Below are 72,089 nucleotides of genomic sequence, written 5' to 3'. Positions count from 1 at the left end.
TCTTTTATAGAACTGTTTTAGATACCCATAGACTACATATGTTTACCTGTATTTTAGCATCATTAGGTGAACTTTTGCTGAATTTTTAAAATTAGCATGCATTGATACTAAAGATCTATCTTCCTATTCATGTCTTTTAATTATTTTAATAGAGTTTACACTGCTTTTCAATAATGGTCTTTGTATTATATTTGTTATGCAATTTTAAAATTTTTTATTTATTTGTTTATTTAGAACGTGCGAACTGGAGGAGGAGCAGAGAGAATTTCAAGCAGTCTCCCTGCTGAGTGTGGAGCCCAACAAGGCTCACAACCCTGAGATCATGACCTCAGCTGGAACCAAGAGTCAGCTGCTCAACTGAGCCACCCAGGCATCCCTGTTATATAATTTCTATCGCTACTGAGAATATCATTTGTTGTAGTTTCTAATATTTATTTTTCTAATAATGGATGATTTTTCTCATGTTAGTCTTGTATTTGTCAAGTTGGTTATTCTACAGTTCTAATAGTTTTGTGTATTTTTCATTTTAACTCTTCTGTTAATAGAACAGTAATTTCAGATTGTGGTTTTAATTTGTATTTTCTAAACAGTTGAATTCCTTTTCATACATTTTTCAGCCACATAGATATCCTCTTTAAAACTATCATTTTAGATTATTTGACCACTTTGTTTTATTCTCTTTATTTTATTTTTTTATTGATTTGTAGTTCTCTACATATATAGTTCTTCTCTGGATGCTTCTCTGCAATTAACTTCTTTTGCTTTGTGCTTCTCTTGCTTTTCAATCTTTTAGTAAAGTCTTATGATGTTTAGTTCTTACTCTTAAAATAGCCCAATATGTAATTTTTTCCCTTTTATTACTATCACTTTTCTGCCCCGTTTAATGCATCTTTGCCTATCCTGGGTTCATGAAGATGTTCTGTTTTCCTTTAAGGCACTTTTTGGAGCTTTTGCTTTAAATGAGTGTCAGAGTTGGGAGTTTATAAATGTCAGTTAAGTGTCTGCCTTCAGCTCAGGTCATGATCCCAGGGTCCCGGGATCAAGTCCAACACTGGACTCCTTGATCAGAGGGGAGCCTGCTTCTCCCTCTGCCTGCTGCTCCCCCTGCTTGTGTGCTCTCTCTGACAAATAAATAAATAATAATCTTTAAATAAATAAAATCTTTTAAAAAGAAGTTCTAATCAAAATCATATATATATATATATATATATATATATATATATATATATATAGTTCAAAGGCCTAGATGAAATATGACTATCAAAATATTGATCATTTGGGGACTTGGGTTCATGGCAGTATGTTAAAGCATTCTTTTCTCTTTTTACATATAACTGAAAAGCAGTCCAGCAGATAATATTGTATACTTGAAACATCGATCATCCTCTTTCACAGTAAGCCTGTTTCATCCTCATGGAGCTAACAGATAAACTGTCTATGGTCTTTAAAAGGAGATAGCAGGCCCCAAATGGACTCCTTAGGCTAAACCCCACCGAGACTTAATATGTAACCCACCTGGCAGCTTCAGCTTCTCTCATAAATGTGACCTCTAACCAGCCAACCTGGAATTTCCTAGTTAGCACTAGAAAGTATGTGCTTTCTGATAGACCCTTTCTGTTCCCCTTAGGAGGGTGACCTTGCCTAAAACAATGCATTCTCTGCTAATAATTTCCTTTTCTCCCACTCCCTCTCTGCCTGTAAAAACCTGTCCTTTTCTGCAGCTCAATGGAGCTCCTTTCAATTTGTTAGGTGTGATGCTACTCAATTCATGAATCTTTAATAAAACCAACCAGGTCTTTAAAATTTACTCAGTTGAATTTCTGTTATGTAACAATGGTGGCAAGTATTTAAATTATACTTCTGTTCCACCTTGAGAGCAGCAATAAGAAAGCACGAATCCTTTTTATAGTACCATACCCCAGAGCACCAGGAAACACCTTGGTGGCTAGTTGTTTGAACTGGAAAGCTGACATTATAAATAGGACATTATCTTATTAATAGTGGAACATTTTATATCTGGGTAAATTTTGTATTCAAGTCCGTAGACATATTTTATCAACCTCTCAACTCCTTGTTATTATTTTTCATTGGCTTTCAATTAATATTTATTTTTTCCTCAACAAAGTCAAGGGTGCTATCACTTCACGTTTGCTTGGGAATCTGAACAATGCATTTCTCTTCTTAGTCAATACTTTAGGAACCTTTAATCAAGTCAATCAAGTTTTAGCTTCCTTCTGATTATTTCAAGCTAGATTAATCTATCTATTGCTATAGGCATAAACTCCCTAAAATAGACTGACACAACTATTTTTAAAGTCCTCCCTCCTATCTTTCCATCTTTCTATGTATTTTGGCAGAAAAAAATATTGTTAAATTTGATTCATATAAATGTAAGTGTAATGCAAATCCAATGTAACATATATTTAAGCACCCCAAATTTGATGAATATACCATATCTTACAAACCGTATTAATGGTCTTACTGTCATAGATATTTAAAAGCTATGTTCACTATATTGTACACTTGAAACTAATATTACATTGTATGTTAACTATCTTGAATTTAAATAAAAACTTGAATAGATAAAGGCTGTTTATGAAATAAATATGAATTTATGCAAACTAAAACTTGAAAAAAAAAAACACCTAAATTCAACTTTAGATTTATATCATGTAGATCAAGGAATTATAGCATTACCAACTTTAAGTAAGGATATTTTCTTATAGATATTTATTATAAGAATAAATTTAATATATTGCTTTAAGTGATTTATTTGTTTGAATAAATAAACTTCAACTAATTAAAATGTCAAACTATATCCTTGACAGGTCAATTTAAAATGGAAAACAGTGAAGCTATCTTTTATTTCTCAATAAAATAAATAATTACACTTCCTTTGTAGGTGGTTTTGCAATTGCACTGGAGCACTCAACATAACATATGGCTCACAGAACACCTGCCAGCAAAAATATATTTATAGAAGCAGTAAACTAATTAATACCTTAAAGAGCCCCATGACTTTTGACACATTATGCTGTCCCATCAAATAAGACTTTATATTACTTTCCTAGGGAAAACATTTCTTTACCAGCATATAATGAGTGATTTAACGTGGGAAGATAATCTTATTTCTTTAAAAACTACAAAATGATGCTCTGGGAAACAACAGATTATCACAGTGAAATGATCCCCTTCCACCATGCCATTGTACATGATATTTCCAAAATGCTGGGTATAACCCCAGCAATATATATTCAAAAGCCTACAATGGTGCACTGGGTGTTATACACAACTAATGAATCATCGAGCCTTACATCGGAAACCGGGGATGTACTGTATGGTGACTAACATAATATGATAAAAAATCATTTAAAAAAAAAAAAAAAGCCTACATCTCTCTTTGGGCTATCTTTTATTGTCAATGTATCCCTCTAGCTCTGATTTTCAGTGTCTGTGTTTTATACCACAAAAGTATTTGTGAATTTTACAGGAGAGATTTTTAATATCATTGACTAAATCCTTCATTTTTCAGATTTCTTCATCTGTTTGGATTAACATCCTCAGCTTCTGCTTCATTCAAATACCCTGAGCAATAACAATGTTTTCATATAATTTGTATCTCTTCTGAAGTTACATGAGTCCCTATCACTCCTGGTGATCAGTTTGTTCGATAAATCAGACATCTAGTTAGTCTTTTTCCCAGAATTTTTTTTCTTATAGACTGCTTTATCTTCTTCCCATTTAAAATAAGTTCTTTATTTGGCATTTGAGCAAAGACATTTCCAAAAGAAAAAGACTTGGATAATGACTGGACTGTTTTCTTCAAGTCTTAAAATTCACTGCTCTATTTGGATTTGCACATAATTGCATTTATTTTTATGGCCAGAATCATTTGCAGAACTATCAACATTTTATGAAAAAGAGGTTCTACCACTTGCCAAATTCAATAATATTCAGGGATGATGAGCAGACACTATTTCCACATTACTTAATAGCATACTTTAGTCTGATATCATCATGTATGTTCTCAAAACAATTGCAAAGAATAGGAGGCAACAAAGCAAGTGTGACATTTTCATCAGGGTATTTCAAATAAAAATTGCCACAACAATATACTATTTAGGTTCATTACGGTAATTCTTCCAACTACATGAAGCAGGAGCAACACCCCATCCCATCCCAGATAACTGTGGTGAATAGAAAGTGGCAGAAGAGTTTGCCTCAACCTAAACAGTACACAGGTGAATTAATCACTTTTTCCCTATAAGCCAGCATCTGAAGAATTTAGAACATGGTTATTAGAATAATTAAAATTACTATAAATTCAAGCAAAGTTATTAAATACATTAAGCATTTTTCAATAAATCCATATTTAGTATTCAAGGAAATTTTTTTTTAAAAGAGGATTGACTGCATTCTGACACTGAATGGAGACAGGTTTAGTTTTTTTTGTTTTTTTTTTTAAAGATTTTATTTATTTATTTGACAGAGAGAGACAGCCAGCGAGACAGGGAACACAAGCAGGGGGAGTGGGAGAGGAAGAAGCAGGTTCCTAGTGGAGAAGCCTGATGTGGGGCTCGATCCCAGAACACGGGGATCACACCCTGAGCTGAAGGCAGACGCTTAACGACTGCGCCACGCAGGCACCCCAAGGAAATTTTTTTTCTAAATGCAGTTGTGTTCAGAATGTTATATCTTCAGTTTAATATATGCAAATTATTCATAAATATAAATCAAGCATATTGTGAATGACACTGTTAGCCTCCAAATATGTTCAAATTATTTTATTCACAAAAGCCTCAAAAATAGATTTTCAAAAATATTCCTCCTGTGTATCAGAAGTAATTTTTGTCTGTCTTTGTTGCATTTACCGGGTCTTGCTAAAGCAACTTCACACTTAGCCTTTAACTGCTTAATAATCACCCTCAGACTTTTATTTCCTTTTGCTAAAGCATCTATTGCCCCTAGCAATAATCAACTAATTCTACAATCCCTATAATAACTTTCCCCCATAATTCTGGAGTCTGATGCATTTGACCTCCAAGGCACATTCACTTTCACTAGTATGCCATCTCAACCTAAAACCTTTCCAACTTCTAACAACTACACTGCTACTTTGCCATGCAACCAGGAGGTAATTCAGCTTCAAAATCCCATTTTACAGTGTGCTTCCTCAGACCACTGCTGGCACCAACTGTCATAGGTCTGGTTCCCTGGGAACCAGACTGTGAGAGGGAGATTTGTGTCCATGAAATTTAATGATGAAGGAACTCAGAAACAACATCTGTAATGAAGTCAGAGAAGCAAAAAAGGCAAGTGAGGAGTTGCATAAAGACCTCATTTGATCCCACAGAGAGTTCTGAAGCTAAGAGGTCCCTTCAGAATTATTGCAACCAAGGCAAGCAGGATCAATCTTTATACTCTTGCATGGATCAGTCATTAAATGTGGGCTGCCTCCCTGCAGGTGATGCATCTTACTGAGAAGCAGATTCTTTGGGCCGGGTTCTAGGGAGAGACTTAGCTGTGGGCTATCAGTAGACAACAGTCCTGGAAGGTGGGGGTAATGGGTGCCTCCCTCCTGAAGGGGCAATCTGATAGTGCTCTATAACACCGATTATAGAGGTTTTTAACTCCAATATACTTCACTGTTATTTAGCATACAAATTATCCATATTACTGCTAATTTCTACATGATACATTTGTGAAATGCATCTCTGGTTGGAAGTGGTACTGTGTAATACTTTTTAAGTTAGGAATATTTCATGGGTGTTATTGGTCCTGAAATGAGAGTACACTTAATCAGGTCTGTAATTTATTGCTGAAGAATGAAGTGGAATTTTTAGTCTTTCTTTCTTATTTACTTATTTATCATTAGAATCTCCTTCTCACATCTTCCAATAGAAGGCTCAATTTTACGCACATCCCCTAGCCAAGTTTCTTGGGGTTTTTTTTGTTTGTTTGTTTGTTTTGTTTTAAATCACTTAGCTCCAAGAAATGTGATGGCTTAAGCAGATACTTACTTTCCACTTGCATGATATTATAAGGCCTATAATTTGAAGTAGCTTGTGCCAGGCATTTCAATATGTTAGAGAACAAATGTAGGGCAAAATATGTCCTTCCGATAATCTAATGGCTCTTTAAAGGTTAGTAGTTTATTTTTGCTAACTTCTCCCAATGTACAACATCACTCATTATTCACTTCCATAATTGCTTAGATAACACGTCTAAGATTCACACTCAAATATTTGTTATAGAAGAGAGGTAATAATGGATTATAGTGCACGGTGAAAAAGCCCTAATTGCCTGGGAAGCTAACTGTGAACATTATCGAAGAGCCTCACCTTCTTTCAGTAGGAAAAGCATCATCTCTTTGATATAATGATGATAAATGAAAGTGGGAAGACAAAATTTTCTACAGAATATTGCTTGGGTTCCATCACTTTTCTGCCAGAGCCCACAGCTTCCTGTTCCCTGAATAAAATCTTCTCATGGTTTCTGACATATGACTGATTGATATTCCTGGGCAGTTAAATCTCTTAAATCTATGTGTTTTCATGAGTATTTTAACAAGATGGTATGGATATCAGAAATCAGTTATTGTAACATATATTGGAAGCTTCCATATCCTTTTAAAAATGCTCAAACAAAAATAAATAGAAAATTATAATAATTCAGATTGCAAGCAAGAGAATATACAGACAGCTTATTAAAAAAAATTTTTTTTCTCCGATAAATTGCAGGCCCCAAACTTTGCTCTTGATAACCTTAACCTCTTAAATTTGCTGCAATGTACATTACTCAAGTTGTCTTGCACAGGTTAACAAGACTTCGTTTTCCCTAAACCAAAGAAGAAAATTTTTTCTGATAATTTAAAAATGATAAAATATAAAAATACTACAAATTTTAAGAAAAACAGAAATAGTCTAATAGGGTTGATAGAATTTTGTCTGTTATGAAAAACAAAATATGGTAAAAAGCCTTGGAATCTTACATTTCAGGGGTGGAGGAAGGCAGTAAATTGCTAAATTTTAATAAGAAGAGCATATGTTGGGAAATGGAAAAAATAGAATGAAGTTAAAACTCTTACCAGAGTGGGGGCGCCTGGGTGGCTCAGTCGTTAAGCGTCTGCCTTCGGCTCAGGGTGTGATCCCAGCGCTATGGGATTGAGCCCCACATCAGGCTCCTCCCCTGGGAGCCTGCTTCTTCCTCTCCTACTCCCCCTGCTTGTGTTCTCTCTCTCTCTCTCAAATAAATAAAATCTTTAAATAAATAAATAAATAAATAAATAAATAAATAAATAAATAAAAACTCTTACCATAGTGAATCTGCATGAACACCTCTATGTAACTTGAAAATGAGACTGTAAATTATTTTCCCTGGTTTGTAGAGGTAACAACTTTCTTACTAGCCCCACCTATGGAACTCCAATATTCAGGAAACCGAGGCTGATGAAATTGCAATGGCAAGCAAACTCTGTTCAACATTGTATGTTTTTCATTGTCAACATATAAACAAACAGTATTTCTAATTTTCAGCATTATCATTCAGTCCTTCGTTGACAAAAATATTTTCATATTTACACAGCATCATTGATGTTAACTATATCAAAAGGTACGAAATCTTAAAATGAGGGAAAAATTAAATATTGCTTTATAAAATAAAGATCATAAAAATAGTACCTTTTGAATGAACTGTAACTGACTAGAAATTTGACAATTAAATACTTCCTTCAGTTAAAAATACAAGAACTGACAATATCCTTACCATTTACCTCTCAACAAAGCCACAAAAGAATAGTATAAAATGATAGCTTTAAACAGTCTTCAAAACTAGTCACCTGATCTGGATGTAAGATCTTTCCTCTATGGTACAATTTATAAGGATATTTTGCATCTGGGATGGGATTTTTATACTGTTATAATCACAGAGATGGAAAATATGGACGTGCATGCTAATATGTGCATCCATAGAGATGGATAATATTAATGTATATGTTAATACAAATATATGTATTAACTCCCAGTTTAAAGGGCTTATTGTGATTACTTTTTCTAATGAATACAAAGTATAAGTTCTTTACAGGATATATTTTTTTAAAGGTTTCTTTTTTTTAAGATTTTACTTATTTATTTAGAGAGGAAGTGTGGGGTGGGGAGAGGGAGAGAGAGAATTCCAAGCAGACTCCCTGTTGAGCATGAGCCCAAGGCCGGGCTCTATCCCAGGACCCCAAGATCATTATCTGGGAGGAAATCAAGAGTCCCACACTTAACCAACTGAGCCGCAACAGGATATTTTATTTAACCAAATTCACTTGCTTTAAAAGAGAACTTTTGATGTTATCCTGTTTGCATGGCATTTGACTATGGAGAAAAATCACTTCATTTTAGGAAATGACAATAATATTCATTATTGTTAAATAAATATAATGATTAGTATAATTATTAACATTTTAATAGGGCTTATATATGCCAGGCACCATTCTAAATGTTTAACATATATTAATTATATATTATACATATTAACTTATCTAAATTGCACAATAGCTCCTTGATAGTGGTACTAAGATAATCACCATATTGAAAGTGATGAAACTGAGGAACAAAAGTTAAATCTTTCCCAATTTCAAGAAGCTAGTAAATATTTGTTGTACAATTAGAAGAAAAAATGACTGGTATTTGTCCCTTGCTTCTGGGACAAAGCCTCTAAACCCTTGAAATTTCCAGAATGAAACAGAATGAAATTTCCAGAAATTTCCAGAGTTATCTTTGTTATTCACAGTGGGCCCCAGGGACCACACTGGATAGTTTAGGCTAAAACGTTGACTTACGGTAAGCCCCTACATAGTTTATGCTAATGAGACCACTTCGGAGGTGTTAAATTCACCTCGGGCCATGTATCTATCTATTTTGATAGTATCATTTTATTGGATAAAGAACAATGTATAAAGACCACAGAATCTGTTTGTGTGTCCAAAAAACAAACAAAAAACACCTCATAATGTTTCTATTTTTGAAGGAACTCGAGAAAGTTTATGTTCTAAGTATAATTCCCAAATAGACAGTGCTACTTTAGGTTTCATGCTTATTCAGCATACAAGTGTATCTTCAAAGACTTCAGAAGAAAACAACTGAAAAGCAGGAACAAGACTACAAGACTATTATTGACATGGGCCTACTACGTTTCATGGTTAGTTTTAGAAATTCCGGAGATATCTATCTTCATGCAAAAACATGTCATATGTAGAAAAGGAGTCTCCTGTCTTTTCCCTTCATGAAGAAAAAAGAAAAATTAACAAACTAAACCAAAATCAAACCAAAAAAATAATCTTTGAGAAATATCACTATCCTTTAAGCACTCTTTTGCCCTTTTGTTCCATATGGAAAATGCTAGGTCTAAAACGTTGCTAAGTTTCATTCATAAAATCAAAGAATTTAATAGCTTAAATAACTTTTAATAAAACATAATACTAAATTGTTTATAATGTATTTACTTAAACTTAGCCAGGAGAATTGCATTGGACTAGCTCTTTCTTTTTAAAGGGATTTACTATTTACCACAGTTTAGTCATTACTGTGGATTTAACATGCTTCCTCATATCATCCTAAGTCCAATAAGACAGCAGTAGTTTAAAAAATCCCTAAATAATATTCATATATGGTATGTTCTCATTGTTCTCTTTACTGAATTTTTGCCATTTTCATTCAAATGTCTATAGAAAAAAATAAAATAAAGAAAGATGTACAGTAAACAAGAAGAAAAGGTGACAAGGAAAGATATATACAAGATACTTCTATTATTAAAGTGGGTGTTTATATCCACCCAAGGGACTAATAAAGCTGTAACAAACACATGAAAACATTCAGTCAACTAAAAAGACTTGAGATGAGTTTTTATCCTAATAGCATTGTTTCACTCTTATCAAAATTAATTCAGGATAAGAATCCACATGAATCAATAGTAGGTACCCAACCTGAAATGAAGTGATTGCTTTAAATGATTTCCAATACATCATATCTTATTATATTAGGATATGACAGGTTATGCTGTGCTTCATTGAGTTACATAATATCATTTTGAATATAACTCCAAGTCTATCTAATATAAGATGATGAATCAGGAAATAAAATGACAAGGACTCATTTACTTCTAGGTCTTAAATTAGATTTTTCTGTCCACACAAAAGGAAGCAAGGAAACCAAAATGGCTTCTGGGAGGGCTGTCTCATTCATGTCAATGAGCAATCACCAGCTACTGTCCCTAGTTCATTATGGGCAGAAATGTCTGATGTCTCTGTAAGAACTAGCATAAATGACACAGCTTCTATGGGAATACCATATACGTGGCTTTCTACTGGTTTGGTGTGAGTGTGATACTGTCAGAAGCATTCTGTCAAATTTGGGGAATCAGAATATTTCATTAAATAATTGTTACATAATCTGAAAACACCATGAAGACCTCTTGCAATCGCATTGTAACATATATTAAATGAGGAAATAAACTTAATGGACATATATAAGAAGAATCTAGTAATCATAATGTAACCAAACAGAATGTGGTTTGGTATATATTCTGCAATATGAACATAGGAAATAGAAAACTGAAAAAAAAAAAAAACTTCTTTTTTTAATTAAGAAGAGAGGAACATGTTTTATTTAGTTTAAAACTCACTCTGGTCTCATGGATAATAAATATCAAACTGTATTCCAACATAGTAGGAGTAAAAATCTCATCACTAGAAAAATGTTCATTTTAATTGCTTAGGTAGTAAGGGAGGTAATCTTCATGGGCATATATCCAAAGATGTTATAGATAACTTAATGTGAAAGATGTGTCAGTGAATTACTGGTGCTGAAATGTTAAAAGGCTTAATATAAGTGAAAGAAAAAACATATTTAATAAATGCAGATAAAAAAAGTTGGATTCAACATGTGTTACTTTAGCCAATTCTCTGTATTTCTCAGATATGCCTTTCCATGTTGGACACTCATTATATATCAAGGTTTTAGTTATCTACAAATGTAAAGAAAACAGATAGGTCTCATTAAGACTTCAATTATAAAGTTAATTGGAGAGACAGTAGACCATGATGACAAAAACACCATTATTGTATTACTCTCTACTTAGTTTATAAGGTAAACTATACAGTAGAAATAACTCAATGTTAGATGACCAAATTTCCACCTGTTGGCACCAGTTGAAAAACACTAAACAGGGTCGCATGGGTGGTTCAGTCAGTGAAGTGTCTGCCTTCAGCTCAGGTCATGATCACAGGGTCCTGGGATCAAGCCCCGCATCAGGCTCCCTGCTCAATGGAGTCTGCTTCTCCCTCTCCCTCTATCCCCCTGCTTATGCTCAATCTCTGTCTCTCTCTCTCTCTGTCAAAAAAATAAAAAAAAAAAAAGACTAAACAAACAAACTCAATTATTTGCCATGGTCTTTACGCTACAAAATTTGAATATATACCTTCAACAACTTTGTCACTGGTTGAGGAAATATAACAAATAGCTTTATATACTTGTCATGAAAAAAGATATCTACAGGTTATAATCACAAAAATGTGTTTTAAGAATATTTAGGTGGAAAAAAGGAATGTTTAGGTACAATCAAAAACCAAAAGATGCAGGTGCACCTCCTATAATAGTGGGTAATATACCTATTTATCTCTTCTACTTCGAATATGCTAGTTTGGTTGATAAGTAATGAAATAGTGAATATTTAATTATATTCCTTTAGCCAGATAAATCACTACTATTTTCAGTATATGAAATAATTTTAGCTTCAGTACTCTGGCTGCATTTCAAGATAGATGATAACATTTTATCCAGTAAAAGTCCTGCTGTGATTTCAAACTAGTAGGTTAGTCTTCAAAGCACTGAAATGTAATTGGCAAAGAAATTTACATTGTATGACCTTAGGATAACTTCACTTAAGGGGTGGTTAAGGCAAATATCCTGTCATCTGCAAAGACCACCTGATTCTTTTATATGGAACACACTGGAAAATTTAAAAGCTTATCATAAATATCTTAACAAATTGATGTTTTTGCTATAATGCACAGTTAGGAGGTTGAAAACAAAAGCAACAAAGAGCCCTCTAAAATGTATTACCATATATATCATGCTAAGAGAAATAAGACAGAGAACAACAAACACCATATGATTTCACTTACACGTGGAATAAAAAAAATAAATAAATAAATGAAAAAACAAAAACCAGAAACAAACGCATTATTACAGAGAACTGATGGTAGCCAGAGAGGAGGGGGGTAGGGGGATGGGCAAAACAGGTGAAAGCGATTAACAGGTACGAAGTTCAGTTTTAAAATAAATAAGTCACGGAGATAAAGAGTACAGCATAAGGAATATAGTTAATAATATTTTAATAACATTGTATAGTGATGGAGGGTAACTACACTTAATGTAGTGAGCATTTTGTAATGTATAGAATTGTGGAATCACTGTTGTGCACCTGAAACTAAGGTAACATTGTATGTCAAATGTACTTATATCATAAATTATTTTTAAGTGAAAAAAAAATCTTGTAAAATTTACTTTCATTCTCATTTTGTCTTGTCTCGAAGGTGTGCTAAGCTGCCAAATTACCAAGAGTTAGATTTTCTTGTGTTTTTTAAGTTTCACTAAGTTTTGAAACGGATGGGTGCATCTGTTTTGTTGATTCAAGGGATATCATCCATCACCCATGTGAAGGCATCAGGGATATTTTACTGCTTTTCAGAAGATATATACTCCATATTGAAAATCTTAGATGTAACACCTAGATACACCACCTACTTTTTTACTGTATGCCTTCTGCATGGAAATATAGTTCTTCTCTGCATTAGCTTAGCAAGGACAATTAGGCATGACAAGAAGAAACTTGCTTGTTACTACGCCGTGAAGTATGTTTTCTTCTTATATTTTAGTCATAATTTCGTTTGATTTTATTTACTAATTATGTAGGAAATTTTTAGTTTTCTCCTCTTCTTGCTCATGTATGCTCATTTGTCTGATTTCCTGCCTAATCTTCCCTCTCCTCTCTTCCCTTCCCATCTTGTCTTCTCTCTTCTTTCCCTCTCTCACCCTTCCTCTCTCTGTCTGTTGTCCTTTCCCCACCCTCTTACCTATTAATGACACCTAACAAAAGAGCATTTGATTAGTTATTTAATTAGTTGGCTTATTCATTTATAATATTAAGGAGACTGGGATCTCAACAGATTTGGTAAGCCATAGTACTTATGTGTAAAGCTTCAAAACAATTTTTAAAGATTTTATTAATTAATTTATTTATTTGAGAGAGAGTGAGAGAGATGGCAGGCATGGGCAAGTGGGGGAGGGGCAGAGGGAGAGGGAGAAACGAGTTTTAAGCAGGCTCTGCACTGAGCATGGAGCCTGAGTGGGGCTTGATCTCACAACCCCGAGATCATGAGCTGAGTCAAAATCAAGAGTCAGATGCTAAGCCACCCAGGTGCCCCTTCAAAGCAAATCTTTTGAGTTATTTTCCAGGAATTATTCTTTGTGCCATTATAAAGAGGCACATAGACTAAACTTTATCAAATTGTGAGTAGAAAAATAAGCCAATATTTGAGAATCAAAATAAGCACAAATTTCACTGTAAGCTAACCAAAGTCCCTCATTTTAAAATGAGAATAAGAAAAAGTTTACAAAGAATCAATGTGAGCCAAAAGTAAAGCTATATATTCTAAACTACTATAGAAACAAAGTAACATCTCTAACTGAAAACAATGTTTCTTTATGAACACTTGCTAAAGAATGTTCTACTCAATTTGACAGAATTATTGATTGAATATGAAAATCTAGGGGTGGTTTCCTACTCAATAAAATGGTTTTGTTTATAAGTTCATATTAGAAATGTTTCACTGTGGAAAATCCATATTTCAATATTTAACATATATGCTAAGATGTACACATACATACATACATATATAGGTATCTATCCAAATTAATTTAATGAAAAGTTGTGAACCAAGATGTAATAAGAAAAAATAAAGGTCTACAGATTATGTAAAATAGGATAAAATAATTAATAAACAACACAGAATATTCTTATTTTGACGAGTTCATAAGTACTTTGCAAATGTATTATTTAAAGTGGTAGTAAATCAAAGCAGCAATTTGAAGGGTTTTTTTGAGAAAAAAAAATTTAAATGATTTTATATTAACAAGGAAGTTGTCAAATCAATGGAAGTTTCCTTTCTCATAGTAATGTTCTACTGGGGCATGGGTTTTTTGGAAACAGTAAGTTATCTCAGTCGAACTACTTTAATTCAAATATCATGAGTTTTGTTTTGATTAAAGACAAAAAGGATGGAAAAGGAAAAGATCTACATAGATATTGCTGTTAGTACAAAGAAGTTATTCCTGCCCAATTCACATGATAAATCAGAAACACAGCCTTAGAACACAGGGCAGATTGGTATTAAAGTATATATATATATACTTTAATATATATATATATATATATATATATATATATATATATATATGCCTTGATATTAAAATGTAGAGGGTTTTCCTATAAATATAGCATTTTATGGGTTTCCCCCCCTCCCTGTTTGGTTGTGTTGTTTTTTTTGTTTCATTTTGGGTTTGGTTTTTTGTGGGTTTTTTTTTGGTTTTTTTTTTTTTTTTTTGGTTTTGTTTTTTGAGAGAGAGAGAGAATGAGAGAGAGAGAGCAAGAGCACACATGTGGGGAGTGGAGGACAAAGGTAGAGGGAAACAGAGAATCTTAAGCAGGCTCCAGGCCCAGTGTGGAACTGACATGGTGCTCAATCTCATGACCTTGAGATCATGACCAGAGCCAAAATCAACAGTCAGATGCTTAACTGACTGAGCCACCCAGGCACCCCTATAAATACACCATTTGAAAGGTAGCTACCCTCTCTAAATGTAGGAGTTCCTTTTTTAAAATATTTGAATATAACGGACAAATAAATGATCTACACACTTAATAATTTCTATTATCACTTTATGTTAAATTCCAAAGTAGTCTTAAATAAGAGCAGATAGCAAGCACTATAAAAATCAGAAATGCCAGGGTCTACATTCATCCTCTGTTACTCCAGCTAGTTAAATTTTGTGATCCTAATGATTATTCAATTATACATTTATAAATCACCTATACAAAACTATATGCTGTAGAATTTCATGTACGTCATAATTAATAGCAGTGAGACGGACAGGTACACAATCACTATAATCAATCATGGATGCTATGAAATTTCTACATATTAGGAGACAGTGGGTAGAAAACAAAATGTTGGAAACAAGGGTACATTGGCTCTTTACCTGCAGGAATACTGCAAAAAAGAAAAAAGAAAGATGACCTGGTCCAATCCCTTGTAAACAGGCTAATTACAGCCCTTTGGGTAATCACTCATGTGTGGTACTTGGTAATGGGAGAATCCTTAGATTTGAAATCCTTTCCCAAGACGTGCCTAGCCTTTTCAGGATTGCTTGTGGAGAATAAACATGGTATTTTAGGATCTGTGAAACTCCTTGAGAAATGTAATATAAACTGAGCAATTACCAAGGTATAACTTATAGATGTTTCATGAACAAGACAGCTCCCTTTTGTGTAAATGATGATCTACATGCATCACTTCGGGATCACAGATGTTAAAACCAAACCAGAAAACATCCTAATACAGCAAGAAACAATCTGGGGAGCCTATGGGGAGTCCTGCACTTCCTCCACACTTCTTTACCTTATGTTTCAAATTTACTGTTACTTCTGAAATTTTGAAATATTTGTAAACTCTAGTATTGGCTAGGAATTCCAATTTTTGTGAGATTTAACAATCCCAGGTTTCCAGTTATCTGAGGTTGAAAATCTGGTTTGAAGGAAAGGATTGTAAGATTTGTTTTGAAGATGGTTGAGCAAAGCAATTACTCTGTATTTACATAGATTGTATATTCTGGGGTATTGTAATGGATGAATTAATGGAGATTATAGAATTTAATACTCCATCTACTTCTTGGCACTATCACTGCAGTGTAAATAGTGTACATACCCAAGAGATAAGCAAACCTTATGTGTAAATAGGTACAAATCAGTTACTTAGGAAGAAGAGATGAGACTGGATTGATAGTCATTTTTCATTTCCTGTGCCATTTTTATTAGATTACTAGGTTACTAGGTGGACCAATAAAAGATATTCAACAAATAAATGATATATATATGGATTTATACTTTAGGTGAATATATTTAGCCCTTTATGAAGAGAACAAATTGGAGAAGAACATAAGCAGAGGCCAGGAGAATAGTGGGCAGGGTTGGAGGTGGAGGGCTGTAGTTACTGAGGGGCAAACTGACACAGAATTTATGTATGCATAACAGTGAGAGGTGCAGAGATATTATGACAGATTGGCAAACTGTCCTATGTCAGGATTATGGATAAGTTAAGTAAGGTTCAGGATGAACATAATTATTTGTCTCTCATAAGTAATATTTGTAGAAAAGAGAGAAAGGAGTTATAAGAAGAGTCTTAGAACGCAATAATTTGTTCTCTTTTACTTCTTCTTCTTCTTCTTCTCCCCCCCCCCCCCCCATATAATCCATTGGTTTAGAGAATGGGAGGAAGGTGTTAGGACATCTGTCCTATGGACCTGGTCTATGTGAATCCTCCTAATAATTATAAATATGCACATGACCTCATCACATCAAACTTCTCTTTAGCTGCAAAGTGGACAGATTTATGAGCAACCAAGCCCTTCGAGGAGCTTTTCTAAAGCTATATCAATCACTTAATCTCTTGGCAAGTGCCTAAATTTGCAAGAATGTGACAGAAACTGAATCATAAGAAAAAGACACATCATCATGAAGAGCCAGAGGAAATTCATATTAAGAATATAATGTCAAAAACAGAGAAATTTTAATATAAATAAGAGGTGGGGAGAAAAGGGGAGGGCCCACAGGGGCTTCCATAATTTCATACTCTTTGAAAGCACAGACAGTAGTAGCAAAGGGTAGACCACCCCCTGCTCTGCCCAGTGGATAAAGAGTCGCACACACAGAGAGCTGGGCTCTTGGGTCTCTTCTCCCCCAGGACCAATATGCTGGGGCTAGGGAACGGGAGAAAAAAAAGGGTCATTTTTCTTGGCAGTGAATGAGGATAAGCTGAGGCCATATTGCCACTGCATACCTCCAGTGTGTGCCAGGGCCAGTCTGGGGATCCTCTGTCCACTCCCTGAATTTGTGAGCAGAGATGGGGGTACCCTAACAGTTCATAGGCTGTGGTCAGTTTTGTTAATAAATTGATCACTGAGGTCAACCGGTAGGATCAGGGATAGAAGGCTGAAGCATGAGGTGGGGGACCCCGACAATCACGACCTCACATCACTGTGCTACCTGGAGTTACCTGGTTGGGAGGAGATGCCCTCTACCATCGACTTGCTGGGTGACGTGAACCAGCTTCCTTCCTCCTGCCTTGGCTCCCTCTCCTCTGTGAAGGTCCAGGCTCTACTGCAGACGAGGCCCTCAGGACAGGCAGCGACAACGCAGTCCTCCAGAAAAAGGGCCCATCTTGGCGCACTCTAGGGCCTCCAGCAGCGGCACCTCCTGGATACACAGCGGGGTGCCGGCACCTAGGCGGGGGTCAGCGGGCCACGCAGCACCGGGACTCCTGGCGTGTCATCCCTGTACACGCTTCCACCGCTGCCCAGGCTGGTGTTGCCCAGGCCAACACTGAAAAGAGCGTCCTCTTCAGCAGCCCGCTGCGTTCAGGGTCTGCGAGAGCAGAACATCCAGCAGGCTGGGAGCCAGGGCGGGAGTCACCCGCAGGCATGCGCAGTGTGTTGGCAGCGTGTTCTGACTGCGCATGCACGCACGCAGGCACGCAGGCACGTGGCTGCGCCTCAGCAGAAAGCTCATCCTACGTGAGCTCTCACCGGCGTGTGCGTCCTGGCCTGCGGGAGCTGACACGGTAAGTGATGGAGGTGCTTTGAACGGAGCAGAAAGCAGCCAAGCCTCAGTCCATAGCTCCTTCCTACCGCTGTTCACTCCATTACCATCACCTGTGGCCGCCGCCGCCCATGACATCCTTAAGGAGTAGAGGGCCGAGGCCACAGCTTTGACTCAGGACCAGTGGCCAAGGTGCACGTCACCACGTGGCCCTTGGCCACATGGTGACCAGGTCATCTTTGCCACTTGTCACCACAGAACAGCTGTCAAGGCTTCAGAACATGCAAAGTAGGCCCCCTAAAGTAGCTCTTTATGAGTGCGCATAGGAGCGGGGAGTGAGAGTGCAAGGAGCTCTAGCAGCAGTTCCGCCTGACACAGGCTAGGCAGTGTGTGGGCTGCAGGCAAACTTGTTCGGTGTCCCTCACCCAGCGCCTCCTTGGCCAGCTACGGGGCCCTTGCTCTGGGCGGTGTAGACACCGAAGCCTGGGCCCCGCGTCAGCAGGCTGTGTACGGAGCTGGCCCAGGTGCATAAGTCTGTCGTTGTACAGGTACCAGTAGCCACTCCAAGGTGATATCAGGGACAGGCTGTAGGTCTCGGGCAGCACTTCGGATGTGTTCTTGTTCTTGTCCATCAGTCATTCCTCATTGAATAGCTTGCTGGTGTCCTTGTTGAGATTCAGGTATTGCACCTGGCTTAGGGAGAACCCCACCAGCAGGGAGATGGTCTCTGTAACAGCAGCGAACTGATTGAAGTCTTCGCAAGTGATCTGGGTGCCCTTATGCATGATATAAATAATGCAAAAAGACAAGATGCTTTCCTTGAAAATTAGAGCTGACACCCATAAAGAGAAATACTGGAGTGGGAAGCCTACCTGTCTCTCACAAAGATGATAATTAAGAGATAATTCCCTTCAGGGATTATAAAGAAGATATAAAGAAAATTCAGCGAAATAAGGAAGGACTATAAGAAAACTCAAATTTCATGGGTAATATGTCCATGCTAAAGGTAATAAAATCCTAACTAACATAGGATGTAAGGTTAAACATTTGCTTTTACTGGAGAGAAAAAAATGAAGTAAAATTATGAAAGAGGTAATAAATACAAAAGATATCCCACCTGTACTGGTAAATACTCAAAGACAGTAGGGCATTGTCAGCAATATTTTCTAAGTTTATAACTCAAAATTTAAAATTTATTACGGAAAATGTTATGAAAACTTATGTTTTTTAGAAAACAAGACATTTTTGAAGTAGTGTTTGACCTGACTCTTATACCAAATTACAAACCCAGGAATGATATAGTATGGCCAAAAAAATGATACCTTTACTAAGTAATGAAGTGACATGAATAAAGAAAAATCTAAACAATTGTTTTACATGGAGGCATAAGTTTTAATTTAATTGCCAAAAAATGAACATATAGTTAAAAACCCTATGTAATGGTGAACCAAAGGTCTTATATTAACCAAACTAATAGAATGGTCTAGTGAGTAAAATAACTGAAGTCAAATTCTTTTAAATTCCTTCCTGTGCAGAGAGGAATTAGAACACTCTAATTCAGAAATATAGGTAAAGACAGGATATTTTTGTAAAGTAGATTAAAAGCACATGGTATACCTCTCAGATTTGTCTAATAGTAAAGAAAACAAACCAGTGATAATGCACAAAAAATAGAAAATAAATGAACAGCAAAAAATATATGAATATAGAAGTGGTAAACAAAGTTATTAGCATATTAATTGTTAATATATATGAATATATGTGAAATTTTATCATTATTAATAATCTTCAGATTCTACAATTGCATACTACTCAAAAATCTAGAGCAAATTAAGTGCTCAATAGATAATGATGATGACAATGTTGATAATTATAATTGCTATTACATTTTTAAAAAGCACACCTACTATATACACATGCACGTATATACGGAAAAGAAAATGGAAAAAAATTATAAATTAAGGCAAAGCATAGATATATAATGAGTGAAAGGGCATGATTTTTTATTATATTAATTGATGTTTTAGAGAAAGAGTTGTGTGGTGGAAAACAGAGATAGATGGAAAAGTCAGTGATTCAATCTGCCCTTGAAAAGCCTAAGGCCTCAGTGGAACAGAAAGTTTTCTAGAGCATAGGCATTAAATTGTAAAGAATTCTAATGAGTCAGAACTTTTCTAACTCGAGAATATATAGAGGTTTCTTACTCTGGGGAGTAGAAAATCTGAGGTCCCTGAGAAATAGAACATGCTAGTGAGAATGGTGGCAGAGCTGTCACAGTTTTCTGGAATCTAAGAGTAAGGAACATCTCTATCACTTGTGGGGTAGATTGTTGTATCAACATTCAATGGGATAAATAGTTCTGTAATGTAAAGGACCCTTAAATCCACAGAATTTTCTGACCCCTAGTGTTGAGTAAGAACCAGTGATTTCAGTATGCCCAAACATGGCACTGAAGAACCACAATGCTTTCTGAATTTATAGAAATTGCTGTTATGAACCAACGTAACTCAGCAATATGCTGGTATGCTTGACTATATGGTATAATGACACGTACTCAAATAGTGACCTTCTAAGTGATGCCAGTGTAGAAAAGTGCCTAGCAAAAAGAAATCCAGTGTTCCTCACTCTACATCCTAATAAAGATTTGACATTCTATCTGTCCTCTTGGAAAACAGTGGAAAAGATCAATACTCTTGGAGCCCAACATTGATTTGGATTAAGTTTTGATATCTGAGAGGAATGGTGACTTATAAAACAAATTGAGTTTCTGAAAGCTTAAAAGAAAAAACGTTCTCATTCTTGTATATTTGAATCTCTGAAATGAAAAATTGTATCACTGGCAACTATATAAAGGTATGTGAATAATTGTGTGCTTAATCATGTAATATCAAAATAAATGTAAATTATATTTATCAATGACATAATTATCTACCTATAAAATCAAAAACAGCAAAAATAATGAATAAAATTGATGAATTTATAAGTACCCCCAAATTTAAACAACTTTTTATTTATCAATAATACCAACCTAGAAAATTTATTAACAAAATATTCAGAAGAGCCTCAGGAAAAAAATTGTGACGCACTTAGAGATAATTTTAGCGAGAACATTGTCTGATTAAAAGAACGTTTGAATAAACCTAAAGATATAAGATGAGTTATAATTATAATGATATAATTACTTCACAGGTTAATGTATATGTATAATTGCAAAATTAAGAGGAATAAATAGAGAAATTCACAAAATTTATAGTGCTTTAGAAAGCTGGCCAAATATAAAATAAAGACTATAAAATCACTATCATTTATATATAGAAAAATAACCAGATAGAAATTATAATTGAAAAATATTCATTTTGATAGAAGCAATAAAATATTGTATTCAGAAAACAGTGATAATTTTGCTTTCAGAGGGAAAGAATTATGAAGAAGGTGATGATGGATTAGATTACAAAAAGAAGAGACTTCCTTTTTTTCTTCATTGGACATACAAATTGAAAATAAAATCATGCAGTCCATTTTCCAGTTACAAGTAAGATGAGGTACCTTGGGGAAGACTTCCATCTGGGAACACTAGAAAATCTGAATAAACTGAAAAAAATTTTGTAGGTAAAGCACCAATCTGGAATGATATAACCAGCAAAATAATATCCTTCAAAAAAGAAAGACCAAGAAAGGAGATGAAAGAAACAGTAACTGGATGAATCAACCATAGTAGCTATAGTAAGATATAGTAGAAAATTAGTCCAAGTAGAACATTGGGCAAAGTAAATATAAGGCAAGGAACATTACTACAGATAAAAAGGGATGTAACAGTTAATTTCATGTGTCAACTTGACTGCATCATAGGGTGTCCAGATATCAAACTAAACATTATTTCTGGATGTGTCTATGAGGGTATTTCTGGATGAAATTAGCATGTGAATTGGTGGACTCAATAAAGCAGTTTGTTCTCCCCAACATAGGTAGGTATTGTCCAATCCATTGGGGTCCTGCATAGAGCAAACTAATAGGGGAAGCTTTTGTCTCCTGCCTGCATGTTTGAGTTGAGACATCTCATCTCATCTTCTCAGGTCCTCCAACTAAGATTTACATCAGCTCCCCTGGTTCTCAGGCCTTTACACTCAGACTGAATTATACCACTGGCTATCTTGGACCCCAGGCTTGTAGATAGCAGATCATGGGACTTCTTGGCCACTATATTCATGTAAGTCAATTCCACATATATATATATATTAATACATAGTATATTAGAGAATCCTGGCTAATAAAAGGGCTATTTTACAATGATAGTGAACTTAATCCATCAGTAAGATTCTAGGTCAGTATTCATCCCAAAAACATAGCTTCAAAAATATATAAAGCAAAAATTAAAAAAAAAATAGACTAATTGATAACTATATTAGAGACATTAATATCCCTCTCTCAAAAGTTGATCAAAAGAATAAATTTAGGGGCACCTGGGTGGCACAGTGGTTAAGCGTCTGCCTTCGGCTCAGGGCGTGATCCCGGAGTTAAGGGATCGAGCCCCACATCAGGCTCCTCCGCTATGAGCCTGCTTCTTCCTCTCCCACTCCCCCTGCTTGTGTTCCCTCTCTCGCTGGCTGTCTCTCTCTGTCTAATAAATAAATAAATCTTTAAAAAAAATAAAAGAATAAATTTAAAAATTATAAAGATGTAAACATTCTGAACACCACAATGAACAAAAAATGGAAATAAGAAGGAAATAACATTTTAAAATACTAGAAAATGCCACACTGAAAATTAAGCAATTATTTTCAAGTAATCATAGATTTAAAAAATTCACAGCAGAAATTATAGCATATGTTGAAATGATTGATAATGATTATATAATATATCCAATTTCTGCTTCTAACCGAATGGAGCAACAGGGTCTGGATTTACCCTCCTGCAGGAAACATCTAAGAAACTGGGCAAGCTATGTGAAACAATAGTTTTTTGGGTTTTGTTTTTTAAGTTTTTTATTTTAATTCTAGTGTAGTTAACATATAGTGTTATATTAGTTTCAGATGTATTTATAATATAGTGATTGAACAATTCTATCATGGTAAGTGTACTCTTAATCCCCTTCACCTATTTCACCCATCCCCAACCTATCTCCCCTCTGGTAACCATCAGTTTATTCTCTATAGTTAAAAAGAGTCTGTTTCTTGGTTTGTCTCTTTCTCCTTTTTTTTTTTTTAATGGTTTTGAAAATACTGAACATCAGGTGTAGTTTAAGCCCCGACAGTTGGTTTTTCTTTTTTGTTTTGCAAGTGTCTTAATTAAGTTTCTATTGCCAAAGTATCCACTTTAAAGACAGCTATCTCAAATAAACACATTGCCATCCACACAATAGATAAAGAGTCAGGCAGGCTGCCCCCTTGATATTCCTTTGTTTATCAATTTTTGGTTGATTTAGATAACTGACCATTTAGATACTTTGTTTTCCTTTTCTTTCTGTGCTTTAATTTCCACTCTTATGTTTTAATTTCATCAATAAAGAGTTGAATCCATGAACTCTAGGCCTTCTAATTCTAACCCCAGTAAAAGCAGAATCCTAAGCCTGCTCACTTGCTCTCTCTTCCCCACCAACCAGCAACCTCATTTGGGGCCCCATGTATGCTACAGGAGGTATGAGTAATAAGCCTTGTTTCTTTCAAAGTTTCCTGATGGTTGTAACTAAGGGAGGCTTACAATTATGATAAGAACCATAAGGGCCAGTCCAGCCACAACATTGGTCCCAAACTGGGAACCCAGGAACCTGGTCCAGGTGAGTGCTTTTAGGCATTCCTAGCCAATAGCATAGCTATCAAGAGGCTGAGAGTGCACAACACATCAGGCAATGAAGCAGAGTAATCTCTGAGAGCCAGAAAGCGAATCCAGTATATTCTAAGATGCCCCCAGCTCACTGCCTTGAAGAGGTTTCCATGCTCTGGGTAAAGAGGAGGAATCCAGGCTGAGCTTGGCCAACCCCTTAAATAGAAGTAAAAGAGCTGAGTGTCCAGGAATATCGAGACATCTGGATGGCAAGACTTTATAAGACAGAGTACCAGAGAAGAGAGAACTGCATACATAGAGAAATCTGGAGATGTGCAGAGGATCCTCTTGGAGTATTCAATAGCATATCATACACATATCTGAGGAAACTTTCTAAAGTGAGGAAAACTACCACCCAAAAAAGATTAGAGGGACCAGTATTTGAAAAGTTTCAAGAGCCCTGGGATAGCACCTGTTTACCAATACAGCTTTATAACTCACAAGACCTTGAGTAGATCATTCAAAAGTATCTTGCCTTTGTAATGGGGAATAATCACCCCTGATGAAGTGGTTGCTTTGGTTTGATAATGATGTGAAGCAATTGGGTATTTCATACATTGCTGGTGTTAATAAATTACAGCCACAGTGGGGGCGCCTGCGTGGCTCTGTCGGTTACGTGTCTGACTTTGGCTCGGGTCATTGTCTCGGGGTCCTGGGATCGAGCCCCATGTCGGACTGCCTGCAGGTCAGGGAGCCTGCTTCTCCCTCTGCCGCTCCCCCTGTATGCGTTCTCTCTCTCTCTCTCTCTCAAATAAACAAGATCTTTAAAAAAAAAAAAAAATTATAGCCACAGTGGAAAAGTCTTTGGAAGTATCAACTAAAGCTGAATATGTGCTTGCCCTATGACAAAAATTCCACATGTAGATTAATACCTAGAGGAAATGTGTGCAAATGTTTACCACACAATATATAAAAGAATTTCGCAGCAGTACTATTCATGATATTTGAAAACTGGAAATTACACAAAAGTGCACAAACAAAAGAATGGATTGTTGTATTCATACACTGTATAATACTGAAATGAATATATTACAATTACCTACAACCATATGGATGAATTTTACAAATATATTTTGAGCAAAAAGAAACAAGCCACAATAGATTACAAAATGTATGTTGTCGTTTACATAAAGTTCAAACAATTATTTTATGAAGCTTAAAGTTAAGAAAATTACTTTCAGCTTTTATCTCAGCAAGTGTTCTGCTACCTCTTTTCTTTGTGCTAACAATTTATGTCCAAGAAAATCCCAGAAGTATTTAATGGAATAAATTAATAATCCTAATAATTCTACTGCTAATAATGGCTAATAATCCTAATATTGATGAGCTTAAAAGGGTCATAGAAGCCATGCCAAATTCCTTAGTTTAGATAGGATCCTTGTGTGTTTCTTTTTGCTAAAACTCATCTTCCCATCACTGTACCAGAGTTTATTACATATTCAGCTACCTTCTGGATAGCAATATCTGTATGTCTAAAATCACATGTAACCTGAGAAATTCCCAGAAATTAACTCATACATTTCTCCACTAACAAATATCTCACTCATGCTCTATTACAAGCCTGTATTCAATGCTTAGAATATTTCACCTACACGCAACTGTTGCAAGTAATTTAGAAAATAATCATCTATCCCCTGTGGTTTTCTTCCAGATGTCTCCCAAGTATAGCTGTTTTTTTAATTTATCCTTACTACTTTTGCCTTAACTCGGGTTCTTATTGTCTCTTAATTAGGTTGATACAATAGTCTTCTGATTTATCAGCTTCTGATATTAGCCCTTTTCTATCATATTTATACACTTTCTATCAGTATGGTCTAAATTTCAGATTTGTATTTTCAGTTCAAAATGGCCAACCACGAATTTAAACTACTTCTCTATCCACCCAAGGACAAACATATGAAAACATAAAAGGCCTGAGGAAATGAAAGCCAGCTCAAATAAAATCTGAAGAACTCCTGAACTATAAAAAGAAGATTTTATCAGATTTAAGTTGAAGAAACATGTGAAGCTACATCCTAAGAACTGTTGTTAATTGTAGCAATTCCTAGGTCAACCCTAAAAAGTCTTAAAATTAGTCAACAGTCTCCCTTTCTCTCTTCAAGGAGATTGAACATCAGCAATGATTTATGATCTCTAGGCTAATTGCAATTCACTATGGAAAGTAAGTACTTATCCTGCTGGGTCATAAATGGGAAACAGAGCAAAATGGGAAGCAGTTCTCAAAGGATGTAAAAAAAAAAACTAAAAAGGCAGTCCTTCCAAGTAGGAAAACACTTTGTTTGTTTGCTTGCTTTAAGTAGGCTCCACGCCCAGCATGGAGCCCCGCATGGGTCTTAAGCTTAGGACTCTGAGATCAAGACCTGAGCTGAGATAGAGAATCAGATGCTCAACCTACTGAGCCATCCATGTGCCCCCAAGTAGAAAAATATTTTAAAATGCTTCATTTTTAGAGTAAAGCCCTCTAATTTCTCAAATATTGATCCCCCTACCTACCTGTGTAAAAGAAATTCTGCCAATCGATAACTCCTGATTTCTTTTACTTGAATCCTTCTTGAGGATCCATGCTAGATCATAAAGAAAATATGACTTGAAATTAAAAATAATAATAATAAGCCCCATGCAATACAAACTATTGGGAATTGGATAGGGATTATTTGTTTCTATCATCAATGGCATCTGCTGTTTCTGTTAATACATACAGGAAACAACTATACATTCAGTTGAAACTATGAATTGATATTTTTTGTGTAACCATTACATTATGCTTAATACCTTTCTTGAGGAAAGGAGAATTGATGGATTTGTTATAGGTGTGAGAGTCTGCATTGTGTGAAAAGAAGTCTTGGTCCTTGGATTCCCCACAAGAAGATTTAGGTGGAGATCTGAGCTCAACTAAAGATAGCTAGAAGGAAAGTAGCAAAAACAAATTAGTTTATTAAAGCAAAAGTACACTCTAAAGGTGGAAGAGAGGGCAGGTTAGTCAAAGTGGAATGGCCCCTTGGGTTTTTTTGAAATTGGATATTATTGGGGCTCTCTGGGCTGGGAGGAGCTGCGAAGCATAGTGGGGTGGTCTCTAATGGAGGCTGGGAAACTCCTCCCACAGGTTGGGAGAGGGAGTTTTTGGCCCTACAAGGTTGTTTGTACCATAAGGTTAAGGCAGTCTTTCTCCCTTAGCCCAAATGTATTAAAATGTAAAGGAATTATAATTAGTCTAGGGGTTACCCCGGGGCAGAGGGAAGAGGAGAATGCATGCTCTGCACCTGTGGCTCTTGATCTGTCAGGTCTAAGGTCTTGGAAGCTGCAAGGTCAAGATGTTGAGCTCCTGGGCTTATAACGTGTAGCTTTTTAAAATCACCGTCCTTGCCTCCAGTGCATGTCTCTATCATTCCCCTTTAAGAACCAGGGACTCTGCCTCCAGGAGTTCCTTCCACTCTCATGTATAGTTTCTACCTTACAGATTCAACATTTTCTTGAGAAATATTTAGCATTTTGGTGTGTCTCTAGACTAGTGTAGGAGAAGGGAAAAAATTCCTTTTCCTCCCCAAGGTTCTTTCAGCTAGTTTAGGAATTATATTGATATGAGAAAGGTTAACAGGATAACAAACCAAACTTTTATTACCAGTTCACACAGGCCTAATAATGAAATTGAGACCAAGAAATGATCACGGAAGGCAGGTGTTGTTTCATTTAAATAATAGCTTTAATCATTTAAATGTAAGATATTTAAGCATAGTTTCATGATTACAAAATAACTACATAGCATTAAAATAAAAATCATGGTTTTTTTCCTCATAAAGATATGTTGTTTTTTTTTTCTTTTTTTCTGTAAGTTTTCAATTTAATTCCAGTTTGTTAACATAGTGTTATATTAATTTCTGGTGTACAATATAGTAATTTAATACTTCCATACATCACCCTGTGCTTACCACAACAAGTGTACTCTTTAATCCCCATCACCTATTTAAAACATTCCCCGCCAACCTCCCAAGGTAGGCAGTTTTTATACATTTTAGTTAAAGAGATAATAAATTTGTAGGAATTGATAAAGAAAACAAATCTTTGGGAGCTTTAATTAGTAAGGAATTCTAAGCAGAATTTGGGCTGAGGTAGTAGATTAGTAAAAAGTAACAAGGTTTGTTTCTACAGCTTTCTCAGCTTTAAAATCCTTATCTCTGGTAACGAGGATATCTGTACTTCTTAGTACAGGGAGAGTACTTTTCATGTGGGAGATCTATTTCTTGCTTGCAGAGGGGCAAAGGAAGATCTGAATATCCTTGTACCAGCTGTTTCCCAAGTAGCTTCAGTTCAAAGTAATCAATATTCTATTGTAAAACATTTTGGGGTGACCTGTTCTGGGCCCCTGTGCTAGAAAGGAGGATGTTTTTAGTTTTTAAGTAGACAAGATAGGGGTTAGACATATATAAAATAAGCTTATATGATGATTGCAAAGGCATAGTTTCAAAAGTCAGTGAGTACTCCTCAGTAAGTATTCAATAAATTCTTGCTGTTTGCTTGGGGGCAGGCACAGTTTTAACTCATGACGACCATACAACTTATTTGGAGAATCAAGACATATATTTGAAAGGGTCGACATATTCTAAAGGTGTATTTTGTAATGCTAGCAACTAGTGCAATAGGAGTCAAATATGTACAGTTTACCCTTTATTCATCATTAAAGATAAGAATGGAGATTGGTCTTAAAGGATGACTGTGATTAGAGCTTGGCAGATGTGGGAGAGAACCATGATTTTCTAGAAGAATAATGAAGAAGGTAAAGATATGCATGTTAGGTAAAGTTCCAGAAATAAATATTTTAGGTTTGTAGGCTGCCATATGTAGCCTCTATCAGATATTTTTCTTCTTTCCCCCAACCATAAAAAAAAGGTAAAAAAGGGAAGAAACAAACAAAATGAAAAAGAAAAAAATCACATTTTTTTGCTGGAGGACTGTTTAGAAATAGTCAGTGGGCCAGATTTGGCCAATAGACCATGGTGCAACAATCCCAAATTTAGAATGACTGTGTGGAATTCTGCCTGACAGGTTTGAGAGTTTAATACTGAACAATAATGGTAGAGAAGGCTGGAAAGAAAAGATAAAGTCATTATATTAAACTATATTATTAAGAACATTGAAAGCCAAAGTGAGGCATTGGACTTGGATTTTGATTTTATCCCCTAAATATAAGGTGAAACTATTTATACTCCAATTAATTTCAGATATCTTTAGCATTAAGCCAAATTATTCTTCTCATTTGATCCTAGGAAATCAAATGGAGGGTGTTTAATTAAATGGGAACGTTAAATCAAGTTTTGCTTTATCTCTTCTTGGGTAGAGCCAAAGCAATCCTTTTTAAAAATTTCTGTTGCTTCTGAAAGTACACCTTTTAATAAAATTCAATGACTGCTGGTGTTCATATGTTGACCTTGGATGTTCTGATGCACAAATTAAATGAAGACCATATGGGGTGGTTTTGTTTGGAGATGATGTGTATTTTGAACTTGCGATATTAGGGGGACTGTTATTGAAACTCAAATCCTTAATTTTCTATTTGCTCACAGCTGGGGTATCCCTAGGTGCTGGTAAGAGTTGTCAGAGTTCCCTGGTAACATTTTAGGAGTTTCAAAAATTTCTGAATCCTCACAACATTTTTACATATCTGTACTTGTGAATTCCCTAGGCTGTGGCTTTCCTAGTATGATATGTGAGCATGAACATATGCGATACATAATCTATATTTTACACATGTGAAATTCCCTGTTATCATCTGGATTTTTCATTCTGATAAGTCAATTTCTTATAATGTATGTTTAAAAGTTATGGAAATATGGAGAAATGTAGAAAACAGAGATAATCTCAGAAAAAGTTCTAGTAGTAAAACTTTCACAGAGATGAATACATGATTTTGATAATGATGTTATGAGAAAAAAATATATATATAAAATTGCTTAGGAAATTAAATGAAATAGAGTAATGTGGGATCATGATTGGTAGAAGGGAGAGGAAAATACTGTTAACTGACATCAGGTTACAATTTTTAAGTAAAATATCTCTGTGAACTTATAAAAAATCATATCCAGACAATTTTAATTTCAAAGGGTCAGTCAATGAGTATGAAAGTTTATAAATGGGGAATTAAAAGAGAAATCAGAAAGCAGGGAAATGATTGAAATAAATTATATAAAAGGTTTAAGTTACTTAGACATGCATGTTTTAAATCTACAAAATTAAAACTCTACTAAAGCAGATTTGCTTACATATGAGTATAAATCGTAGACAAAATCTTCCCTCGAATCCTAGATTGATGATGATTTTGTGATTGCATAAGAGAAATGCAATATGATAAAACTTTCTAGGCATTTATCAGAAATGTAATGTTGTATTCCTAAAGCCGTTTTATGGGTAAAATTGTAATGTTATACTTGTTTTATCATTATATATATATATATATATATATATATGTTATGTATTATTTTGTTCACATAAATATTTTCTATTTTTTAAAAGGTAATGGTGTGTAAAATGAATTTGGAAGTGCTAATTACAGAAATGAAGATGTCAGGATAATGAAAAATTGATAAGATTAAAAATGAGATACTAGGACATATTAAAATATGTGAGAAAAAAAGAAATCAGCAAAAAATGTGGAAATTAAGTTCTCACTATATAAATATAGTTGAAATTTTTTATTTACAAAATTTCACCAGTGTGAAATAATGATTTTAAAAGCCATATGATTTTTCATAGTCCAAAGAGTGATACACTTTTCTTCATTGAATTTTTATTCCCCAATCATTTGAATCATCTGAATACAGAGGAATAGCTTACTGAACTGGGATTTAGGGATTGTGGAAGCTAAGCACAACTTCCTCACCAGCAGATTCATTTGTTATATAGTCATCTTTTTATTTTCTTAATTATTAATTAGCTAATATTTCTTTTTCCACTCTATGTAAAGAGCATATTTACTTATATGTTCTGGAATGCTATTACTGTCTGAGGACTGAAATAATCCATACTGTTTTGGGAGATGGACTCACAAATAAATAATTACAATGTGGCTTGATGTTTTAATAGAAAAAGGTGCAGGTAAAGGAAAGACATAATTTATGAGAGTAAAGATAGGAGGAAATCATCAGAATGTTGTGACTAAATAATGACATTTGGGTGGTCTTAAAAGAGTCACAAGATATTGCCAGAGATAAAAGATAAGTTGCCTATAATACTAAATATTTCTGTATTTGAGGACAATGAAGTGTGCTTCTAATATCCAACTTTAGTAAATGTTTTATAAGTAAACAAATATACATATATATATGGCATATATAAACACATGTTTATAAACATTTAAGCATGTATATAAACATACATATATATATTTCCATTTGCATTCTGATTTGCTATGGCTTCCATCATCAATCAAAATTTCAGACATTTCATTATTCAATGTACACATTTATTATGTTTACTTCTATCTACTGGAAAATTGACAGTGTAGGGCAAAGTCCCTAAGGACTTTCAAGTTTTTTGTTGTAAAAGAATAACTGAAAGAGTTTTAGACAATATAGGAAAACAATCCTTTTTTTTTAATTATTATTTCTTTTAGATTCCAGTAAGAGTTAACAAGTTGAATCAGCAGTCTCTCTTCCATCTCCACCATGCAGAGATATAAATGTATTAAATATTAAAATGCAAAAGTAAAAATGAAATAAATGAAACTAAAACTAAATTTTAAAAAGGTAGAATCTGTGGATAAGTTTAACTCAACTCTACTAATATCTAATATATAATGTATATATTTATTCAAGATGCTTTTTTAATGAAAAATACCCTTTGTATATTCATTATCTGTGCAGTCCCCATTAATGTTTCTTATCTGCAGAAATCACCGCATTTTGATCAGTGATTTCATTTTGATATTACTTTTGATGGAAATTATTTTTTTTCAAATTTTGAAAATAAACCATTCACCTTTCCAGAACAATTCTAGAAAACTCATTTAGCGGTGCCATCACCTAAAGTTATTCCCTGATTTCTTCTGAATGTCGTGAAGTTTTCATGTGATTGTAGTTGATAATGTGAAGTTTCAATTCTGAGATCAGATTGGTGTATGTATGACCTGAAAAGGTAAATAGGCATGTTTAGCCATACAGACATTAAAATACATTTAACATAGATGACGAAGATTTTCTTTTTGTTCCTACTTTCAAGACCTGCTTATAATTATCTTTCAGTTTTTCTTTGCTTCCAATTGTTGAAAATAAAAAGAGCAAGAAACTTTCAAAATTTTGTTACTGTGGTGATTAATATTTAGAGCTTATGAAGAAACAAAAATCCCTAGCCAACAAAAGAGAAACAAAAGAAGAGGGAGAGAGTAAAATATAAAATAAATAAAATAATACAAAAGAAAATAAACATTATAATATTAAGAAGAAATTTAGCCGAAATTTAGCCTGATGTTTTGGACATGAGAAGAATGACTTCTCTTTAACCACCTGCATTAGGAAATAAATTTGTCTCTTTCAGTGAGATGGCTGCTTTATCAACTATTATACTTTTGATGAATATATTTTTCAAACTGATGCCAAAATGCAATTTTGAACTTTTTAAAGTAAGACCTGAATATCACAGCAGGGGTGAGAGAAGAAGTTGAAGGTCAAAGGGGAAATTCCTCATGATAGAATTTGTTTTTGCAAGTTATGCCAGTATCTACAAAACAACCAGTGTTCACTCTCAATGAAGAGGACACAATAAAAGGAAAAATTCAGAAGAGGGCTTGGTAGCCATCCATAATCTAATGTACAAACTACTATGCAAAAAAAAATTCTTTCCTATCACACCATATACATTTTTCATTAGGGTAAGCATAATAACATTTCTTAAAATAATAATTAAAAGCTGGATATTATCTTTATTAAATATTCAATGTAATTTATTTTTTCTATTTTTTATTCTTAACACACTTTGAAATAATTATCAGCAAAGCCACACATTAGGATACTTATTTTAAATAGAAAAGAAAGACCTATTAAAATTAAGTGTATGCCATGGATGAAGCAATGTATGTTTAACAGAGGGTACCAGGAGAGATCAAGTACAGAAATATTTCATTGTATTTGAATAGAGTTAATATTCAAGTTCATGTGTTACTCTATTTAAATTAATGTTCTCACCATTCAAATGATAAATGCCTTTTATGAAAGAAAAGCCTCCCAAGTTTGTCATAAATATGTGTAAATATGCCTTCCTAAACCCTCAAATTCTCAGGCATTAGAAGAAAGAATACTGTTATAAAATGGAATGATTAATCTACTAAGGGTTTGAAAGTTTAAGCTCTGATACAAATAGAATAACTTGATCTTTTAGAAATCGACATGTACTAATGAGAATCTTGCATTATTTTTCATATTTTAGTCTTCTAAGAACATATCAAGTCTCATTACTTAAAACTGGAATTTTATCATGTAATACGATTTCTGATCATCTGATCTTACGTTATTGATTGATCAAAGATGGAAAAGTATTTATATATGCTATTTTTTGGTAGATAAATATGTTGAAGATATTGGGCCTTTGTGGAAGAGGACAATGAAAGCAATTTCTCTGAAGTGCTAAAATATTACATTTTTATATTTAACTACTTTGCACAAACCTGCCATGGTTCAAAGTTATCCTTTTTTTTTTTTTTAATTTTCAAGTGTTATAATTTCCGGGGTTTTATTTATTTGTTTGCTTTTAATTCTATGTCAAATTTAGCCAGTTTTGTGTTTTCTACTAAAAGTTTTATATGAAATCAATACTGCAATTAGTTTGGTTGCCTAGAATTTTATAATTTAAGATTATATTTCCTTTACCAAACTAATTGGGCAACTGATTTTTTTATATAATCCTGAGCTTGTTCACATAATGCAGTCTTAATCCATTTGATTATGTTAAACTTTGACAGTCCATCCTAAACTATCATAAAATTCTATACTAAACAAATAGTATGTTTTTATTTAGCAATTATGTACTAAACATGTAGATCATTGGTATCTCTCACCAAGTAATATTTCTTTCACTATTTCTATGGTCATGGTCAATGAAGTTTTCTTTACCCTAAGTGAAAAGTAGAAATTGCCATTCTGTTTTATTCTCTTACAGGTTTGAAAAGTGACTATCAATATAGTCTCTAATTTCCAAATCATTTCTTGCATATTTACTTGTGTATTTCCTGACATTCCTTATTAAATATTAAAAGCATGAAGTGGAAAAACCTTTGTATTGACTTCAATATATATTACAGCTTATGTGGTACAAATAATTTTTCAATACTCAGGAATTGCTGATAGTTGCTTCTTGTCTCAATATGGAACATTTTGAAATCATAAATATTTAGCAGTGCATTTCCAGACATTTATTTCTTTAAATATTTTGAACTGAATTCAGATGGCATTTTAATATATTTTTATACGAGTGATTTGAATATTCTTTATTTTTATTTAACTTCTATGTATGTTAATCTGTTTCATTTATAATAAGTTAAGGCATAAAGAATTTTTCTTTGACATATATCTGTAATTCGGTCTTTAAAAATAATCTATGAAACCATATACTCGGGAAGGCAACTTAATGTACTAGGTCATAGATTTGAGGTCAGACAAATTTGGATTTTTTTTAAGTTTACTAATAAAAACCTGATAGATCTTAAAACATGTTACTCAATATTTCTAACTCCCAAATCCTCGTCTGTAGACTAGAGATGATGGCACCTATTCCGCAGGTTGTTTTGAATATTAAATGAGGTTATTAGTAAAGCAATTATCAGGGTCCTGTCATTTAGTGAACACTAAATAGAGTGCTTCAATCATCAATATTTATGTTAATAAGCTGGATATGTTTCTTAAGTGCAAGATCAGGACTGTGTGGCTGGTGAGATAGCATTTCTAGAACAATTGAATAAAAGAGTCTGTTTCTAATTCACACAAATGTATTCAGAATGACTTTGGCTTTGCTTTACTGCAGTAGTTCTTTGTTCGTGCATCTACTCTAGAGCACAGAGTACATTACATTTAATTATTCCAGCATTTATCTTCATAAACAGTAAGTATCTTCCTTCATGTGCATTCATGACCTATTGATTAGTACTTGGAACAAAACCTTTGCTGACGGGATAAATATGTGAGCGAGTGTGACTTTAAGCTATGAATAGTGGACCATCAACTAACCAGAAACCAAGAAGAGGCAGTATCTGGGGTAGTATAGGAACTTATTTGGAAATAAGGAACTCATTTTGGATTGCTATGTTTGAGGAACAAGCAAGAGAGTAGTGCATCAAGTCATGCAAACAAATGGAATTCATGCTTGAAGTACCAGTGAATGGTTGGGCAGAAGGATAAATTTGAATGCCATTATCAAAGCAACTATAATTTAAAAAATGGAAGTAAATTAGATTTCAGAAGGAATGTATTCTTTAAGGAGAGCAAAGAGAGACAAAGAAGTAGATTTAAGGAATCATATACTTAAGGCATAGGTAGAGAAGGAGTAAACAGGAAGTAAAAAAAAGACCAGTTTGATAGGAAAGGGAAAAAGAAGCAAATCAGTGTCACTCACACAAGGCAACAGAATGTACCAAGGAGAGACTGGTCAACTCTGGTATCAGACATACAGTTTCAGTAATGTAAGAACTTAAAAGAGACAACAGTATTTTGCATGTAAAAGAAATCACTGCTGAAACTGTTGAGTGGATTTAGTGATTACTGATGAACACAGTATTAGTATAAGCTCAAAGAAAAGTGGGAGATAAGGAAGAGGAGTGAATAAATATACTTTTTGCTTAGAGTATGGTGGTAAATGCAAGGAGAAATTACTGTAAAAGGATTATGAAGTTGAATGGTGAAATGACTATGTATATTGGTATAACAAGTGAGAGAGCTAATTTGCTTATTGTAAATTAATTACTGTATCATGGCTACAATGTAGAAAGGAAGTGAAGGAATTAAGTGCACTTCTTGGGAATTTAATAATGAAAAGTAGCAAGGGCATAGGTTTTGATAGAAATTACATGCTAGGAAATGATGGGTAGTGATAGCATGTGCTGAATTAAGAGTAAATTATTTAGGAAATTCATAATAGATTTATGGCCTTTGAGCCATTTGAAAGGGAAGAGAATCAGCATGGGATATGGGTATTGAAAATGGATATACTGAGAACTCTCTAAGAATTGAAATATAAGTTGTTTAGAGTTGAATTTTAGGATTTGTAGACTATATTGAGAAATCTAGATGAAAATAGCAAGATCCTGGAGAATTTCCTCAATCTCTTATTTACAAAAAGTAAATAATAAGCTTTACTGTATAATGTTATTGTCAGGATTTTATAAATATTTTCAAAGAATCTGTAATGATTTAATTATGCAGAATAAATAAAACAGGAGAACAAAATGTTTGTATTAGATGTGTGGTAACTTAAAGTCAGAAAGGAAAGGGTAAAAAAACAAAGAATAACAATGTGTAGTTGGGAAATTGAATGTGAAATTGGAGCATGTGAGAAAAAGAAAGACTGGTGGCTGTTGTCATGAAAGGAAAAGTCTAAACAAGATAATTTTTAGAGGAGCAACATAAGTGTCTATTAATATTTATCAATGGCTCTAATATCAAAGGTTGTCAAATATCAAAGGTTGTTGTTTTGTTGTTGCTAGGCTGTCCGAGTCCTAAAAGATATACGTGTGTGTAAAATATCTTTTCCTTCCTCCCTCCCTCCCTCTCTTTCTCTCCTTCCCTTTCCCTCCCTTTCTTTCTTTCTTTTTCTTTTTTTTTTTTTTAGCACCCTATGTAGAAGAAAGTATACCAAAATATGAATGGTGTTAAAAGATCTGGTGGAGACATCATCCTTACATTTTTTTGTTTTAAACATGTAACTGTTTTATTTTAACGATAGATTTCTATTATAATGTATTTTGAAATTACCTTTATAAAAATAAATACAAGGGCTACTAATGTTGCTTTATCGTATACTAACCTGTGAGCCTGCACATATTTCACATCAACAAAATAGATGGAATTCTATCACGTGATGGGAAGACATAAAGATTAAAAATACAGATATAGCACTTATATTCTAATGGGGAGAGGAACATGAAAATACCCATACCATGAGCCAGACTGGAATTGGTGAGGCATATGAAAGAAAAAGCAATGTGCTCTGGTAATTCAGAGAGAACCGCTTATTGTAACGTGGGGAATGCTTCATGTAGGAGGTGGCAGCAAACTGCCTTTCATTTTCACTGTTCATTATTTGTCTTTTCTTTGTCTTTTGGAATCATTTCTCCATTTATATTTCTCCTTTTGGAGCCCAATTTTTAAAATACCCCTTTTTAGCCCTGGCAGGAGTGTTTTTCATTTGACTTAGGAAGACTTCACCGCCCTTTTTGTCACCTGTCTTCAGTCATGATTATGAGTTGGAAAAACTAGTAGGCAACTCTACCCTGCATTCCTTTTGCCTCTTTCAAATGTACTATGTATATGCTAATGATCAGGAACATTTCTGGGTTTGGAAAAAATTAAAATGTGGAGAAATTTAAAAGAGGAAATTATGTAAAATTGATTAGAAAATGCGAAGTGTTATCACCCTTTAACTCAAATCCCTGAATTGAGTGTTACACATGTTAGGAATAAGGCAAATTGTCCTGAAAGGACAGCCACACATGCACGGTAGTCCCCTCTAACCTGTGGTTTAAGTTACCTGCAGTCAGTGGTGGGTCTGGAAGCAGATGATTCTCTGTCATCAGAAGGTGAATAAGAACCTATCACTGAGTCACAATGTTTCTGTCATTCACCTTACTTCATCTAGTCACATGGGCATTTTGTTACCTCACATCATCACAAGAATATGGAGTGAATACAGTATAATAAGATATTTTGAGAAAGAGGGAAAGACCACTTTCACATAATTTTTATTGCATGTATTGTTATAGTTATTCTATTTTATTATTAGTTATTGTTGTTAAGCTCTTACTGTACCCAAATTATAAATTAAATGTTATCATAGGTATGCATGAATAGGAAAAATCAGTATATATAGGATTCAGTACTATCCGTGGTTTCAGGCATCCAGTGGCGGTGTGGAAGATGTTCCCAGTGAATAAGGGGAGACCACTGTACTTGCAAAGGGATCTTTTGTTCATTCATAAAATCAAAATTCAGAGCTGGACTAGAGTGATGTCCCCATTTCATTTTCCTCAATCTAGGGCCACAGGACACTACTTGTTATTACAAGTTTGTTATAACAAGGTTACATACAAATTATAAACTAATTACTTGCTTCTAGAACAGCATTACCCCAGAATTTGATCCAGAATATTTATACATCAAGTCCAGGTAAAGAAAACTACTGAAATAAAAATGGACCATATAAATACCAAGTAGAGTCATAGACTAGATGTAACTTGTTAAAAACAAGACAACAGGCCCAATATGGAGTTACTTATGCTAAACCCCACATCACCAAACCACAACTTAATTACAGCTTTGCTTCTCCCAGAAATGGAATCCTAAACCAGTCAATCAGGAATGACTAGTTAGGTAATCATCACTGATAGACCCCTGCCATTACCTAAAGAAAAGTGACTTTGCAGTAACCAACCTGCTTTTTCACCAGTATTAACTTCTTTGTTCCTGCTGCTTTCTGCCTATAAAAGTTTTCCATTTTGTTCACCTCTTTGGAGCTTTTTTCTGTCTGCTAGATTGGATGCTGCCTAATTCGAATCAATTTTTGTTCAAACTCTTAAAATTTTTGATATGCCTCAGTTTATCTTTTAACAAAGCCAATGAGACATGGAAGGAAACTTTTTCCAGGAGTCTTTATTGTGCTTACATTTGTTTGTGTCTGTGCTGCTGTATATGCCTTCCAATTCTTGTGAATAAGGAACACCAGAAAAATAATTCCTGGCTGAAGAAGAGGAAGGGTTTATAAGAAGAGAACAGATCTTTTGAGATGTGGGATATCTTCCCTTTATAATAAGCATAGGTAGAAAGACAAAGGGATCACCATTACTCAGTACTGTATGATCTATAATATTCTCAATTAATTTGCCTCCTTTTCTTAATTAATATTAATGTGAGAGATAATCCATTTACAAATGAATCATTCTGTTTTTCATTGTATTTGAAGGGCTGTACAATATGTCACCCCAAATATGCCTCTTCGGCATAAGGATCATTTTGAGGTGATTATTTTGAAAAACAGCAGATTCAGGAGAAGCTCGGAAAACAGTAAAAGTTACCCTTTTGTAAAACACATTTACATTAAATCTCCATTTGTAATGGTGTCTCCCTTTCTGTGGTAGGAAGGAAAGAACAAGTAACTCACCAGAAACTCTCACCATAATGGAGAAACCACAGATTTAAATCTATATAACAAATCTTACTCTTATTTATCTTGCTTTATCTGGTAACCTCCCCTAATTGCACCCCTCTGCTACCTGACAACGCATACCTTTCTGGTTTATGCACACAGGAGAGTTACTCATTTTCCTTGGGCATCTAGCATGAATTGTTCTGTGAACTTTTTATGATCTTATCCATGTGGTTTGAAATATTGGAACAATCTAACTCAGAAGGTAATTGCATACCAATCCACTCATTTCAGGAATAGCTTTTTAAATTGGTCATGGCACTGATAATGTAATTTTAACAAGAGATTTCTCTGGTAAAATAAAGATACTGTATGATCTGGGAGGTAGCTACGTTTAATATAAACTTCAACAATTTTCTCAGCAAATCTCCCCCCTCCTAAGATAGAGGGGTTTCAAAAAAATCAATCAATGAAGAATGAACTCTCTTGAAAGAGATTGATCTCTTGAGAACTATTATCCGTAAAGTCTGGAGACAAGTATTACTAGAAAGGGCTTTCAGTTGTTGTTGTTATGAAGTAATATCTTGGTCTACACTAAAAGATTTGCTGGAATTTTGATGTAGTTGTAGATGTTTCATCACAAATTAGGATTTTAGCTATATTATGTTTTCAGTCATATTTTATATTAAGCAATTTCTAATAAGTATTAGAAATAACTATTGGATCAATGAGGTAGCTTGATTATTCTTCTAGCCATGGTATGTTAATCAGTATGGAACTATCACTCCATAGTAACTTAGAAAACCAGGTAAAATATGACATATGTTTTCAAATTTTGTGCAACCGTCAACACAAGACTGTGATCTCTTTTAGAGGGAAAACATGCAAAGTGAAATTTAGAATTACCCTGGCTCTGTCTGGGGCCCAATCAGAATGAAGTATAAAGAGGTTGAATCCAAGTAGAACATAGGAATCTCATGAACAAGAGAAAAAGAAATTGAGTCTGGGCCTCCTATGGCAGTAGGAATTAAAAGGACAGAGTGTTGGGATGCCTGGGTGGTTCAGTTGGTTAGGTGTCTGCCTTCAGCTCGGGTCATGATCTCAGGGTCCTGGGATGGAGTCCCATGCTGGGCTCCCAGCTCAGTGGGGAGTCTGCTTCTTCCTCCTCCTCTCCCTCTGCCCCTACCCCCTGCTTGTGCTCTCTCTCTCTGTCTCTCTGACAAATAAATAAAATCTTAAAAAAACAAAAAAAGGCAGAGTGTCAAAGATAGGGAAGCTACCCAAAAAGGGAATTCCAGAAATGCAATGCTGTTACTTTGTCTTTTGACAAATACTAAGCTGTGCCTACACTGTTCAAGACTCTATAGTCCTGGGAGGACACAGTGATCTGTGTTGAATAGAAACTCCAAAAGCCACAGAGGTCTGAGAGATACAGGAGTTCTAAGTAGCTGGGGCGGGGAGGGGGGGAGCTTATTTCACATCCAGGACAATCAGTTTACATGCTAGAAAGCCATCCTTTATGTAATTTATATCTGTCTTAAAATAGCTTAAAAACAAGTATTTTTGTAAAGATTACCCTGATGCATGAGTGAAAGAACTGTCTGTGAGCAAAAACACAACACTTCTTAAGGAAACTCAAATATCCACAGTAGTCAGCATACCATTAAAAATTAGGGAGAAAAAAGTTTCCAGTTGCACATGTAAGGAACTTTGATGTCACCACTCCCTCCTAACAACAAGTAAAAAGCTTAAACCAAAAAATCACCTGTTCTTTTTATATCCAAAGATGGGAAGCTGAAGGGCAAAGTGCTGGCACCAAGATTAGGGAGACCTACAGTGAATACTGGAAGTCACAGCTCACTGGAGCAGAGTCAAATGAGTGGAAACTTCTGTAGGAACCAATGCCAGAGGAGGAAAAAACTGTAATTGACAAATTCCTGGAGGCTCAGTGAGGACAAGTCTGACAGTTTATAATTCTGGTGAGGTAGCATCAGAGCCTAGTTGTCCTCGAGGAGGGGAAATAACCAGCTCTAGCCCACTCCAGTCATTCTATTCCCCATCCAAGAGAGGAGGAAAAACTGAGAAATACTTGTAAAATTCATAGTCCAGAGGCATAGGCTCACTAAAAGACTGAGACTTAATTATAGGACTATAAAATTCTTCACCTCCCATATACCCTACCACCACCTTACTAATGGCCTATTTATAACAATTTTTTATACCCAATACATGATGTCTGGCTATCCACAAAAAGGTTGCAAAGGGCACCTGGGTGGCTCAGTCATTAAGCGTCTGCCTTTGGCTCAGGGTGTGATCCCAGGGTCCTGGGATCGAGCCCCACATGGGGCTCTCTGCTCCACTGGAAGGCTGCTTCTTCCTCTCCCACTCCCCCTGCTTGTATTCCCTCTCTTGCTGGCTGTCAATCTCTCTCTGTCAAATAAATAAAATCTTAAAAAAAAAAGAAAAAAGGAAAATAAAAGAAAAAGTTGCAAAGCATACCAAATAGCACAAATCAAAACCAAAACCAAAACCATGATTTGAATAGACAGAACAAACTCAGAACCAGACATGTCAGAGATGTTGGCATTAGCAGACTAGGAACTTAAAACAGGTGTAGTTAAGGGCACCTGGGTGGCTCAGTCAGTTGAGTGTGCGACTCTTGATTTCAACTCAGGTCATGATCTCAGGGTCGTGGGATTGAGCTCTGAGTCAGGCTCCACAATCAGTGAGGAGTCTGCTTGAGATTCTCTCTTCCTATCCCTCTGCCCCTCCCCTGCTCATGTGCGTTCTCCCTCTCTCTCTCTCTCTCTCTCTCTTTCTCTCTCCCCCTCTCTCAAATAAATAAATAAAATCTTTTTTAAAAAGTGCAATTAATATGCTGAAGCCTCAAATGGGTAAAATAGACAACATGCAAGAACAGGTGGATTCACTGCAAGTAGAGAAGGAAGTACTTTAAAAATACCAAAAACAAATGCTAGACATCAAAAATATTATAACAGAAACAAGAATGGGCTTATTGGTACAGTGAGCATGGCTGAAGAAAGAATTTCTGAGCTTGAGGTTATCTCATTAGAAACCTCCCAAAGTGAAAAGCAAAGAGAGAATATATATACTGGAAAAGAAGTATATCAAGGACTGTGGGACAACTACAAAAGGTATACATATGATGGGGATACTGGAAGGAAAAGAAAGAGTAAGGAACAGAAGAAATATTTGAAATGATAATAACAGAATTTTTTCAAGTTAGTGTAAGATGCCAAACCACAGATCTAGGGAAACCACACATGATACATATGAAAAACAAAACAAAACAAAAACACACAAAAAAATACCCCCAAAAACCCAACCACCTCTGCATATCATTTTCAAATTGCAGAAAATTAAAGATAAAAACTCCTGAAAGCAGCCAGAGGGGAAAACAACAACAACAAGCAAACTTTACTTACAGAGGAACAAAGGTAATCACGTTTGACTTCTCAGAAACTATACAAGAAGAGAGTAGAGAGAAATATTTAAAGTGTCGAGAAGAAAGCCACCAACCAGGATTTCTGTACCCTGTGAAATTGTCCTTCAAAAATGAAACAGAAATGCTTTCTCAGACACATAAGAATTGAGGGCATTTGTTGCCAGTACTCTTGCCTTTTAATAAATGTGAAAAGAAGTTCTTTAGAAATAAAATAATATAGGTCAGAAATTCAGGCCTATATTAAAAAAATGGAAGAGATTCAGAAAGAGTAAGTGAAAGTATATCAAAACCTTTGTTATTCTTAATTGACTTAACAGATAACTGTTCAAAATAATAGCAACAATGTATTCAAATATGTGTGTGTGTGTATATATATATATATATGTATATATATGTATGTGTGTATATATGTATGTGTGTATATATCCAAATGTATTTGCTTCTGTATGCTTAATAGAAGTGAAATGAATGACAGCACTGATAAAAGGAATGAGAGGATGAATTAGGATTATTGTGTTATTATAAAGTACTCACAATACCTATGAAGCACTATAGTGTTATTTGAAAGGACTTGAATTAGTTGTAAATATACATTATAAACTCTAGGGTAATCAGTAAAAATGTAAAAAATATATATATAAATCATTTGCTAAGAAAGAAGAAAAAATGAAATCATAAAATGCTCAATTAAAACCACAAAAGGCAGAAAAAGAATGGAATGCATAAATAAGAACAATGAAGAAGGGCAACAAAAAGAAAACAGTAACAAATATGGTAGATATTAATTCAACAATATCAGTAATCACTGAATGTCAGTGCTCTAAATGCACCATTTAAAAGAAAGAAATTTAGAGAGGTTAGAAATACAAGACCCAATTATACATTGTCTATGAGAAACCCAGTTTAAATATAAAGATACATATGCATTAAAAGTAAATGGATGGAGAAAAATACATTATGCTAGCTCTAAGCCAAAGAAAGCAGGAGAGGCCATATAAATATCAGACACCATTTCAGCAAACAGTATACAAATACCAACAGTATTCAAAATAACTGGCCTGTAATCTTAAAAATTTGAATATTAAGAAACAAAGGCTCAAGAACTCTTTCAGATGAAAGGAAACTAAAAGCACAGGGCAACTAAATGTAATGTCTGAACCCAGATTAAATCCTGGACCTGACGGGGAAAACAAATAGCTATGAAATACACAATTGACAGTTGATGAAACATGAATATGGATTGTGGATTAGAAAATAGTGTTGTAGTCATGTAACGGAATATTCTTGTTTTGTTAAAAGTATATTTACATACTTTTAAAAGTATATTACATACTTTTAAACTTTGAAAAATAATTTTCAAATGTTTCAGAAAAATATGCATATACACATACAGCAAACATACACGAGAGGGAGAGGAACAGAGAGAGAGAACTAGAAGGAGGGGGGAGAGAGAGAAAGAATGATTAGATATAAATAATACGTGGATCTGGGTAAATGATATCCAGGAGTTTCTTGTATTATTCTAACATTTTTTTCTCAAGTTTTCTAGTATATAAGAATGAGAAGTTACAAAAATATAAGGTAAATAAAACCACTGAAAATGAGTATGTGAAACAATGACTAAAAAAAATGGGGAAAATTGGTATTATCACTCGCCAAAGCATCAACATTGGAGACTTTGAGCTTAACAGGAATCCTAGAAGTACTTTTGTCCTAATCCTCTAATTTCTGCATGGGGAACTGGGGTCTAGAGGAATTAAATAAATAATTTAGAGTACAAAACTAGTTAGCTGTAGAGCCAGGCTTATGATCTGAATCCTTTTACTCACAGCCCTGTATCTTTTCCCCTTTCAATCTATTGTTTCTTCTCATGAGTTAAGGCTTAAGTATTATCTGTTGACTCTTATGCAAATGAAAAGCACCATGTGACATGCAGAGCAGTGGACAGAGTCATCTGTAATTTCCTTCTCTTTTACTTGCCTTTCTCATAGTACCAGGTAAAATTACAAAATTCAGAGAAGTGGTGTGATGAAAGATTTTTTTTTTTAGTATTATATTGATCTCCATTAATTTTACATGTTCTCCCACAAAGCCTTTTTATTCATTCTAAAATAAACTTCAACATGCTATAGTGGAATTATCTATTCTCTGACACTACATGACAATATTTTACATTTTTGGACACACAGGAATATTTCCCTAATACTCAAAAGTAAGCAAAGGCTCAAAATATCCATTAAAATAAGGGAGATGCTGGATAAATACCTTTGGTCACTTGTATACACAATCACGTAACGCAGTAGGTGGACTATAACACAATACAAATAGTCGCATATCCCACTTGGTTTTATTCCTGCATTTTACTTTATTTCAATCACATTTTAAAAATTGATTTGAAGTTTAGACCCCTAATAAGTCTGTGATATTCTCTCTACTTTGTGAAGTTCAGTGGGGCGAAGATTTAAAACATAAACCGTGACACCTGAATGAAAATTAAAAGAAAGCACAAACAACCCTACTAACTGCATTATATCTTGGCATTTTATAGTGTGCATGCCTATTTATTAAAGGAATGAAACAGTAACTCTCCGAGAGCAGACAGTAGGAAAACAATGCAATACAAAAAATACAGTTCAGTTTTAAAGTTATTCTATGTTACTTGAGGTGTTCTAAGCCACTATATAAAATATCACTAAGAAATAGTCCTGTTTGTAATGTAAGTAGATGTGAAAAACTGTGAAATATAAATGGTAAAGACTAAAACTGTGCCCATTTTTTTTTGCCTTTTTAAATTTTTTGTAACTTTCATAATTTATAGTTTCCTAGTTGTCCATTCTCAAAATTCTTATGATTTTCTACCAAAATGTTCTTAATATATTTCTATCTCCTTCAATCTGGAGTTTTCTTGCTAATGCTCATTTTTATTTTCTTTTTCTCTACATCAGTCTTGTAAAATCATGTCTATATTAATCTTCCTATAAACATTTTTTTGTTAAGGGACTTTCTGTTCAGTTTTATTAATTCTGTAGTTTATGATTATTAATACTTTATTCTTACATTTATTTTTTATTTTCTTGTAAAATCTTGATAAAATTATTTTAATTTTATTTTCTTAATTATAATTATGATTATAAAAAAACTACTTATGAGTATCATTTGACATTTTTTCTTAGTCAAGCTTTTTTCACATTTGTGATTAAAAAATTCAAATTAAAAAAAATAAAGAGCAAGAACAAAACACTGCTTATTTCTTAATTTTTAACTTCTAACGTAATTACAGAATGCTCAGAAAATATCACCAATACACAATTTCTAATTTTTGGAAATTTTTAGTATTTTCCATCCTGGGTACAAATTCATAGTCTTTTTAAGTAAATATTTCAGAGATATTTGAAGATCGGATGCTTCTGTTTTTTAGTGCAGTGATCACTTTTATTAATTATACCCTGCAAATATCTAGTACCCTCATTTAATTTTTATGTAAATGATATAATGAGCAATATAAGAGATATTTAAGAGTCCTAAAAAATTACAAATTGGTCAAATTATCTCAATTTTGCTGAATTTTCTCAGTACATAAAGATTATGAATGTTACATTTCTTGGTGGATTATAATTTTTATGAATACAGAACATCTCTCCCTGTCTCATTTTAAAATTTTACTCTAAGTTCATATTTGTCCAAATTTCATTGATATTGCCAGACTGATTCTACATCTTTGTAATGTCAGTATTTTCAACCACATTGTGCTATTACTGATGCTTCCTTTGTAAATTTATAGCTTGATATTTCAACATAGACTGAGAAAAATTACATCTTATTAGACACAGATATTTATCATTCTACTTATAAGATGTGATTTTTTTTGTTAAGTTTATTTCAGGCATGGTGTTTCATTTAGGGAAAGGCGTAGCCCTTTCTTAATTGATGACATATATATTTTTCCTTCAGTAGTGTGAACATTAAATATTCTACTTCTATTATTCAAATGGTTACCTTAAAATATTTTAATAATGACCCGTAATTTTTATCCCTGTCAATGAAACTGTTTTTATTTTATTCCTCTGCATTTTTAGAAAATACTTCTTTTTTTTTTTAAAAGATTTTATTTATTTATTTGACAGAGAGAGAGACAGCCAGCGAGAGAAGGAACACAAGCAGGGGGAGTGGGAGAGGAAAAAGCAGGCTCATAGCAGAGGAGCCTGATGTGGGGCTCGATCCCACAACGGCAGGATCACGCCCTGAGCCAAAGGCAGACGCTTAACCGCTGCGCCACCCAGGCGCCCCTTAGAAAATACTTCTTACCATTTATTTTAAACTCTACAGTTATATTATCAATTATTGTAAACTCAGTTATATGTTATAATAGTTTCTTACTCAAATGTCTATCTAATGATCTTTATATTCCGTATTATTCTTTAATTAGTTCATTTGCTTATGTTCTTTGCTTAATTTTCTTTAAGAAATAATTTCTTGGTAATATTATGACTACCAAATCATTACAAGTCTTATGACTCTTCAATCATCACAAGTCTGAAAATGTTATTGGCAGAGATTCTTAGGTTAAGAATAAATTAAAAATAATCATACCCTTGTGGCACCTGGGTGGCTCAGTTGGTTAAGCGGCTGCCTTTGGCTCAGGTCATGATCCCAGGGTCCTGGGATCTAGCCCCAGGTCAGGCTTCCTGCTTAGTGGGGAGTCTGCTTCTCCCTTTTCCTCTACCCCTCCCCTCAGCTTATTCTCGTTCTCTCTCTCTCTCTCTCAAATAAATAAATAAAATATTTAAAAAATAATAATCACACCCTTATAATGTTATGATTGATTTCAGTTATAAGGCATTATACTCAACTCTTAACAGATTTAAAATAATGTTCTCTGCCTAGGTAGTGAGCCCTTCTTTTGCTTAGACCAAATTAAAAGATTTGGGCTCTCAGGATGGGATAATTTAGGGATAACCCTAAAGAAATGCATTCTATAACAGAATAAAATTATTATGGTAGTATAAAGACAATGACACAGTGATGGTGAGCATCCATTGGGAGATTGTGCAGATTATTCAGACTTGTTATGATTGGGGGAAATCTCTCCCCATAATTAATAACAGTTTTGTTGCCAGTGATTCTTCCTAAATATTTTACCAGATATGACTTGAACAGTAAAAGGTAAATTGAGAAATAAATCCAGAGCAAAGTTTACGTTACCATATTGTTTATGACCTTGCATTTCTTGCAACCACACTATTCTGCATTTTTCTACATGCCCTTTTTCAGGTCAACACATCTATAGAACATTGTCTGAAGTAATAGTGATAGATTGAGTGGTATTGCTGTTAGTGTGAAATGGACTGACTATAATGTGATAAATGAACATCTTAGAAACATTAATCAGTTCACTATTGATAGATATGAAGATAAAGATGTGGAATTAAGGCAAATCTCCTCATATATAAGCAATCAATGGTATATAACTGGAAACTATCTACTTAGAACCAAATAATGTATAATATTTTAGCCTTAGCAGAAAGTCTAAAAGGATGATGAGTCAAGTGAATATAAAACACATTTTTTTTTCAATTAGTTTATCTATAGACTGATAGGTCAGCTCATGAAGAGCTTCTGTTTCTTTCAGTAGTTTTAAAGAAATATAGTTATGAAATCCCTGCTACTGAGTAACAGTAAAGCACACTTATATTTTTACAAATAATATCCTTTTTTCTTGGTGTTGCTGTTTCTTAAGCTTATTGTGTAACTGTGAAGTTAACAGTCATAATTGTTGATGGCTATTTTTTTATTTAAAAAATACATATACTTGCACTATTTACACATCAGTAATGAGCTACAATTTTAATTTTTAATTTTTAACTGTTATTGCTGTTAATGCAATTTGGGTCAGTATTGCAATTAAATGTTCATCAAATAATCACCAAATACATGTATATTTAATGAGTTTATTGAAATATTTTATTATATAAGCTCAGAACCTTTGGTAAAATAAACATGGATGTAAATTGATTAAATGACTGAATTCAACCATACCGTCCTCTATGAAATTTGAGGCAACACAGGCAACCTAGGTAATATATGAGTTTAATATGGACATAGCACAAATTAGGAAGAAAGTGACACAGATGATTAAAATCATAACAAACTGAAACATGAGCCAGATACTTGTTGATTTGTGGGTGGCACTGGGTACCCTCAAATTTAAAAAAAAGCTTAACAAAATCAACTCTATGCCTCCTTAAAGGACCTATTAACACAGAATGAAGAAAAAGTTTAAATTCATTAGAGAATCAACCAGATTTGCACTAGAAATTGAAAGCTGAAGGTTGCAAGTACAATCATGAACGTAACCGAACAAGATCTGTCTTTGGTCCATCCATTCACTTTGTGACCTGTGAATAATGTTTATTCGGATTACTTCATCATTGGACACAAAGGCCACCATGGATTCCAGGATCAAAATGTTGTTGAAAATAAATGGTTCTACCCACAGAAACATAAACAAGAGCCATGAAGCATCAACTAGCCGTGTAGTTTTTAATTCCAGGTGGTGATAAAAATGGCAAAAAAAATTATGTGAACCGGAGAAGTGAAAACCAGATTATAGACTCAAATTTTATTTTGTTTTAGATTTATTGTTCTTTTTTTTTTCCAGTTTCCTCATTCTGTGTATGTGTTTCTTGAAGGGATCTTAAACTTAATAATAAAAACCAGGTACAACTGTTTCTTATTATTATCGGCTAATACAGATCAGATATTCACATTTTTTCCATTTTCCACAATATCACCACAAATACTTCTAGTAGATATAGCCACCCATTGATTGTACATGTATATTCTAATGGCATAAGATGTAAATATGATATTGAGTATTCTACTCTTGAAATTTTGTTAAAAGGAGATGGGATTGTAATGAACCCACTGAGATAATATAAACTGTGCAGCATATAGCTTTGTTGGAAGAATAGCCTATTATATCAATCCTTTTACCTGTCCCCTCAAATTTAATTTTATGTTTTTTATGTACACAATCTAAATATACGATGTAGAATTTGGATATGCCTGGAAGCAGGAGGTGCTAGACAAAGCCCTGGGTATCTTTGCTGTGGATAGGGATAAGGATAAAGAGCTGATACTAACATTTTACTTTTCTTATCATAAGTTAGGGCAGGGCAAATTTGATGTAGGCAATTAAAAAGAAAACAGCCCTTCCATAATCTCTTCAATATTAATTCTCCTCTCTTTCCTCAGGTGCTTTTCTATCACATCCTTGTCACTTTTTTCCTCCCCTTCAACTGTTCTCCTTTTGCTTCTTCCATCCATCTTCTATTATCACCTTGGCTCTAGCAAAGTGCAGCATAATTATAATGAAGGAGTGAAGAAAATCCATTCAAATGACTTGTTTTCTCAATTCAAGCTGAATTTGGATTTCTATACCAGACTTAGTGACAAAATATGGTCTGGGCAAACACTTGTGTAAAATAAAACAAACAGATAAATTAGCAGTGCCCACATTGCCTGATTCTATGTCTATCCATTTGGGGAAAGAGAAGAATATTTTCTGGAGAGGTCTTTCTTGCCTGTCTCTGCTTAGTTGATCTATAATTTGCATAGTGACAGTATATTTAATGAAGTGATTTGTAACAACTTATGTATTTAGCAACAGATGATGACCTCTCAGTTAGGTAAAAGATTTTTGTTTTTGCTTCATAATTTAAGGAAAATAAGTGGCAGACTAATGTCACATTTGCTCGGGGATAAACCTGCCAGTTTGAATAAATGATAATTGTTTACCCTACATCAGTGCTGTTGGGTTGCTGGGATGCCTGGGTGACTTAGTCAGTTAAGCATCTGCCTTCAGCTCAGGCCATGATCCCAGGGTCCTGGGATCAAGTCCCTCTCTTTGCTCAGCAGGGAACCTTCTTCTCCTTCCACCTGCTCTGTCTGCTTTGCCTGCTCTCCCTGCTTGTGCTCTCTCTCTTTCTCACAAATAAATAAATCTTTAAAAAAAAATTCCACAGGTTGCTTCCACAAGAAAAGAGTTTGAAGTCTTATTTTCAAACGTAGCTGTAGAATATATTCACTGTAAATATCTTAGTTTTGATTGTTTTCCTGTATAATAACTTATTTTTTTAATCTATAGCTTTTTTCAATGGAAGTGTTGAACCTAGGTCTGAAAAATAATTTATAAATAGAAAAAGAGTGACAAGTGCTATGAAGTTTTTTTTATAACTTTAATGCATATCAGACATACTAAAGAGCCTATGAAACAGTATTCATTTCTTAATGGTTATGTGAGAGGGAAAGGGAAGATAGAGGGAGAAGCAGTGGTCTGCAACACTGGACATTCTGTATATCGAAAGTGACGGTGTTATGTGTGACACAGTGTTGTGTGTGCTACAAACACTCTGTCCCAATTGGGTAAATTTAGTAGTTTGGGTTCCATAAGAGTCATGACCTAAATACAGCAGGGCCTAACTTAATACACTCTGTGTTTTATCTTTATATCTCCCTTAAAAGAGTAACTTTTTAAAAAAAAATATTTTTATTTATTTATTTGACAGAGACAGTGAGAGAGGGAACACAAGCAAGGGGAGTGTGAGAGGGAGAAGCATGCTTCCCGCCCAGCAGGGAGCCTGATGCGGGACTCTATTCCAGGACCCTGGGATCATGACCTGAGCCAAAAGCAGACGCTAAGCCACCCAGGCGCCCCTAAAAGAGTAACTTTGGAAGGAAGGGCAAAATTTGTGAATTATCGAAATATATGAATCCATACTGGGACTTTTGATTCAGTCTGCTCATCCCTGAAAGCAAAATATGGTACACGTTTGATTTACATTAAAAAAAAAAAAAGGCTAACAAACTGTTAGCTATATTTTTCAATCGTTGAAAAAAAATCATGCCTCATTTCTTTTTTTCTTTTTTTGAATTTTTTTAATTGATTTGTTTATTTTATTTTATTATTTATTTAGTTTTTATACTAATTTTTATTTTGTTATGTTAGTCACATACAGTATATCCTTAGTTTTTGATGTAATGTTCCATGATTCATTATTTGCGTATAACACCCAGTGCACCATGCAATGTGTGCCCTCCTTAATACACATCACTGGCTTCATTTCTGAATCTAAAAAACCCTCCATGGTTCTGTGTGGTCTCTTGTGCTTTTGCTGCTACTATAAGGAGAGCATGCCCTGGCTGATCTGCTGATCCAAGGAGGATGAGACACATGCGGAACAGACCAGAATGTGCAGATCTGCAGTTCTGTCTATATGAACCCATCCTGGAGTAGATAGCCCCCAGCTGACTCAGGTTCATAAGGGAACATAATCAAAGTTAAGTAAGCTGCCAATCCTGAGACTGCCTTGATTAGCCACCCAAGTAGCATCAACACATCTCTTGTTCTTAAGATAATTGATATGAAGACATGTGTTTTTGTTTTGGCAATAGCTAATTAATACAGCTACATTTTTTTTAATGAATATTCCCATGTGTTTCTTCTGCCTTTTCTGGATTGGGTAACTGAAGTTAAATAACTGAGTAAATTACTAAGTGCTCACATGAATTTGCTATAGTGTAAGGAAATCACAATATGTATATATCCCACAAACAGTAGACTAGCAGGGCACATGAGTATTTAGGTTCAGTTTATGCCAGTATTCACAAGAGTAAAGCTTTGGGAGGTTTAGTGTGTGTCTTTTACAGTTACCTAGCTTTCTTTTGAATCTAGTCATTGAGAATGTTTTCTTTTTCATTTTCATTTTTCTTTGATGCAGTTGTAAATAATTGGTGATAGCTCAAAAGCATTCTCTATGGAGTCACCTAAATCTAACCCTTGACATTTTATTCTCCCTTAAAGTCGACTTAAAACACTTTAGTAATTTTCCTTTCCTGGACATACTCTATCTGGAGAAATTCTCCTAAATGCTGCTCATTGCTCTCAACACAGTTTTAATTTGTCAGCATTGCACTTGTTTTTGCCTATTCATGTTTTATTCTCTTAAAAGTAAGGATTTTACTGAGTCACCTTCAGAGTGATACAAAATTGAATTGACACGGACATTCCCATGAAGTTTCTCCTGGTCTTTATTGTGACATGGCAAACATTTATGAGACTATTGACTGGAGTTACTAGTTCAATGTGTATTCAAAGTTGAAATACCTCACAAAGAATGAGATCCGTGTTCTTTCACCAGTATAGCAGTTGTCCCTGGGAACCTAGCAGTAACATGATCAAGATAGAGTCTGTATCATAAAGGCAAAAGAAAACAAACCACGTAAGTCAGCAGAATAGCAGAAATTAAGATACTGTTGCATATGCTTTTTGAACACCTGGTAAGGCAAGATACCAAAAGCAAGCATGGATATAAAACCAGTGCAAAACTGGTTTTACCAACCCAGACAATTTGTTTAATCATGATGCATGAGAAGAAACATTACTTACTGTTCTACTGTATACAACTGTCATTGCTATAGATTAGAATAACTAGATTTAGACAAGTTGCTGAGGGATAGACTTAAAATAATCAAGTTTTAATAGCATTTCTATTTTAGAAGGTATTCATAAAAGATATAATCAAGAACATCACTTTTGATTAGCTGGCCCTCAGGAATCCCTACAAAAATTTCATTTTTTAGAAGTTTGTATTTTAATTCCAGTTAGTAATCATATCATGTTATATTAGTTTCAGGTATACAGTATAGTTATTCAACACTTCCATACATCACCCAGGGCTCATCACAAGTACACTTAAACCCATCGCCTATCTCACTCATCCCCCCACCCACCTGCCCTCCAGTAACCATCAGTTTGTTCTCTTAAGAGTCTTTTTCTTGGGGCGCCTGGGTGGCGCAGTTGTTAAGTATCTGCCTTTGGCTCAGGGCGTGATCCCGGCATTCTGGATCGAGCCCCACATCAGGCTCCTCTGCTGGGAGCCTGCTTCTTCCTCTCCCACTCCCCCTGCTTGTGTTCCCTCTCTCACTGACTGTCTCTCTCTCTCTCTGTCAAATAAATAAATAAAATCTTAAAAAAAAAAGTCTGTTTCTTAGTTTGTCTCTCCCTCTCTGTTTTTTTCCCTTTGTTCATTTGTTTTGTTTTGTAAATTCCACATATGAGTGAAATCATGTCTTTCTCTGACTTATTTCACTTAGCATTATACTATTTAGCTTCATCCATGTCATTGCAAATGGCAAGATTTCATTCTTTTTTATGGCTGAATAACATTCCAGTGTGTGTGTGTGTGTGTGTGTGTGTGTGTGTGTGTGTGTACCACATCTTTATCCATTCATCAATCAATGGAAAAAATTCATTTTTAACAGAAATGAAATAGAAGAGAGTGAGTATAAAATAAGGTATGTGTGCAATATAATAAAACTTTGTGTGTGTGTGTGTGTAACAATACATCATTCCTATCAAATTTTTGCCATCTACCTAAGGATGTGAAAGAACTAAGGTTATCATGCATGGTAGGATTTACATGATAAATGCTGGAGACCAAATTCCATTTATTGGGTTAGAATACTCTGTTCAGATATAATTGAAAAACTTTATCTTTCTAGTATCTCCCAAGGGATAAACAGTATGTTGATTTTATCAGCTGAGTCATACTACTTATGACAGTGACAGATGACTTAGCGTGACAGCCATCGCATGCAAATTTCAATTTTTATTTCTTTTTAAGACTTGACACCAAGGGGTCTACTGCAGGAGTAAGAAGGATGACATGAATTCCATTTGGAGGCATCTTTAAGCTTGCCCAGTGACACCATGAGCAAAGGTCACCCTACCAAGTTGGAAAAACTTATGGACAAGAAATTATCACCAAAATTAAATGGTGGCAGACATGTCCAAAGAATATTGCAGGGATTCGATCCCTTTATGAATCTTGTGATAGATGAATGTGTGAAGATGGCAACTAGTGGCCAACAGAACAATATTAGAATGGTGGTTATACAAGAAATAGTATCATGTGGTTAAAAGCCTTGGAACAAGTATAAACAATGGGTGTGTTCACTGGAAGAAATAACTGCTTCCACATGTTCCCTCTTCATAGCAACTGTTTTACTACAGTATAAAAATCAGGTCATGTACATTTTCATATTGAACTTTTTGTTAAACTTTTGTAATAGTAAAAAAAAAAAAATACTTGACACCAAGAAGTGGAGCTTATAAAATGAAGTGTAGAGAGAGCTTAAATTATAAATTAAGTATTCTAAAGGAAAAAACTGTGGACATTTTATAATATAGAGTACAAATGGGGAGAATATAGAGGTTTTTGAAGGTTACGATAAATTTTCAATTTTTTAAAAAGCAAAAATATATTCAGACTGACTTTATCTGTTTCTTGTTAAACCCAGTGGTCTACAAGAAGAATTCTACAGAAAACTGAATTTCAAGGAGGTATAGAGGTTTAGAGTTCAGGAAAGACACAGGCTTAGGTTATTGGCTCCTGACCAATTTTATCAAGAGAATTTCAGCACATGCTCTTGTAATGGATTTGCCAACTACCTCATGATGAAGAATTGGCTGGTGTAGTACAATGGCTTATTGAAGATTCAAGTATGACATTAGTTGGAAAACAATACACTGAAAGGATGAGGATCTTCCTTAGGATACATTTTATGCTTTGAATTAGAGACCATTATATGATACTTTCACTCCCATTGTCAGAATATAGAAACCAGGAAATCAATGAGTGGTCATGGGAGTGGCTTCTCTCACTATTATCCCTAGTAAATTACTCAAAGAAATTTGGTCTTTATCTGGCAACTCTGAGTTCCACTAGTGAAATGGACTTAGTCCTCAAGAAGGGTATGCTTCCTCCAAGGATAGGCAACACTGGTACTATTGAATTGGAAAACAATCTTGCCACCTGACAATTTTGGGCTCCACATCCACTGAACTAACAGGCAAAAAGTTTACTCTAATGGCTGAAGTGATTGACATTGATTATTGATAGGTAATTATTTTGTTTCCACACAGTAGGAACACAGAGAAGTCAATATATTTAAGAGAACAGACTCTTAATATTTCTCTGCTGTAGTAAAGGTAATTAAGAAAAACTAGAGCAGCCAGAGAAAGGAAAACTATTGAGGACTCAAATCCTTCAGAAATGAAGAGTTTGAATCATCACACCTGATTAAAGAACACCAACCATGTTCTGGCTGAAAACACATAAAATACGGAATCTGTAGCAGAAGAACAAATTTGCAGATATCAAATGCAGCATCATGATCAATTACAGAATTGAGAGCTGTGGTAGTTTTGTGTATATATATATTTTTGCTTATTATGTATATATATTTATTTCTATACACATCATCTGTTTTCATCTCTCCCCTCATTACTTTATATATAAGTAATACATTGGAGGTTAGCTTTACATTTTTTTTTCTTTAGGTAACAAATATTCAGTGAAATGGTGACTGGATTTCAGTAGTAATTAATATAGCTAGTGATGGGATACAATGACAACTGGACTTTCTGTCCCCTCATTTTGGGGGAAGATGAGAATTTTGTCCTTTGTACAAAGAATAATTACATCCTTGTTAAGTGAATATGAAATTGTTTTTGCAATTGTTTTTGTTGTTTTCTGGAAATACAAACATTTGTATAAAGGTGTGTATGGAATATGAATAGCTGTCAGTGTAGAATGTGACAGTTATCCATATGCTGACTATTAGCTGCAGATCAACCCTCTCTTCCCTTGTGTTGTTATACTAGACCTAGATATTGTTCTTTGGCCGCACGATGTTGATTAACCTTTGTCTAGAAAGAGATTGCAAAACTAGATCAGCAGGAAGGGGTTGAGCTATTCTACCTTGCAAAGTGGTAGATTGGAATGTGGAATGTGAAAAGTTGTAGTGTTTAACCTCGGAGGCTCCCATGAACCAGATGAAATCCAAACACTTCAGTGGGTTTCTCTGCCATTCAGTGGGCTGCTGTTATAGATGAACTACAGCTCATACACTTTGCAAGTTTCTTCATCACCTGAAGGGTAGATCCACACACTTCAGTTTACTTATCACAGTCTGAGTATTCCTTTCCCCTCCTTTCTCTAAAGAGGTCTTAATCCCAGAGTATGAGTCTGTCCCCTATCATAAGTTTCTAAGAAAGGTCTTATTTCCTTTTCCTCAGCCCTAGAGGGAGAAAGAAATTTATACATTTGTTATTGCTGTACTCCTGCATCTTCTACTTCTGCACATCCTATTTAGTAATCACCTTTTACTAGTTAACAGTTCTTAGTGTTAAATTCTCCATGTTCATATTATTGATATAGTTTCTGTCCTCTGATGTGACCCAGACTAATACAAACATAGTTTTTGTCGTGCCTCTATTTTCTATTTCTCCTGACACTTTGTTGCTTTTCTTCATTCTATTTGTATTATCCCATTTCAATTATTGTCCTTAAGATGAAATTTAAAACTTGAGCAGTAATAATATTTATTGAAGATTGTGTATTTTAACTTTTAAGGCAAGAGAAATTATGGCTTTTTTTTCTCTTAGGAAAAATTGTTTTTTAAAAAAATGTTAGCTGTATCCATTTTCTTATGCTAAGGGAAGCTTTGGCTATTAAGATCTTGAGCCAGTATTGAAGTCCCTCCAATTCAAAGTACTAGCATGCCATGCATATCTAACCACCATCTCTGCAACTCCAGAGGAATTTCATCAGGTATCTTCCTTACAGATAAGACATATAAATGAATGACCATCAAAGTAGGAAACTATTCATATGCTGTTACAAAATAAAGTTTAGCTCAGTGTGATAAATTGTTTATGGGTAAAAGCTGAGGCAAAAATAAATACTAAGCTATAATCAAAATTTAGAATAGGAGGCAAAGGAGGAGGACATTACCTGGTAATGTGTCTTATTATTGTCATCGTGTTCAGCCCATAGAAGAGATCCAAATAACAACTCTAACCCATAAATGTTTTCAGAATCTAAATCCAGAAGAACAAAACTGCCATTGAGTAGTAACTAGTTACTTCACACTCATTGTCTAGGTATCAGATTTAGTTTTGGTTCATACTTCTTTTCTCTATTTATTACCACAATCAGCCAAAATGTTTAGTCTGTCTAAAAATATTGGTATTTCACAATGGAATGATCAAAGCAGAAATATATGCTATATTATGGGAAAGAACCTCCTAAATATGTGAAAGAGAATTTTACGTTCATTGTTGTTTCCATTTGAAGGGGTAAGATAAAGAATTAAGCAAAAATGCATAGATCTTTCAAGTGGAGAGGACATTGTTAATATTGATTTTAACGAATGAAGCTGCCTTTTGATTTGGAATGGTAGGCTTTACATTATGATACAATAAGTAGGAAGCATTTTTAAATCAATTTGACAAGTAACAAACTTTATGAACATTTTAATCACAATAAATATGATAAATCCCTTTTTCCCCTTTATCAAACTAATTAATTTTTAGATTACTGTTTAAATCTCAAGATGAAGATATTTTACTTCCTTTAGATGCAACCAGATGAAGACCTGTGGAACAGATGGAGGGCACAACCTGGAATGGAGCCTTATGGAGACATATCTGTCATTAAATCTCTACAAATCACATTTTACCACTTCATGTGGTGTACACCTGTGGCTGCTTGATTATGTGCTTTGCTGCCACACAAGAGATTCTGTAGCCCTGTAAATGCCTATTTTGTTGTCTTTATAATGTGCCTTAAAACAATAACAAGATAAAGGGACTGGAGTATCATAGGGAGATAATGTCCACAGGAGGTGCATGAGATGCTTTAACAAGACCTCTTCCTGCCAAAATTCCTATGTTTTATATTCTAGCCCTATGTTCCTCAGGGGTGAAAATGGGAGTTTGTCATTTAAGATTGATTTTCTTAGTTTGTTATGACATAAACACACCTGTTCAAAATAACTTTGTGTTGATAGACTAAGGAAAATTTGTTCTAAGTGTTTCTTCTCATAAGCCCTGTATTTTGCCTAGAACAGGAGTTGGTCTTTTGATAACTGATTCTCAAAACAGCAAGTTGTTCGAGGGGTAGAATTTGTAGTATTTTATAAACATAGAGTCTCGGGGCACCTGGGTGGCTCAGTCAGTTAAGCGTCTGCCTTCAGCTCAGGTCATGATCCCAGGGTCCTGAAAACATATAGTCTCAACATACTAATTTAAAATTGAATTTTTGAAAGATCCCGCCCATGCTTTTATGGCTTTTATGTTTTAAGGAGATGTCTTTTATGTTTTAAGGAGAATCTGAACTCTGAAATTAAACATTGTGTATCTATGCATACTCTATGTTACTCATTGTATCTTGTAAATGTAAATGATGGGATTCTTTGTCTACTTTGACTGTATTTTAGGTCAGTGCAACAGTAAATCCTCAATTTATTACCCATGGGAGTAAAAATTGACACTATATAGCAAACTAGGTCCATAGTCTCTGTGAAGTTTTCACAGTATTAAAATAAACTGATTAATGACTTTGCATTTCTAAAATGTAAAAGCAATAGAAAATTAAAAGAAATACAACACTTTTTTTTCAGTTTGAGACACAAAAATGTCTAAAAATGCAACTTATATAAATAACTACAAAAATTTCAAATAAAATTCACAAATAATAGGTCCTAAGGCAGTGGATAGTTTAATATCAAAAAGTAATTTAAGTAAGTTCTATTTCAGTTTGGTGAAGAGATGGATCAATTGAAATACATTTGAAATGTACAAGGAGATCTTGAAGAATTGAAGATTCAGTCTCTTTCTCTTTATGGTTTCAAGATCTCTAATGTCTGCTGATTTCTGTTCTTCAGTCCTCTGTGTATCTGTCTCATTTTTGTTTTTCTTCTACAGATAAACTCTTGGTCCTTCTTGCTCATGGTTTAATTTGTGCCCCCCACCCACTCCCCACATCAAATGGTAGCCTTTGCCCTTGATTCTACATCAACTGCAAGTTTTCTCAATTAATGTAGTTTCTCTTTACCTAAATTAAGTACTCCTAGAAAAGAGAATCTCACTGGTCCAGTTTGGAGAACTAGGATAACAATTTTTACATTGGTCTTCTAGACCATGGCATATATTTTTAAGTGGAAATCAATGATGAAGAAATAATAACAATGTAATTAAGTATGGAAGTTTGGTAAGATACGGCAGGTTAATGGGTTAGATTTGTGACAGCTACTTTGTTTAGTAGAAGGTGAAAACAACTTTTTCATTTACTCTTATAAATGAGCTCTTATTCATTGCTGCCAGACAGATTTCTTTTCTCACCATTGACTCAACATTCCACATTTAATTCTGTTTTCATGCAATTTCTTTCTTCATTTCATACCTCTTTCTGGAAGCTTCTCTAATGAATTTAGAATGTTTTAGTATGTCTGTGACACATAATTAGCATTTTAATATGCCATTCAATTTTCTAATTGTGTCACACGTATTTACTACTTACCGTATATTCATGTGTGAACCTAGTGACGCCTACACACTTGTAGAATTTTTGAAGTTGTATTGTTTCTCATACTTATTTTTCAAAACCCATAGCCACATTATAAAATTCTGTAATTAGAGCCTGATGCTAGTGTCTTGTGACCAAAGGTCAAGCACTATTCTTCAAAGTCCCAGAGGAAGTTTAGGACTGAAACTAAAGCTGTGGTTCAATAAAAAATTGTGGTCAAATTTAAGAAAGTACTACATATTCTGGTCCCAGAATGGTTTCAGAGTATTTACTTCCATTGCTTTGTTGATAAAACATGTGAAGGATTGAAACCGAAAGCACCTAGGATTTATTGAGGGCTCGCATATAAAAATAAATTGATGATGGATGAAAAGCAAACTTCTAACTGAATATTCAACCTTAAATTTTACTTACCTGGGTAGAATCATCTTAACTTCAGACATGCAAAATGTAAATTATTCTGAGGTTAAGTTCTTCACCATCTGTTTTTCAAAAGGAAATGCAGTCATCAGAGATCTTCTCTCTTAAAACCATTAGGCCTCACAAAATCTGGTTGAGTTGCAAAGAAAATAAGGAAAAGACATGAAAGGAGAATATTTTTATTATAACTTGTATAATTTGGGAAATTAATTAGAATATGAATGATTAGAAAGCAAATAGATTTTTCTGAGTAAAAAATAGACTGACAAATATTTCACTGTTCTCTTGTGATGCAATTCAGAAACTAGTGTAACAAAAATTTGAAAAATTTTTAAGAAGTGAAATTCAGATTTTATCCATTTTATTAGATTATAATTGCTCAAATGATAGGTAAGTAAATACAAAAGCAATAAATATTGTCATATTACTGCTTTTCTTTTTTTTAAAAAAAGATTTTATTTATTTATTTGACAGAGAGAGACAGCCAGCGAGAGAGGGAACACAGGCAGGGGCAGTGGGAGAGGAAGAAGCAGGCTCCTAGCAGAGAAGCCTGATGTGGGGCTCGATCCCAGAATGCCGGGATCACACCCTGAGCCGAAGGCAGATGCCCAACAACTATGCCCCCCAGGCGCCCCTATAGTACTGCTTTTCTAATAGGAATTCTAGCATTTAAAAAACTACAACATTTGTTTCATAAATGGAATTGTACGCAATGCTACTCAATGTGGAGTCAATAGATCAGCTGCCAGACCATGAGCTAATTGTTACTATACCAGAATGGAGAAAAAAAACAAATGCACTGCCTTCATTAAGAAAGTGTTGCTATAAAAAATCATTGTGAGCTTAATAATAGAGATGATTTTCTTTTTGTCACAAAACCCTTCATCAAATTGTAGATGATCTCTTCGTACTTAATTTTGTCGATGATGAATAATAACTATATATAAGTGAACACCTAAATTGTATATCTTTTTGTACAATTTGTAGTAAGGCAGATATAAAAAGCAGCACAGCTTTCCTTGTATATTCAAAATCTCTATAGTTTTTTCTTATGGATCAGAATTACTATATCAGAGAATGTATGTTGCCTACGTTTTGAAAGACAGTTTTACTGGATATAGAATTTTTGATTGACTTTTTTTCCTTTTCAGCATTTTGTCATTCCATTGCTACCTGTCCTTTCTTTTTTCTGATGAGAAGTCAATGGTAAGTCATATTATTGCTATTATTCCATAAATGGCAGAATCATCTTTCCCTTATACCTTTAATAATCTCTTTGTCTTCTAGCAGTTTGTTATTGTTGTTCTGGCTATTGATGTATTTTTGTTTCTCATACATGAAGTTAAATAGAATCAAATTTGTAAAATGTTTAACCATGAATTCTTCAAAGTTTTTTTTTTTTTTGTATTTTTTCTTCTCTCTCTCCTTGAGAAATTCATTACACATTCATTAGTATGCTTGATGTCCCACATATCTCTGTTCATTTTTAGTTAATGTGTTTTTTTTTTGGCAATCTGTTCTTTATATTGGATAATTTCTATTGATCTTTTTTGTTTGTTTGTTTTTTGTTTTGTTTTTAAAGTCAAAATGACTGTTTTAATTCAGTTTCAGAAAAAGGTCTCACATGAATTTGGATTAGAAAAAAGACTTGTTTTTCCAGAAATGCAGGGAAAAGAAATAACCCTTAATAGGTTCAATGATAATTTTCTGCATCTTCCTTTTGCCTTGAAAGCTATATCTTCTCCCCAGAGCACCTACTTCAAGAATCACCTGACTCTGTTTATCTTCCTCTAGCTGGAACAGGCTAATTCCCCTCCACCCCTGTCCCTCTTCTTTCAGTCATACTGTGAGTTCTAAAAACCCTGGGCTCTGACCCATAAACAGAACTGCCCTTTAAGCTAACAACTCATAGGCAGTGGCACCCAAAGCCCCACTCCCAGTTCCCATGGCAGAGGCCACAGAGCTAGCATTGTTTCCAATGTCTCAGGCCAAAAGCCGACCATCAGCACAAATCAAGGCCTTATACGGAGAGAGAATGAGGGCTCGTAGGCCCAGAGTAGGCTGCAAGCTGGGGCAGGAAAAGAGAATTTTTGAGACATTCCATCTTTAGAAATAAGGGGAAAATGGATCCTTTTCCACTGCTATGATTCTATTAGCTACTCTACTGCTACTGAGCTCCAAGGTGACGTGCAAGCACAAAAGGGTCTGAATAAATCAGGAGAACTTTGCCCTGCCTGGAAAAGGGAATAGAACATAGGAAGATAGGTCAATGAATCATTTATAGGAAGACAGTGATGGGAACTTCAGCTCTTAATGTGGCTGTCAGCCCTGCAGAGGGCAATCCAGTAAGAACCAAGACAACCTCTCCAGACTTGTATAGCTGGAGAAGCTTCAGGCCTTTCCCTAGGTCCCACATCAAGTGTCAGATCCCATTCCAGGTGTCATACATGAGAGGGAAGACAAGTGCAAATTTGGCTGTGTAGATCAATGATCTCCCCAGACACAGGGACTTTACAAGTTCCGAATGAGATTGAAAGTTTCCAGGAGCCAAGGGGGCCAACAAGCCAAAAAGAGAGACCCCTGTACTCAAGGCCATACCAGTACCACAGTGGCAAATGGATATTTCCATGGGAAGAGATCAACTGTAGATAGTGATATGCAGAGACAGAGGACAATTTAAACTAGTATTTTTTTTTTTTTTTTTTTACAGAACCTCTCAATCTCTTCCTTGGCTATAGTTCCCAAAGGAACAGCATTTCTGATACAGAGCCTAGGACTAAGATGGGCAGAGAGGCAATGACAGCCGACATGTCTCAATAAAAGCACAGTCATCTTGTCTACTGATCTACTTTTAAGTTAACTGATTTGTGCTTTTGCATTTCTGTTCTGCTTTTAAGTACATCTAGTCAGTGTTTTTCCGTTATATTGGTTATTGCATACTTAAATTCTAGAATTTTCTTTCTTTATATAGTTTATGTTTCTCTACTGGAAGTCCTTTTGACAAACCACTGCAATCATATTTTTCTTTAGCTCCTTAAATATAGTTTTCTTTAATTCCTTTAACATATTTATAAAAACATCTATGAAGCCCACTAAATCCAACATATGGATCCACTTAGAGACATTTTCTACTGACTGCTTTTTTCTTGAGTGTGGGTCGACTTTTCTCTGTCTTTGTATGCCTTGTAATTTTTGTTGTTGCTGTTGAAAATTGGACATATTAGATAGTATAATGTAAAAACTTCAAATTCTTTTTTTTTCTTACCTGAAGTTTTATTTTTTATTTTATTTTTTTGTAACTTAAATTTATGGACTCTTTCCCCACATGGTATGCAGGTATTAATGTCACTGATCATTTTTTGTTATTATTATTTTTACACTGGTTAGTTAAAAGTTGCCCCAGTGTCTGAATTGATTAGTTGTCAGATAGCTGAGTATTTCCCACCCTCAAACGTCTTAAGATTGTAAGGCTTCCTTTTTTGACAGAAGATTTTTATGTGGATTGGAGAGAGTGTTCCTGTGATCAGTTAATTTTCAAGTCTGCCTAGAGGCTTTTACTTTTTTCTGTGTTCTCTTGGGTTTTCCCTGTTTGTGTGCAAAGTTCCCAAATTAGTGAGAGATGTATGCAGAACTTTCTCAGTGCTTCTTTAGTTTTCTTATTTTTACTATGTCTCCATTAATTTTTTGTTTTTGTTTTGTTTTGTTTTTGCCACTCAGGACATAGGGATTTATGTTTTACCATGTGCCACTTACTGAGATTGAAAATATGGAAAACAGAGTTATGTAACCCTTAACAGATGTTTTGATATTATTAAAGAACCAAACTCATATCTGAGTTCTTTAGGTCAGTAACAGTCTCATTTTACTTTCAAATTTTAAGGACATTTAGTGGGGTGGGGGGAGGCGGGGAAGACATGATTAGATTGGAATAGTCTGAGCCTTGATTCTGAAAGAGCTAAATTTGCATCTTGGCTGCCACGCTTACTTAATGTAGGAAAACTTTCTCCTGGCTCCAGTTTCTTTTTGCTTATGTCAGTGATTTACAAAGTCTGAATGTTAGGTTATAAATGAGGTTTAAATTAAATGATTTAAGTAAAGCAATTATCAGATTTCTAAGAAAAAAATCCTACCCCCATTTGACACATTATCATGAATAAGCATATGAATTTGCTGATTCCATTTAGAGTGCAGGTTCACTAAATTATGTAAATAGATTACATAAAATTTTTATCAGCATGGTACAGCCATTAGTAGCTTTCTGGTTTACCTCTTCCCAGTCTTTTTTTCTAGGTATCTCTTGACATCAAGAACTAAGGGTTCTTCATTCTCCCATGGCTATTTACATTCAAGAAGTTCCCATATTAATGAGACTAGGGAAACACTCTCCATGTTTCTTTAACTTAGGAATCACCTAGAGAATTGTTAAAATGTTACTACATTATCTCCAGTTCCTTGGGGGTCAGTTTAGTCTAATTAGTCTCTTGCAAGGCCCCTGAATGACACATCTCCTAAAAGATTATTGGCTTCTTACTGGACCTCTTCATGAGACAAACTAAGCTCCAATGATTTCTTTTCTAGGATGCAGCCATAAGGTCATTTGCATAGTATTTGCTTTTGACTTTATGTCTTAAAGACAGTTCTGTCTGAGAGATTAAAGATACAATTCTCTCCATTGGTTGAGTTGTATTTTTTTTTAATTTAATATAAGTGAAGTAAAATTGCTACTGAAGCAATTATTGAAGGATCTCATTGCTGTTATGTCTTAATAGCTTTCCCTAATTCCATGAGAAGTCTATACTTTCCTCCTCCTTCCATATTTAACAAATCATTCTTTCTGGGAGTTTTTCCTTTTGTGTGTCCTACCTATGAAGCTTCAGAACCTTTTTCAATTGCTGTATTGAGTTTTGATTTTAAGTACTTACTGGAGAAATATACTAAGTATCTAAACAAACACTGGATTTCCATTGATATACCTCAATGTCTCTATAAAGACCACAGGCAGCTTTTGAATGTGTCTTCTAAATTGTGTGACATTGTTAATTCTTTGTCTTAAAAGTTTATCCTCTTTGATGAAAGAAATATACAATAAAAGAAAACACAAGCCCTGGTGTGAGATTTCATTTTTTGAAAAGCAAATTTCATTTTTTAAAGATTTTTTTTTTTTTAGATTTTTTAAAGATTTATTTATTTATTTGAGAGAGAGAGAGAGTACCCAAGGGGTGGGGCAGAAAGAGAGAGAATCTCAAGCAAACTCTGAACTGAGCATGGAGTTCATTGTGGCCCTGAGATCACGACCTGAGCTGAAACCAAGAGTTGGTCCTCAGCCGACTGCACCACCCAGGTGCCCTGCAAATTCCATTTTAAAAACTTGATTGCAAAGACTAATTAAAGTCTTAAAACAATACTTTGTTATTTTTTTAAGAAGCGTGTTCAATAATAAATATGTTAATATTTAATTATAATAGATAATATATATTAAAAACTTATTCAGTGTCAGGGTCTTTATATTCACCATTTAATTAAATCCTCAAACACCTCTATAAGGTAGATAGTCCTATGTTTTGAGCATGGCCACTAAGATTTAGACAGATTAAGTAACTTACCTAAAGCAACAGAGTTCAGTATTTAAACATAGGCAGTCTGATTCCTGAGTCTATACTGTTAAATTTGAAGCAATGCTATCTCCCCACTTCGGGCTCATATTTCTGAGATAGTACATTTTAAAATAATACTAATACAACAGTTATTACATACAGTCCCAAATTATCTTTTGGGGAGAAAGTTATGGATCTGTTTTTGCTGGAATTATTCCAATTATGTAAAAATTCCAGAGTTTATCTGGATCTTCCATTGGTCTTGTCCATACTGGACATGGCAATACTCACAAGGTTCCGGACAGGTAGAAAGATACTGGACTAAAAATCTGAAGATTTGAATTCTGATTCTTTCCTTTCATTAACTTTTCTAGAACCTTGGATATAAATCTTTGAACATGCTAAATTGTAAAATAAAGGTAATATCTTCTATTTCATATCTACTTCACAGAGAGGTAGCAAAGTAAAATTATTTATGCTAAGGTTTTAGAGAAAGACACTGTCAGACAAATTTATTGGTCTTTCAACAGTATGATTAACGTAGAGACACTACTCCCTTGAGAAAACTAATATTTTGATCAGTATGTTTAGCTCCTGAGGGTGAAATCCTGGTTTTAGAATTTATTTTTGTCAATATCTTTCCTTTAATACCAAATTTATCTATGGATCAGTTATCATTTATTAATTTTGAGGAACTGAAGAAAAATGAAAATCAAAAGAAAATAATAATTATTTTTATTATGTTCAATGTGTGCTGAGCACTTCATATAAATCATTTATGTGAATTTTCTCATCTAGGAGATAACAACTTAACATAAGAACTTGGTCAAGAGAGGTTCCTCAACCTGTCCAAAGTCACATAGTTAGCAAGTCTTAGAACTAGAACTTAAATCTACTAGTCTCATTTTGCAGTCTTTTTAATGTAGAACCCAAGGATTATTAAAGGGCATTGCTACTTCTTGAAAGAGAAACTAGTTGAAAATCAATTCTGACAAAAGTAAAAGTAGCAAAGGGTCAGTGGACAACGGCAGTTTACTACTCCGTAAGTCAGCATTCCCATTTTGCTTTTACTTTTGGTTCATACTGGTTTCTTATTATTCTTAAACCTGACAAGTTGGCAGGACTTGTACCTTCTTTCATTTAAAGCTCACTGGTATGCAGTCTTGCTTTATATAAGATACAGTTTTCCCAATAGTATGTTTGGTCTTCGTTAACTCCCAGTTGAATAACTAGTACATGACACTTTTCTTGAAAAATCTCCATACGTTTCACACTGTACAAAGTACAACAGCTTAACTATTAACTTTGACATTTGCAGTGCTGGGACATTTTGCTCTACACATGTAATCTGGCTTCAGTATAATTTACAATGATCTTTTTCTCAATTCTTTCAATTCTGCTTTTGTTGTACTGAGCTCTTCATTACCTTTCTCTTCATCATATTTGGTTTTTGTCTCCTTTCTACCTATCATATCTTACACATATAGCCTAGTATAGGACAGAGGTTAAGGATCTGGCCTCAGGTGTTGGACCACTAGCCTCCAAATCTCAGTTCCATCTTTCTAATTAGAGAAATATTTTGCTTTCTGGTTTTGGAAAAGCTGCTAAATCTCTCTCTTTCTTTCTGTCTCTCTCATCTTTCTCTCTTCTCTTTCCTCTCTCTTTTCGTTTCTATCTCTCTTTCAGCTTTACTTTCTTTTATTTCTAATGATTATCGTGAGTTTCAACAAATGTGGCATATCACAGTTTTCTATAAACATCAGGTCTTGTAAATGGTTTGCTCAATTCTGACCTCCTCAGTGAAAGTGACCATTTATTATCTGCACCAATCATTGAGCACACAACTATAGATTGTCTGAGATTTTAATTTGTAACAAGTAGAAGTGCCATTGCTTAAATGTTTTCAGTCAGTAAACTCATCATATCAGGTAATAGACTATTCTATTTTTAGATACTTCCAATGGTTAGAAATTCATTTTTTATAGTTAAAAAATGAGTTTTTATTTTAATTTCAACTTTGTATATTTTGGAATTAAATAAACAATTCTAATTCATCTTTTAGAAAACGTTCCTGCAAGTGATTACCATCTTCTTTTTTTCTTTTTCACATTAAACACTCTCATCCCTTTAACCAGCGTAGTTGGGGTCCCACAGCAAATAATGACCAGTAGGTTTAGAAAAGTTTATGTAGTTTCAAAAAATGCAAGGTTTGCTCCCAGTAAATATACTAAAATAGGCTTAATCTTTAAATATTACAACAAATGAAACAGGTAAAATTTAATATTAAAAATTGGAATTTTCTTTGTTTAATGTTCCTACTAATAATTAATTGTCCAAGTATTGTGTGTTTTATGTAACTTTTATTTCAAAGGGAGTGGAGTTATATTTTCCACTGGAAACTAGGGTGATTATTTTTATTAGTATTATTGTATTAATATTATTATTTACCCAGTGATTATACAAAAGGAAAAAAAAGAGAAAGCATGAATACTCTTTTAATTTTTGTTCATTATGCATATTTGTCTTTGTTATTATATGCAACTAATCTTGCTAAAGAATTTGGTCTAAGAATTGTCACAAGTACACTCACACAACTTATTATATACATATTCTTTCTTCCACCTAAGTTATCAGCCCATTGAAGAAACTTCCTTTGTTATTTGTCTTTCTATCCTATTTAGCTCCTAAACCAAGATGAAATATTTTCTATGAAGCAAAAGTGTGCCAAGTTTTGTCCATGAAGACCTCTGTAGGATGAAAGGATTATTTGTTAAAGATCTACAACTGCTCTCAAATAGCTTGTAAATTACTTAAAAGAGAAAAATATTTTTTAAAATTAGAAAATAACAAGTTCTAAGTAATATGACATAGGTAATAAGTAAAATAGAAGCTTATAAAAGGAAAATCCTAAAGCAGAGTTAAAGATGAAGGTCAGATTTTGAAAGAAAATGAAAATGAGTTTAGGAATAAAAAAAGGAAGTTATTCTGTATGACAGAGTAACACAGAGTAAGTGATGAGTAGAATATGTATAATGTGTTTAGATGTGTAACTGACATAAAAAGAGGAGGTAGTTTGGATAGGTAGAGAAAGGGTAGTTTTCTGAATATTTTGAAATTCAAGAAACATTTATATCTTCCTCAGGACATAATAGTGTGTTACTGTGAGTTATGGGGGTTAGCGCCATGATGCTGGTTGCATTTCGGCCGACTGGTGTGGCAGATGTGTAAAGGAGGGGACAACAAGAAAAAGAAGTAGATTTGGTCCAAGAGACTGAGTAAATAGCTGCTGCAGATATTAGAAATGAAGAGAGTCTAGACTAAGATTGAGGTGTTTCCAAAAATCTCAAATGACTGAATAAGCACATTTGTACATTGGGAGGCGGTGTTAGATTTCTAACACTTTTTTAGAGGTTTTGGTTTCCAAACACTAAATTTTCAAAGCATGGATTTACCATATATGTCTAATAAATCAAATTTGATGCCTTTTTTTTTTTAATCATTCTTAACCAGGCACCCGCTAAAGCAAACAAAAAGGTAATACCAATTAAGGACATTCATATTAACTTTTCTCTTGTAATGTTTAACCCTTAGCTCTGGTTACCTTTAAGTCATCATGCTTTTAACTCATTAAATTGCATTGCGTATTATCAACATTCTTGTTAGTAAATTTGAACTGGTTATTTATATAATTGAGGTTTAACTTTTAGATATTTTAAGAATATGTATTTTTGTTATCGAATTACTTTCAATGTATTTCACATAGAATGCTTCTTTTGTCAAAAGGAGAGGAATAGAGCACAGCTATTATATCTGAGGGCTATAGTTTGAGAAAAAGGGAAGAGAGAAAAACTTTTTCATAATTTGCAGTATCTGAAAATAAGAACTTCCCTAAGAAATTTTGACTTCCCCAATTCTAACAATATTTATTCAGTTGTAAAAACTTGGTTGAAATCCTTTTGTGAAGGAGGGGTAATTAAAATTTAGGATTAAACCAGATGCCTATTGAGATGAAAGCCATATGATAACTATGCCTTGACATGAACAGGGAGGGTAAATTAGAGGTGAATTTCCAGGGCTTCCTGAAACTTGTTTCTCTGCCTTTCAAGGATCTTTCCTGTAATTAGGTCTATGATTTATTTAATATACAAAAATGTTGTTATATTTTCCCAACTCACTATCTTAAGATTAAATTAAATAAAAAGTAGGGGCGCCTGGGTGGCACAGCGGTTGAGCACCTGCCTTCAGCTCAGGGCGTGATCCTGGCGTTATGGGATCGAGCCCCACATCAGACTCCTCTGCTATGAGCCTGCTTCTTCCTCTCCCACTCCCCCTGCTTGTGTTCCCTCTTTCGCTGGCTGTCTCTATCTCTGTCGAATAAATAAATAAAATCTTTAAAAAAAAAATTAAATAAAAAGTATAGTGTTCCTAACCATTCTACAAATGAACACTCTGGTTCAAATAATAATCTATTTGATCTTAGAATTTTGCGATAGTCACATAATAACATACCAATGACTGTCATAGTTGGCTTTGTGGCTTAAATAGCAGAGATTTATTTTCTCCTGTTTTGGAGTCTGATAGAGATCAGGATTCTAGCATAATAGGATTCTGGTGAGAGCTCTTTTCCTGGTTTGCAGACAGTTAACTTCTCCCTGTGTCCTCACCTGACAGAGAGAAGGCACTAGTTTCTCTTCAATTATTTCCTGAAGTCCGTATCTCCACATACTATCACACTGGGGGTTTGGGGTTGAACATACAAATTTTGTAGGGGACACAAGTCAGTCAATAGGATTCTGTCCATGGTCCTCCAGAATTCAACTCTTTCTCACGTGTAAAATACGTTTATTCTATCCCAACATCTCAAAATTTCCTAAGTCAAATCAGTATCAACTCTAAAGTCTGAAGTCCAAAATCTCATCTAAACATCATCTAGGGGCTCCTGGGTGGCTCAGTCGTTAAGCATCTGCCTTCGGCTCAGGGCGTGATCCCGGCATTCTGGGATCAAGCCCCACATCGGGCTCCTCCACTGGGCGCCTGCTTCTTCCTCTCCCACTCCCCCTGCTTGTGTTCCCTCTCTCGCTGGCTGTCTCTATCTCTGTGAAATAAATAAATAAAATCTTTAAAAAAATAAAAATAAAAAAAATAAACATCATCTAAAGAAAATATGAATAAGATTGAGGTATGATTCATCTTGAAGCAAAATTCCACTCCAGCAGAGATAGCATGACCAGTTCTGTGGATGTAGGTCAACATTTTTTTTCCAGTCACCTCTTTCATTGTTCAATGGGTTCATGAACAAAGTGGCTGTGGAGGCAGGGATAGAGGTTATGCATGGATTTAGCAACATTGACTTCTACTCACCATGGCTGGCCTGGCTACAGCCATTGTTCTGACCTTGTTATTATCTTTATTTGAAGATTAAGTGTGGCTTAAGGAGATGTGTATGGGTGCCAAATTGACAAGGGGTGGATTTATGTTGGTTAATTTTATGTGTCAACCTGACTGGATCACAGGGGGCCTAGATATTTGGTTAAACACTATTCTGGATTTGTCTGTGAGGGTGTTTCTGGATAAGATTAACATTTGAATCAGTAGCCTAAGTAAAGCAGATTGCCTTCTCAAGTGTGGGTGGGTCTCGCCCAATCTGATGAATGCCGGAATAGAATAAAAGCTGAGTGAGGTAGAATTCTCTTTCTCTGCCTGACTCTTCTCATTTGCTTGTTCAAGAAATACTTAATTTTTGTTTTCTATGTCTCACGGGCAATTCTAAACATGTGAAAGATAACAAAGTGACAGTTCTGATCTGAGATCTACAGAGTATACATTCTAACAGGGGTGCCAGATTAAACAAACACAGTGATTAAGAGGTTACTTTTCCATGGTAGTAATGATTATAGAGGGCTAGCATCATGGCCTTGCAACCTGTGGCATCATCAGGGACCTGCACTTAGAAGGGCAATGCACTTGGTTTAATGCTCTGCTGTCACTATCTTAAAATTCTTAATAGTTTTTGAATAAGGGGTTTCATGTTTTTATTTTTCACTGGCCTGTGCAAATTATGTAACCAGACTTGGTGTTACAAAGAAAACCAGAGTAGCAAACAGCGAT

At 34.5% G+C, this 72,089-nt stretch overlaps 2 pseudogenes; one reads left to right on the top strand and one right to left on the bottom strand.

Annotated features, from left to right (window-relative positions):
- Positions 1–54,305: 54,305 nt before the first annotated feature.
- LOC123784309 (small nuclear ribonucleoprotein G pseudogene) lies at positions 54,306–54,535 on the top strand (annotated as a pseudogene).
- An 8,130-nt stretch (positions 54,536–62,665) lies between these two features.
- Positions 62,666–63,219, bottom strand: LOC123784254 (succinate dehydrogenase cytochrome b560 subunit, mitochondrial-like; annotated as a pseudogene).
- Between the last annotated feature and the right edge of the window lie 8,870 nt (positions 63,220–72,089).

This window comes from Ursus americanus, chromosome 4 (assembly GCF_024610735.1).
Source record: "Ursus americanus isolate L20-20 chromosome 4, mUrsAme1.1.p, whole genome shotgun sequence".
NCBI lineage: Eukaryota > Metazoa > Chordata > Mammalia > Carnivora > Ursidae > Ursus > Ursus americanus.
The sequence above is the reverse complement of the archived record's forward strand: the minus strand, read 5'-3'. Positions and strand labels throughout refer to the sequence as shown.